Here is a 72089-nt window from a genome sequence, read left to right on the forward strand (position 1 = left end):
TGCCCACCAGAAAGACAAGATCCAGCCTCATCCACCAGAACACAGGCACCAGTCCCCTTCACCAGGAAGCCTACACAATGCACTGAACCAACTTTACCCACTGGGGGCAGACACCAAAAACAACAGGAACTACGAATCTGCAGCCTGCGAAAAGGAGACCCCAAACACAGTAAGATAAGCAAAATGACAAGACAGAGAAATCCACAGCAGATGAAGGAGCAAGATAAAAACCCATCAGACAAAACAAATGAAGAGGAAATAGGCAGTCTACCTGAAAAAGAATTCAGAATAATGATAGTAAAGATGATCCAAAATCTTGGAAATAGAATGGAGAAAATACAAGAAACATTTAACAATGACCTAGAAGAACTAAAGAGCAAACAAACAATGACGAACAACACAATAACTGAAATTAAAAATTCTCTAGAAGGAATCAATAGCAGAATAACTGAGGCAGAAGAACGGATAAGAGACCTGGAAGATAAAATAGTGGCAATAACTACCAAAGAGCAGAAGAAAGAAAAAAGAATGAAAAGAATCGAGGACAGTCTCAGAGACATCTGGGACACCATTAAATGCACCAGTATTTGAATTATAGAGGTCCCAGCAAAAGAAGAGAAAAAGAAAGGGACTGAGAAAATATATGAAGAGATTATAGTTGAAAACTTCCCTAATATGGGAAAGGAAATAGTTAATCAAGTCCAGGAAGCACAGAGAGTCCCATACAGGATAAATCCAAGGAGCAACACGCCAAGACACATATTAATCAAACTATCAAAAATTAAATACAAAGAAAAAATATTAAAAGCAGCAAGGGAAAAGCAACAAATAACATACAACGGAATCCCCATAATGTTAACAGCTGATCTTTCAGCAGAAACTCTGCAAGCCAGAAGGTAGTGGCAGGACACATTTAAAGTGATGAAAGGGAAAAAACTACAATCAAGATTACTCTACCCAGCAAGGATCTCATCCAATTCGACAGAGAAATTAAAACCTTTACAGACAAGCAAAAGCTAAGAGAATTCAGCACCACCAAACCAGCTTTACAACAAATGCTAAAGGAACTTCTCTAGGCAGGAAACACAAGAGAAGGAAAAGACCTACAAAAACAAACCCAAAACAATTAAGAAAATGATAATAGGAACATACATACAGGTAATTACTTTAAATGTAAATGGATTAAATGCTCCCACCAAAAGACACAGACTGGCTGAATGGATACAAAAACAAGACCCATATATATGCTGTATACAGGTGACCCACTTCAGACCTAGGGACACTACAGATTGAAAGTGAGGGGATGGAAAAAGATATTCCATGCAAATGGAAATCAAAAGAAAGCTGCAGTAGCAATTCTCATATCAGACAAAATAGACTTTAAAATAAAGACTATTGAAAGAGACAAAGAAGGACAATGCACAATGATCAAAGGATCAATCCAAGAAGAAGATATAACAATTGTAAATAGTTATGCACCCAACACAGGAGCACCTCAATACATAAGGCAAATGCTAACAGCCATAAAAGGGGAAATTGACAGTAACACAATCATAGTAGGGGACTTTAACACCCCACTTTCACCAATAGACAGAGCATCTAAAATGGAAATAAATAAGGAAACACAGCTTTAAATGATACATTAAACAAGATGGACTTAATTGATATTTATAGGACATTCCATCCAAAAACAACAGAATACACTTTCTTCTCAAGTGCTCGTGGAACATTCTCCAGGATAGAGCGTATCTTGGGCCACAAATCAAGCCTTGGTAAATTTAAGAAAACTGAAATTGTATCAAGACTCTTTTCCAACCACAACGCTATCAGACTAGATATCAGTTACAGGAAAAAATCTGTAAAAAATACAAACACATGGAGGCTAAACAATACACTACTACATAACCAAGATATCACTGAAGAAATCAAAGAGAAAATTTAAAAAATACCTAGAAACAAATGACAATGAAAACACGACAACCCAAAATCTATGGGATGCAGCAAAAGCAGTTCTAAGAGGGAAGTTTAGAGCAATACAATCCTACCTCAAGAAACAAGAAACATCTCAAATAAACAACCTAACCTTACTCCTAAAGCAATTAGAGAAAGAAGAACAAAAAAACCCAAAGTTAGCAGAAGGAAAGAAATCATAAAGATCAGATCAGAAATAAAAGGAAAAGAAATGAAGGAAACGATAGCAAAGATCAATAAAATTAAAAGCTAGTTCTTTGAGAAGATAAACAAAATTGATAAACCATTAGCCAGACTCATCAAGAAAAAAAGGGAGAAGACTCAAATCAACAGAATTAGAAATGAAAAAGGAGAAGTAACAACGGACACTGCAGAAATACAAAGGATCATGAGACATTATACAAGCAACTATACGCCAATAAAATGGACAACCTGGAAGAAATGGACAAATTCTTAGGAAAGCACAACCTTCCTAGACTGAACCAGGAAGAAATAGAAAATATAAACAGACCAATCACAAGTGCTGAAATTGAAACTGTGATTAAAAATCTTCCAACAAACAAAAGCCCAGCACCAGATGGCTTCCCAGGCGAATTCTACCGAACATTTAGAGAAGACTTAACACCTAACCTTCTCAAAATCTTCCAAAATATAGCAGAGGGAGGAACAAGCCAAACACATTCTACAAGGTCACCATCACCCTGATACCAAAACCAGACAAAGATGTCACAAAAAAGGAAAACTACAGGCCAATATCAGTGATGAACATAGGTGCAAAAATCCTCAACAAAATGCTAGCAAACAGAATCCAGCTGCAGACTAAAAGGATCATACACCATGATCAAGTGGGGTTTATCCCAGGAATGCAAGGATTCTTCAATATACACAAATCAATCAATGTGATAAACCATATTAACAAACTGAAGAAGAAAAACCATATGCTCATCTCAATGGACGCAGAAAAAGCTTTAAATAAAATTCAACACCCATTTATGGTAAAACCTCTCCAGAAAGTAGGCATAGAGGGAACCTACCTCAACATAATAAAGGCCATATATGACAAACCCACAGCCAACATCATTCTCAATGGTGAAAAACTGAAACCATTTCACTAAGATCAGGAACAAGATGAGGTTGCCCACTCTCACCACTATTATTCAACATAGTTTTGGAAGTTTTAGCCACAGCAATCAGAGAAGAAAAAGAAATAAAAGGAATCGAAATTGGAAAAGAAGAAGTAAAACTGTCAGTGTTTGCAGATGACATGATACTATACATAGAGAATTCTAAAGATGCTACCAGAAAACTACTAGGGCTAATCAATGAATTTGGTAACGTAGCAGGATACAAAAATAATGCACAGAAATCTCTTGCATTCCTATACACTAATGATGAAAAATCTGAAAGAGAAATTAAGGAAACACTCCTATTTACCATTGCAACAAAAAAAATAAAATACCTAGGAATAAACCTACCTAAGGAGACAAAAGACCTGCATGCAGAAACCTATAAGACACTGATGAAAGAAATTAAAGATGATACAAACAGATGGAGAGATAAACCATGTTCTTGGATTGGAAGAATCAACATTGTGAAAATGACTATACTACCCAAAGCAATCTACAGATTCAATGCAATCCCTATCAAACTACCACTGGCATTTTTCACAGAACTAGAACACAAAATTTCACAATTTGTATGGAAACACAAAAGACCCCAAATAGCCAAAGCAATCTTGAGAAAGAAAAACAGAGCTGGAGGAATCCGGCTCCCTGACTTCAGACTATACTACAAAGCTACAGTAATCAAGACAGTATGGTACTGGCACAAAAACAGAAATATAGATCAATGGAACAGGATAGAAAGCCCAGAGGTAAACCCATACACATATGGTCAACTTATTTTTGATAAAGGAGGCAAGAATATACAATGGAGAAAAGACAGAGTCTTCAATAAGTGGTGCTGGGAAAACTGGACAGCTACATGTAAAAGAATGAAATTAGAACACTCCCTAACACCACACACAAAAATAAACTCAAAATGGATTAAAGACCTAAATGTAAGGCCAGACACTATAAAACTCTTAGAGGAGAACATAGGTAGAACACTCTATGACATACATCACAGCAAGATCCTTTTTGACCCACCTCTTAGAGAAATGGAAATAAAAACAAAAATAAAGAAATGGGACCTAATGAAACTTAACAGCTTTTGCACAGCAAAGGAAACCATAAACATGATGAAACGACAACCCTCAGAATGGGAGAAAATATTTGCAAACGAAGCAACTGACACAGGATTAATCTCCAAAATATACAAGCAGCTCATGCAGCTCAATATCCAAAAAACAAACAACCCAATCCAAAAGTGGACAGAAGACCTAAATAGACATTTCTCCCAAGAAGATATACAGATTGCCAACAAACACATGAAAGGATGCTCAACATCACTAATCATTAGAGAAATGCAAATCAAAACTACAGTGAGGTATCACCTCATACCAGTCAGCATGGCCATCATCAAAGAATCTATAAACAATAAATGCTGGAGAGGGTGTGGAGGAAAGGGAACCCTGTTGCAGTGTTGGTGGGAATGTAAATTGATACAGCCACTATGGAGAACAGTATGGAGGTTCCTTAAAAAACTAAAAATGGAACTATCCTACAACCCAGCAGTCCCACCACTGGTCATATACCCTGAGAAAAGCATAATTCAAAGAGTCATGTACCACAATGTTCATTCCAGCTCTATTTAGAATAGCCAGGACATGGGAGCAACCTAGGTGTCTATCGACAGGTGAATGGATAAAGAAGATGTGGCCCATATATACAATGGAATATTACTCAGCCATAAAAGGACGAAATTGAGTTATTTGTAGTGAGGTGGGTAGACCTAGAGTCTGTCATACAGAGTGAAGTAAGTCCGAAAGAGAAAAACAAATACCGTATGCTAACACATATATATGGAATCCAAAAAAAAAGGTTCTGAAGAACCTAGGGGCAGGACAGGAATAAAGACGCAGACACAGAGAATGGACCTGAGGACATGGGGAAGGGTAAGGGTAAGCTGGGATGAAGTGAGAGAGTAGCATGGACATATATACACTACTAAACGTAAAATAGATAGCTAGTGGGAAGCAGCCGCATAGCACAGGGAGATCAGCTCGGTGCTTTGTGACCACCTAGAGGGGTGGGATAGGGAGGGTGGGAGGAAGACACAAGAGGGAGGGGGTATGGGGATATATGTATACGTATAGTTGATATGCTTTGTTATATAGCAGCAACTAACACAACATTGTAAAGCAATGATACTCCATTAAAGATGTTAAATTTAAATAAAAAGGAAGGGAATTTTGGTATCTGCTACAACATGTATGAACCTAGAGGCCATAATGCAGAATGAAATAAGGCAGTCACAAAAAGACCAATACTATATGATTCCACTTCTATGAGATACTTAGAATGGTGATTGCCAAAGGTTGGAGTGACAGGGTGGAGAAGGTGACATGATTTAATATGTAGAGTTTCAGTCTTACAAAATGAAAAGAGTTATCCAGATGGAGCGTGATGAGGGTTGCACAAAATTATAAATGTATTTAATATCGCTGAAATGTACACTTAAAATGGTTAAAACTTTATCGCACGTTTACTTTACCACAATAAAAAAAAATTGAGAGACACAAAGGGAGAGAGAGCGAAGCTTCGGGAGCACATTTACATGCTGAATGTCACCAGTAAGGAATCGGAAGTTATTCTTGTAACTTTCAACCCATCTGCTGGTTTTCAGTACCTCTCGGTTGGGCAGGAATTCAATGGAAGAAACTTTTATAGGCTCCTGAAATCCCAGACGGTATAAATGTGCGTAAGTGAAGAGCTCTCGTCAGGAAGTGTGCATTCCCTGGTATCCAATTAATTAAAGCTCAATGATTCCATCACGTCCCCTACTTGGCCCATTGTATCCACTGCAACAGCCTCCAAAGCCTTCTTAGAGGCCAATTACTCCAAAGTAATCAGGTCTTAAGGCAACCATACTTAAAAGGATTGCGTGCATTTGATTTCTCTAACTTCTTCTTTGCTAATTACAGCTATGCGAATGCTCCCGACATGCTCCTGATGGAAACGTGGTCTTATCTAGAATGTGTTGATTATGATATTGTTTTGTCTAGCTCATCAAGTATCAGCTAGAATCACGCAGGAGGAAATGGTAAACCATATTAAAGAAAAGCGTGTTTCTCTTTTGTCTTGGAAAACCTGCTCAAGTCCAGTGAGAGAAAGCCAAAATGGGATGGCTCAGGATAGGAAATGACCCCGGTGTTCATCATGAGAGCAGTTCCTTCTCTAGGCTCCAGGAAAGGGAAGCAGGGTCCAGGGAAGGGTTCAGGCACCACTGCTGTGCACCTGCCCCGATGCTCAGCTCACGTTAGCAGAACTGGAAAAGCTCATTTTGCGGAAACAGTTTTATTAGTGCCTCACAAAGGAATGAGAATGATGTCTGGATAATGATGAAATCTGGGTGTTAAGTACTAGCTCAGCCCTGTAGAGGCAGCAAAATTTGCCACCCAATTTTGTCTCTTTGTGAGACAGGAAGTGGGCAGGGCACAGCCTTTAAAAGAATAACATAGCCATTGAGGACACAACATAAACTGGTTAGAACAAACGAGGTTCAAGATGGCAGACGACTGGTTTCCACTAGCCCTTGAGCCTCGTTATACACTCACAGGCACCGTGACAGTTCCGAGGCCAACCATAAAAGGGCAAAAAGTGGGCGGTGGCCCAATTCCTGGAAAGCCCCGTCCCTTCCCCCAAAATAGCTGGAATAATCCTCCCACTGATAACCCAGCCTATAAAAATGAACCACCCCGTATTTCGGGGCCTCTTGCTTTCCCAGCTGGCTCACACTCTGTCTATGGAGTATGTGTCTCCCTGAATATACCTGCCTTCACTTTACTATATCCTTTCCTGCACAAAGCCAAGAACCGACACTTGGTGGCCTTCCCAGGGACTCGCCTGAGACCTGGGGTGTGACCATCCTCTCGCACTGTTTTTTATTCCTGCAACATTTGGAATAAGGATTATTTTAGGCTGATTATTTTTAAGAAAGAGAAGGCTCAGGAAACCTTTCTTTGTACCTCCCCCTTAGCTGGCTAAAGAGTTTAGATAAAGAACCTATTCCTGGAATCGAGCTATCCCCAGAGATTCCTGTAAAGAATATGGGCTTGGTGTGGTGAGGGCAACTGGTTCCCTCTTGGGGCCCCAGCTGAACTGAATCCCCCCTGGTCAGGCAGGGATCCTTTCCTGCTCAGAGTTATGCTGCCAAGAAGGAAACTGGGTTTGCCGCAAGCAAGGCAGGTTTTTACTCAATGGCCAGAGGATGAAGAAGGGGAATTGATGCTCTAAAGGAACCAGCTCCCGGAAGGGACTGAGGCAGGCTGGGACCTGGGACTTGGGACCCTTTGCTGCAACGCTTGCACCTGGACAAACCTCTCCTTGAGCAACAGAATACAAAGAAAGTATATGGGACTAAAAGTAACTGTGTGCATTTGCAGTTGGGGTAAATTATGGACGAAAAGATACGAAAGACCAAAAAACTCAGCTGCCACTTCTGAAGAGCCGGGGAGCAAAAGCTGGGGGTCGGGAGCCAAAGCAGGGCACCGCGCATGCCCCCTGCACTCACCTCAACCAAAGGGGTGGGCAGACCACCTGAGCCACGCCTCCAGCCCGACCCCTGGACACACCCCTACCCTCACCCCGTATAAGGAATAAGCTCACCCCCCCCTGAGGTGCGCAAGGGAACCTGTTGTTTGTTCTCACTCCCCTCTGCTGCAGCAGGGGCCCCAGTAAAGCCTTGCCTGAATTTCTTACCTGGCTTCTAGTCAACTTCTATTGCTTAAGGAGGCCAAGAGCCCTGGTCGGTATCAGAAGGGGAGCAAGGGAATTTAAGGGGTAGAAGGCAGTCAGGTCATCAGGGCTCTAGGAAAGGGGTGGAGATTTCCAGCAGGCAGTTGGGGCATGCACAGTCTTGCACGCTCCTTTCCGCATGGCACAAATTGTGCAGAGTGTAAAGCCCCCTTTGGGCAGAGACCTCAGCATGGTGATGAAGCAAAGGTGACTTTAGGACACCTCCAGGTTGCATCTGCGCAGGTGCGTTCCTGAGGTCAAGCCCGAGCCACTGTATCTAAGGACAGCTGCAAAGCGTGTCTCTCTCTCTCTCACCACCCCCCCCCCCCGTCTCTCTCCCCCCCTCCCTCCCCCCCCCCCACCCCCGCTGATGTAGCTGTCAGCCTGGTTTTGCTGCAGGCCTTCTGGGCATCCTGTTGGTAAAACACCACTAGCTGGTACATGTAAAAACAGTTGATTTGGCCTGGGGCACGGGCTGCTTAGCATGGGTAACAAACTCAGCAGGGGCTAGAGTTCAGAGTCCACTCTGGGCCCCCTTGTCACTGCTGCCTGGCCCAGCAAACATTTGTTTACCAAACATTTGCTTTCCCATCTCCACGTGAATTGCCTCTCTCCCCTTTGAGGTCCCAAACCCCTACCTCAGTATCCTCTTTTGCCTTTAGCTGCGGATGGCATTTAAGGTGAGGGTTTCAGCCATTTTGGCGAGTTGCTCAGATTTCCTGGGTCTCTCCCATGTATACATGTTTTTCAACTTTGATGTTCTCCTGTTAATCTGTCTTAGGTCGGTTTAATTCTTAGACCAGCCAGAAGAACCCAGAAGGGCAGAGGAAAATCTGTTCCTCCCTGACAAGGACACAGGAATTGGCCAGTGTCTAAGAAATGACAAATGAAGACCAGAGGCCAACTCTGACCCCTAGATCTTCTTCATTCAGCCTACTTAGCATTTGTCAAAGTCAAAATTAAACATGTCATATGAAGCTATGCATTTCTATTGGTCAGAAACTTCACTCTGTTACAGGACAGACTACGATCTTACACATGATGATCAAAAGCTTGCCACAGAGAAACACCCTCCAAGGGTCTCAGCTCACGGGGGTGAAGCCCCTCATCAGACACTGTCTCTGCTCTTAACCAAAACTGCTTTTACCTTTTCAATGAAATTTTTAAAAAAGGGCTGACTCTACTGTGGTCTGGGCTCTGACAAAGCAATTATTTTATTTGTTGCCTTGAAGCAGGTAAAGTGAGAACCCAAAGGGGTTTCTGGGAAGAAAAACAAAATACAGATGCAATTATGTTTGAGGCTCTATTTTCATTTACCTAACTGTGTGCTTTCATTACAAAATCAGCTTTTTGGTAATTTCTTTCTTCATGGTTGAAAAAGAAATTAAACAAACAAACAAAAAACACACTGCATTTGGAGTCAATTCTTCAGGGTCCATGTCTGCTGAAAGAAGAAAGCTTTAAGAACAATGTTTCGAAGGCTGGGCCGCTCTTTTTATTTTAATTCATTTAATCCCCACAGTGAGCCTGCAAGGAAATTGCCACTTCACAGAAGAGGTTCAGAGAGTTTGTCATTTAAATTCACACAACTGTGCAGAGACAGAGGTGTCCCCAAGGAACCCAGCTCTCTACCTTCAAACCCCAGGCTACACCTGCCTCTAAAAAGCCCCCGTTTCCCTGGATCTGAAAGAGTCTTTCCAGATCCCACTGGGGGTTGCTTCTGTCACAGCGGGATGCTGGGTGGTGTGCAGGGGGTCTCCAGGCCGGAAGAGCCAGCAGACACCCTCAGAGGGTGAGACCCCTGCAGATACAACACACAAGTGTGGGTCTCGAAAACAGCAATCAGCTTATTTGCATCTAGAAAACAGCTCTGTTGAAATCCCAGCCTTTTTATTGGTTCATTACGCTTTCCATCAACTATCTTTTCTGTGTATTTATCACAGTGGTGTGAAGGTTTATTTCTAACGGGTTTATAAATGGATTCTTTCAACATTTCATTCAGCATTTGCATATTAATCATATAGGGATAGGCTTCTTTGTGACTAAGAAATGTGCTTTCTCATTTATCTTGAAATGCAGTGCTCTCCTGTCTAGCCTTCCCCCACTTTTGATACAGTGTGGATAATAAAAATGTTAATTTAGTCAATACATATAGGTCCCTCACTCAGTGCTAGGCACTGGTACTAGCACTTTACATGGATACAATAGTTTAATCCACACAGCACATCTGTTGGGTGATGGGATGGGCATGGCTCCCAAGGGTACATGCATTTCCTAATCCCAAGGACCTGTGAATGGGACCTTCTCTGGAAATAGGGTCTTTGCAGATGCAACCAAGTTAAGGGTCTTGACATGAGGAGACGGCCCTGGATTATCCAGGTGGGTCCTGTGCTGGGCTGGATGGTCTTTTTAAAAGATATGACCACTTGGAACCTATGAATGTGACCGTATTTGGAAAAAGAGTCTTTACAGATGTAAGTAAGGGACAGATCTTGAGATGCACTCACCCTGGATTAGAAAGCTGGGCCCTCAATCCAATAGCCAGTATCCTTATAAGAAGACGAGAAAAAAAACAGAAGAGGGCAGGACCACATAGAGACAGAGGCAGAGACTGAAGTGATGCTGCCACAGCACACGATGCCAGGAGCCACCAGAAACCGGAAAAGGTCAGGAAAGGTTCCTGCGGGCAGGACTTTCCCGTGTCCTCACGTGGTCTTCGCTCTGTGTGTATCTGTGTCCTAACGTCCTCCTCTTTTAAAAGCATCGGTCAGATCGGCTCAGGGCCCACTCACATGGCCTCATTTTACCTTAATTCCCTCTTTAAAGACCCTATCTCCAAAAACAGACATATTCTGAGGGTCCTGGGAGTTAAGACTTCAGCAGGTGAATTTAGAGAGAACACAGGTCCGCCCATAACAGTTAACTTTGCAATAGTTCACGTGATTCAAAAGTGCAAGAGACCCGGCTGTGCTCTTGAAAGCAATGCCTTTTCTCTGCTTTGTACTTTTTATTCCCTCTATTAACTGGAAAATAACAATTTGCTGTAATGAGTCACTCAGAGTCAAAGAACACCAAATCCATCACCCTTTCTTGTTTTTTTGCAAACGAGTAAATATTACTTTCTTTCCGTTTATAGCATCATCTAAGTGACAGCCGATCCATCAGCTTATCTGCTGGTGTTTAACTACAGCATTTTGCATTCATTATTACCTACTTATATCATTCTTTTAAAAAGAGGAATAACTTCATCCTGCCTCTTGACAGTAGGGAAATTAAATGGTGAGCCATAAAGATGAGTGTTACTCTGGAAAATAAAACACCAACTGCAGAACTATAAAACCCAGCCAGATGTGCATCACCCCAAAATAAGATCCACAAGCCGTTGCTTCTGGAAAACTCTCTCATTTCAGAGAGTAAAGAAACCTTCTAACTTCAAATACAACTTGCCAACTGGTACAACCATTTGGGGGAGCAATCTGGCAACACAGAAAGTTAAATGTATGTATACCTAAGGATGCAGGGATTCTACTGCTATGTACGGACACTAAAGCCTTGGCATCACCTTTTTTACTGTAACTCACATTGTTAAAAAGATTTTGCATGACAACTCAGAATGCACACATATGCACCCGTGCACACACATGCAAATCTTCATATTCATGAGGATGGACAAAAATATGAAATGACAGTGTTGTCTCAGGACTAGATAACACTCCTTCTTGCTGTCAAAATACAGCCTACAGAGCTCTGGACTCCCTGGATACTGCAATGTCAATGAAAATAATCAATAAACTATCTATAATAAGAATAGAAAAGAGTTTTATTTGAGACAAACTGAGGACTAGCCCAGAAGCCTGCTTCCCAGGTTACTCTGAGAAGCTGCTCCAGAGAAGCAGGGTTTTCAGCACAGTTTTATATCTTGTCAGAACAAAGAACACTAAACAAGTTAGGGTTACATTTCAAGGGAAACACACACACACACACAGACCAGCACATACACAATGAGTCAGCATGGCCTTGGCACCTGGAAGGCAGTCTTATCATCAAAGGAGGACCAGATCGCTGTCCTAGGAAGGGAGGCATTTAATCTTTTTCCTTTTTGGCCGCACTGTGCAGCATGCGAGACCTTAGTTCCCCAACCAAGGATCAAACCCGTGCCCCCTGCAAGGGAAGCTCAGAATCTTAACCACTGAACCGCCAGGGAAGTCCCATTTAATCTTTATTTTTAACATGGCCATTCTTTACTTTTGGTCTAATAACTACAACAGATGTACAATGTCTGTTTCATAGGCCACAAACAGGCTATGTTACTTAGCATAAAATTCAAGTCAACTCATCTATAAGCCAGAATGACTTCCCTATACCTCAATATGTGAACATTTCTTTCATCACCACTGAAGATCATGTTGGTCTAGTACATCAATGACATCGTGCTGATTGGACGGAATGAGTAAAAAAGGTGGCTAGTACCCTTTACTGGAGGCCCCGGAAAGACACACGTGCTCCAGAGGGCAAGAAGATTCGGGGACCCGCGTTTCAGGGAAGCTGTACCACATTTAGTGGTCACAGGCAGGCAGACATCCTCTCTGAAGTGAAAGGCAAAGTGCTGCATCTAATGTCACAATGAGGAAAGCACAGGGTCTAGCTGGTCTCTCCTTGGGTTCTAGAGGAAACACGTTTCACACTCAGGAGCGCTGCACTGGCTCATCTCCCAAGTGACACGCAAGGCTACCGGCTCTGAGTGGAGTCAACAACAGGAAAGGGCACTGCGGTCAGTCCAGGCTTTGGTGCAATCAGTTCTAATGTTTGGGACGAACCATCAGGCAGACTCCATGGTCCCAGAGGTATAACCACGGGGAAGAAGATGCAGCATGGAGCTTATGGAAGTCCCGGTGGGAGAGTCACAACACAGGCTCTTGGGATTCTAAAGCAAGACCACGCCACCCAAAGCAGCATACTGTATACATTTTAAGAAGCACAGGGAACTCTACTCAGTATTCTGTAATAACCTTATACGGGTAAAGAATCTGAAAAAGAATGACTGTACGTATATGCATAACTAAAACACTTTGGTACACCTGAAACTAACACAATATTGTAAATCAACTACACTCCAATAACACTTAAAAAATAATAATAAAAAGAAGCAGTTCTCACCTGGCCCTCCTAGAGATTGAACACTTGGCCACAAGGAAACAGAGGCCCTAGGTCTGGACATCCCCAGTGGCTGGATTCTGTCTGAACTGCCAAGGTTTAAAGTGATAAGGGCACAGTAGCAGCCCTGAGTCTTCCTCGCCCAGCCTAGGTCTAGAATCCCAGCCTCACGGAGCTGAGAGAGGCCACTGATGCTGGGGAGAGCTCTTCAAATCTATCCGTCCTCCCAGGCTTGGCCTCTGGTTCTCTAGGAGGACCTGTCTGGGGGAAAAGAAATGGATCTGCAGTCGTTCTGGATCTCTTTATTGTTTCTTCTTGGGTTTTTTGTTTGTTTTTTGTGTTTTGGTTTGTTTTTAGAGCAACTGAAATCAGGATGCCTGGGGGTTCTCTAGTATCCAGGAAGGATGACACACGCAAAAATCAGGCTTCCTTTCTACCTTTCTGATACTCCACTGAGCCAACTCAGTGGGAGCTGGGCCATCCGAGCCCTGTGGGTGAGAAGCAGGGACCCTGGGGGGGACGGCCAGATGTTGCTGGTTTGGGGAGGTGGCGGCAACTTGGGTCTAAGCCTCTCTTGGCAGGTTTCTGCCTTCCCATCTGCTCCTTCTACCTATAACAATGTAATAGGGAAGAACAAATCTGACACCATATTGCATTTGTTTCTTTTACTTTAATCTTTTTTTAAAATAAATATATTAATTAATTAATTTATTTATTTTTGGCTGCATTGGGTCTTTGTTGCAGTATGCGGGCTTCTCATTGCCGTGGCTTCTCTTGTTGTGGACCATGGGCTCTAGGCGCACGGGCTTCAGTAGTTGTGGCACGTGGGCTCAGTAGCTGTGGCGCGCAAGGCCTTAGTTGCTTACTTTAACCTTTGTATTCTATTGCTTTTGCTCCCTGTTAAGAATGTTGCCTGTAGCCTGAAATGTACAGGAGAGCCCATGCTCAAGGCTCTGACCTTCAAGAGTGTAACACTTTTCCATTCATATAGAGAGAAAACATTGCAGAACAAAGAATAACATTTGTTGGTTGCAGGTTTACAGGAACACAGTGACCTGACCTATGAGGACAGCTGCAAAGGATTCTGACACCAAGAAGTCTGCACCGACCAACCATGCCCCTCCCTCATCTTTCCTATAAAACGGCTTTGCTGAAACCCTTCCAGGAGTTCCGGGTTTTTTAAGGCGTGAGCCACCCACCCACTTGCAGGGCCCTGCAATGAAACTTTCTCTGCTCCAAACACCAACATTTCAGTATTGTTTGGTCTCACTGTGGGTCTAGCACGTGAACCTGCGTTCGCTAACAATTCAGGAAGCGGTCAGACACCCGCTCCCCGAAGGCTCAGCTCCTCCCAGGGTCTATGAGGGTGAGCATGGGAACCCCACCTGGGTGGCAGCTGGGAGCACCTCCTGAGACGGGGCAGCTCAGGGAAAACCAGAAAGAAGAGACACTGGGGGGGGGCGGGAGGGGGAGGTCTAACTGCACAGAAACCGCGACTGCAGGGTCAAGGGGGCAGTGGCTCATGTTGTTTGTTTGCTTATTTTTTTCTGAATAGACAAAACAAGCATATTAAGAAAATAAACAGTACAAAACAGTACAAAAGAGCATGAATTAACTAACTACTTTTCCTCCTGTCCGCACATCCCAGTCCCCTTCTCGAGGATACCACTGTTCACGGTTCCTGGTGTGACATATGTATGTATAGAGTCCCTATTTTTGCACCTTGTTTTTCCTGTTTAAAAATGCAACTGTAGGGGCTTCCCTGGTGGCGCAGTGGTTAAGAATCCACCTGCCAATGCAGGGGACACGGGTTCAGGCTTGGTCCGGGAAGATCCCACATGCCGCGGAGCAACTAAGCCCGTGAGCCACAACTACTGAGCCCACGTGTCACAACTACTGAAGTCCACGCGCCGAGAACCCATGCTCCGCAACAAGAGAAGCCACTGCAATGAGAAGCCCGCTCACTGCGAGGAAGAGTAGCCCCCGCTCGCCGCAACTAGAGAAAGCCCGCGTGCAGCAACAAAGACCCAACGCAGCCAATAAATAAATAAATTAATTAAATTAAATAAATAAATTTATTTTAAAAAATGCAACTGTTAGAGAGTAAATCTTAAAAGTTCTTACCACACACATAATTCTCACACACATAATTCTAACTATGTATGGTGATAGATGTCAACCAGACATTGCAGTGATCATTTCACAATGTATACAAATACCAAATCTTTGTGTTGTACGCTTGTAACTAAACATAATGTTGTATGCAATTATGACCAAAAATGGTAATTTTTTAAAAAGCAGAATGTGAAAAAATGCAATTATAACTCTTTCCATTTTAAGCCCAATGGGACCTTTTTTCCTTTTTTTTTTTTTTTTTTTTTGCCCACGCTGCCCAGCTTGTGGGATCTTAGTTTCCAGACCAGGGACAGAGCCTGTGCCCCCTGCGTTGGAAGGGCAGAGCCCTAACCACTGGCCCGCCAGGGAAGTCCCTGCATGGGACTTTTAATCCCACACTTTTCCCGCTCCCAGGGTGTCACCCAAAATTTGGGGGTTAGGGGGTGCGGACCACTCGCCCTGCAGGGCCGCGGGAAGGTGGAAGGGCCATCTCCAGGTCTGAGTCCCTGGGTATCTGGGTAGAACTCTCTAGGGCTGCGACCCCGAGCGGGAAGGAAGGGAGTGGCCACATGAAGTCCCTCTGTCGGAGGAGAGCATCCTTCTGGAGCACCGCGTCCTCCCCTGTAGGCATCGTTACCTCAGACTCTGGAAGGACGCTCCTTTCTGCGTGCTTCACCCCATGCGCCCTGGCGCTCACCGCCCGACCAGGTGGCTGGCAGGTGGGCGGGACCGGAAGTAAGGGACTGGGCAGAGGGAGGTGGGGAGGGACGGTTCCGGAGACGGAGCGGGGCGGGAGGTGTCCGGAGGCGTTGAGGACGGGTAGTCGTAGGTGCTTTGGAACTGAGGCAAGACTGACCGGAGAGGTGGGGCGGAGCCAGGGTGGGGCGTGGCCGGGCGTGGCCGGGCGTGGCCGGGCGTGGCCGGGGGCGGTCCGGTCCAAAGCGCGCGAAGCCTAGCCGCCCAGAAGCAGTGGGACGGGAGGGGCGCGGGCAGCTGCCCTGGGGGGAAGGGGTCTTCTGAGGGGAGGGGGGCCGGGCGCGCCCATCCGAGACGCTGCCGGGCCGGTGACTCGGCTGCGGGTGGCGCCCCGGAGTCCGGGGAAGCGGCGGGGGACGCAGGACGCTCTCCGAGGTCACCCCCGGGCAGAGGTAAGGCGAGGGCGGGCGGCCGTCGCGGTGGCGCTCTCGGCTTGGGAAGCTCCCTCCGATCTCCGGGTGCTTCCGGGCGGAGGGCACCTGAACTGGGAGTTTGTACGCGGGAATCTGGCGAAGCTGGCTGGTCGCCCCTGGAGCGCCTGTGCAGGGGCAGCTCCTCCTCCCTGGATGGACGGGTCCTGTCCGGAGTCTTGCGGCTTTTGGGGGCCACTTTGGCTGCTCCCGCATCTCTAAGTGGTGCCCCAGGGTCGATGAGGGGGTGTGGCCAAGGGGAAGGTTCTGTGGATCGTCTCCCAGCTGCCTACCCCTGGATCAGTCAAACTGCGGTCCTGGGGTAGGAGTGTTCTGGCTTCTTGCTCATCTGCACCCCAGACGAGGGGTCCCTGCCCTGCTCCCAGCTCAGTCAACCTGTCAGCACGGGGGATGGAGCGAATCTGTGCGCCTCCATTCCTACAGCCGTGGGATCTCACTCCATCGCCCCCAGGAAATCCAATATTTTGCGCCCCCTTCTCCCCAACCCTGGGGTCCCAAGAGCCGATGTTGGCCCACGGAGGAAGGCAAGATCACAGCGCTAGTCTCTTGCCAGAAATCTGGGACCGCCCGGAGGCATCTGAGATTGAGATCAAAGCAGTTTGGGGGTGCGGGTGCAGACTGGGGGGCTCCCAGGTGGTTGGTGCTGGGAGGAGGTGGGGGCGAGTCGCCGGAACCGGACTCCACGGCGCAAATGGACCAAGTGTAGTAGAGGGATTTTGATGGGCACGTCGGGCACACAGCACGGTGCCTGGAGCGTCCACTAGCAGGCCAGCTGGTAGCGTGACTGATGGTGTTTTGTATCACGGGCTGATTGCTGTAAGCCTAGAGCACATCGTGAGAATCACAGCCTCTCTCCCGGGAGCCTTTCTGCCTAAAGCTGGCCTATAAACGCGTTGGAAGGGGCATTGCCAAGTGAAATGAAAAAGTTGCTTTTGCTTTTTCCCAAGGTCACTAGGCACAGCCGGGAATCACCTGGAAATGCAGCTTCTTTGAAGCTGCAGGTTCCCAGACATCGTGACTAGACCCACTTTTTGGAAACATCCTCACTACCGATTTTAAGTTGAAAATTTAAATACCTGGAACTCCAGGTATGCAGGAGTGGGTTGGGGGCCAGGGAGGTGAGGAGAAGGCAATTGTTTTCTGTTAACTTGAAAGGCAAACAGATCTCCAGGATCAGGGTGCAGAGGAAGGAAGGTGAATGAATAGCGAAAGACCCGGCTATTTTATTTTGTTTTATTTTATTTTAGTTTTAATTTTTAAAAACATTTATTTATTTGGCTGCGCTGGGTCTTAGTTGTGGCACGTGGCTTGGGCTCTTCATTGCGGCATGCAGGATCTAGTTCCCTGACCAGGGATTGAACCTGGGACCCCTGCATTGGGAGCTCAGAGTCTTAACCAGTGGACCACCAGGGAAATCCCTATTTTATTTTATTTTTGTTTGGTTGGGTTTTTTTGGCCGCGCTGCGAGGCTTGTGGAATCTTAGTTCCCCAACCACGGATTGAACCCAGGCCCCCGGCAGTGGACGCTAAGAGTCCTAAACACTGGACCGCCAGGGAATTCCCCGATCTGCCTATTTTAGATTCGGTGGTTTGGAAGGCTTCCTTGAGAAAGCAGACTTTGGAAGGGAAGCATGAATGAGGTGAGGGAGGAAAGCTGTGAATACTGGTCAGGAGCTGTCCAGGCAGGACAGCAGGGCAAATGGAGATGGAATAATCTTGGTCTGTTGGAGAAATTGCAAGAACAAGTGGCTGGAGCAGAGGAAGGAGAAGGGTCCAGGGAGGTGGGATGAGAAAGATGGGCAAGAATGGCCCCATCCAGGGACTTCCCTGGTGGCGCAGTAGTTGAGAGTCCACCTGCCGATGCAGGGGACGCGGGTTCGTGCCCCGGTCCGGGAAGATCCCACATGCCGCGGAGCGGCTGGGCCCGTGAGCCATGGCCGCTGAGCCTGCGCGTCCGGAGCCTGCGCGTCCGGAGCCTGTGCTCTGCAACGGGAGAGGCCACAGCAGTGAGAGGCGCTCGTACTGCAGAAAAAAAAAAAAAAAAAAAAAAGAATGGCCCCATCCAGACTCTGATAGGCCCTTGGATCTTATAGAGTCATTTGTTGGCAGTTCCCACAAGGAATATGGCATTTCAAACCAAATGGAGTTCAGAATTTATAGTGCTCATTTGTAAACTACTTGTGGACCTAACGCAGTTGCCAAGATTCCTATTCATAATTCTGAACAGAATTTTATTTCCTCCTTTCCACTTTGGGAACAGAGGACCCAGGGGTCACCATCCACATACAGACTTCCCTCATCACAACCTTACCTGTCCAGGAATCTTCATGTAAGAAGTGCAGAAACCTCCTTTTTCTGAGATCAGGAGTCAGAAAACTACAGTTAGGGGCCAAATCCAGCCCATCATCTGTTTTGTAGATCAACTTTTAGAATACAGCTGCACATTTTCATTTATTCATTCTCTCTGGCTGATTTCCTGCTCCAACAAGAGCTGTGTAGTTGTGACAGGGCCTTAAAATTCTCTTTTCCGTCTTCCATCCTTAAAATATTTGAGTTATACGAGGTAAAGCACAAAAGTACTGGCAAGTACTTGTCTTATGAAAGAATTTGTGAGTGGTAAGTGAATGAGAGCATGCGAGATGGGCTGGAGCTTCCTTTGCTGGTGGAATTATACAGTAGGGCTATGTCCTTGCTGACTCCACCGAATCTTGTCTGGGACACTTTTCTGTCTGCTTTAGAAGATCTCTTTCAACTAGTAAGATCATGGCGCATTTTTGTTAAAACGCCACGAGGTTTTTGGAAACCTGCATGTATCTGATGAGCATTCCCAGAGTCTCGGTTGCAAATACATGGAGAGGGCGTGAGATCTGTGTATTACTGACCATGATGTCAGCTGCAGTTAGTATAATACCACCCCGAAGTGTCTGAAACGATAGTTTATTATATTTCATAACCAGAAGTTCAGAGGTGGTTGGTTCTGTGGTTTGTTAATCCAGTATCACACCAGCATCCTCCAGATGTTTTTGTTTTTCCACTCCATGATACCCAGTGCACTGGCTGTCATTCTCCGGTGTGTTTCCTTATGATCACAAGATAGCTGCAGCTCTTCTGGACATCACACACTCACCCAGCTGTATCCAAAGGCAGGAAGAGGGATGTTTCTCCTCATGTGTATCTCTTTATCAGGAAAGAAAACCTCTCCACAAAGCCTTCCACTAGTCTGCAGATCCCACTGTCCTGGATTAAAAGGAGTTTAGTAAGGTGAATATTGGACCTTTGCAGGATTTGTAGCTGGGAGCAGGCCCTGTTGTCAAAGAAAGAATCGACTGCTAGATAGGTAGCCACTAATCCTCCTCTCTCTCCAAAGGTGGTATCTGTTTGATTCTCTGTTTTTCACAAAGGCCCTGGGTGTTTGTTTCCCCACTTCCTTTTGGTTGCTGCAGTGTTTATCCTGTGGGCTTTGTCCGACTGACGCCTTAGGTACTGCATGAATGAAACCCAAGCAGAAAGGGCGGATTGGTACCAGAGGTGTCTGGATGCAGTATCCTTAGCGACCTGTCTCCTTGTCTTTTCTCTGGGTTGGCATCATCTCCTGCAGGCTCCTCCCTCCTGGTGGCAAGTTGATCACTAGCAGCTCCCAGCGTCCATCCTACCAGCCCGGTCACTTCAGGGAGAACACTGCTCTGCTCCATCAGATCCAGCATAAGTCCTGGGGCTGCTTGTTAGTTGCTCTGCTTGGAGTAACTTGGGTTATGGGCGCACCCAGAACCAAGCTCTGTAGCCAGCCTTGGAAGTGGAGGAAGGTGGGCGGGCAGTAGATGGACCCTGCCTGGGCTTAGAAATCAGCAGAGGGGTTCTAGCTGGGAAGATACTAGGAGGTCAGAAACAAGAGGGGGCCGGGCTGTCACTGTGGTCTTACCGATCCAGGTACTGGGCCTGAGAAGTCCAAATGTGATTTTCCAACTCTACACCCTCAGAAAATACCGTCTGGGTACAAAATTGCGATATCTGTAGATTTTGTGTGGGGCGTGTATTTTCTTACACTATTTGATCAAGTAGTGATGTTGTCAAACTCAGAGAACAACCCAGATGGTGTTTATTACTTCTGTGAGAATAAATTTTGCATTCTTTTTAGAAGAGATAAGAACGATTGCACGAGAAAAAGTCAATATATAACCGGAGTTATATAATTAGGAGAAGTCCTCACATTCCATGCCTCCTCCTCCCTACCTCTATTCCTTCTCTTTTCCTCTTCGTCCTTGCTTGTGCTGCTGGAAATGCAGAAACGTTTGCTTTGGGAAGACAGTGTGTGCCTATCTAATATTCCTGCAAAATCTATTCCATAATATTAATAAATATTGCTTATTTTATCCTTTGTGTTGAATTATGCTATCGGATGAGATGTTAAATGCAGGCTCATGGGATGTGTCTGACAGTGTGAGTATATGAATATATTCCTAACAAAACATCCTGCAAAAGCTGTAACCTCTGACTTGTGACAACCTTGGGTGGAATCATCTTAATAGAATATAACATAGAAACTGCCTGAAATGCTGTGATAAGAATTCTAAAATCCGTTCAATGCAAAAACCCAGTGCATTGGGTTAGAAAGGCAGAAAAATCTTGATTTTTAAATAGTATTGTAATGAACATTCATTGTGAGACCATGTGAGTAAATGAATTTGAAAACCACCTGATTACAGAGGAGGACAGAAGAGATTAGAAGAATGAGCACATTGGAAAGTGTTCTAACAGCTAATGCCAAGCCAAAGGAAAGGGGAGTCGAGCTAACAGACTTCTTGCCTGGGGACTAGATACCTCCAGAGAGCTTGGCAAATGGGGTTGTTCCTTACATGAACATTGTCGTCCCTGTTGTCTTGGATATGCCTGAGTATTCCCAGGAATGAAATTACTGGGTCAAAGTATCAATATATGTGCATCTTCAGTTGACCCACAGATGCATAGATCTGTAGTCTGAAGAGCTGCTCTAGCTATTATGAAGACCAGTGATCATGATAGTAGATGTTTATTATTTATGCCAACTTGTCGGGGGTGATTTGTTATTCAGCCACAGCTAACTGATACACCCACATTGATCTCTACTGTCTCTTCAATATTTTACCCTTCACTATGTATACAGCATGTTTTAGAAACAGTTTATATGTTAACTCATATTATTTTCTAGCTTCATTAATATATTATTTAAGACTGCAAATGATAGAAACCCAGTTAAAACTGGCTTAATGCACAGGGGCAGTTCATTAACTCACATGATAAGAAATTCATGTGGATCAAGGTGTTGAGATAACATTATTAGGATCTTCTTTTGCTCAGCTTTCTTGGTGTTTATTATTTTTCCTTATTGTGGGAAGGTGAGCCCCCAGGAGCGCCACGCTTTCACTCAGCCAGGTTAGTATACTCAGAATGAAGCAAAGCTTTTCTTTTTCAATAATTACTTAAAGGATCAGGTTTAATTTTATGGATCCAGGGGAGCCCTATGTCTCTCTTTGAACTGTGATGATAGAATGGGACCCACTGATTGGCTTATCCGGGGTTTCGAGCCTAACCCCAAAGCTGGCAGTGGTATCACTCCCATTTTAGTTTCCTGGACTGAGAACGGGGAAGGGGCCGTTTGCCACGGGAAGTTTAATATGCTGTTGTCAGAAGAAAGTAAAGGGGTTGCCAGGTGGGCTAAAACTATAGACCTTTGTCCACTTGAATCGTCATCTAAATTAGTAATGCTAGGTTAGAGTGTATAAACTGGTATGTTTAATCTAATCGTTTAAATTCCCAAACAGATATGTAATCATTTAGTCTCTTATTCATTATTTATTCCATTTTTTAAAACTTGAGTACCTACTGTGTGCCGGCCCCTCCACTGAATTATAATGTATGTTGCTGAACAATCCAGGTATGGTTCCTGTATTCAGGATAATTCTAGTAGAAAAAGAAGTTCTTAAAGACATAAATAATCAACTACAATTATTATAAGAAGGCTTCTCCTTCGGGCTAGGGTGGAATAAATAGATGAATTTAGCCTCTACCTGAAACACTCAAAAACAAAATATATATGAAATAATAGTTTTCAAGACCCTGGGTACCAGTCATTTTTGCAAGTTCATCCCTGAGAAAAAACAAAGGAGGTAAACCCTCAGTTGCCCCGGGATGCTGGCTTGAGAGCATTCCGAGAGCACAGCATGGGAGAGGAGAAGCCACACAGAGCCTGGTGGACTGCCTGAGTTGAAGAAATAGAGTTTGAAGTCAAGGGAGACAAAGGCAACTACATTTTTCGGAGTATGGGGGAGAAGAAGGAAACACAAAGATAAAATTCCAGAGATCAGCAGAAGGTTCCTTTGCATATTCTTAAGAGTAGGTATCAGCACCAAGGTGTGAGAAAGCTACCTAAGTCTGGAGACAGAACCAGCACAATGGATTAATGAGAACAGTGGTGACACACAGGGCTGGGAGTAGTTCTTGTTTCTACCAGCCAGTCTGGAAAACCTCCTGACTCACAGAGATTGAATAATGCACACAGAAGAGCCATGCCCCAGTAGTGGTGAGTAATTAGATGGAGCACGGCTCCACTCCTGACAGACTATCAAGAGTGAGACCACAAAGGACCAAACTATTTCCAAGGAACTTAGTCGTGTCCCCAGACAAACCTCAAGACTATTTATAGGATTACAGAAATACCCAGCACCCGATAAGATAAAGTGCACAATGTCTGTCATCTGGTGAAAAATTACCGGATATGCCAAGGAGCAAGACAATACAACCCAATATGAGAAAAAGCAATCAATCAATTCCGAGCCAGAATTGGCATGGATGTGAGAATTAGCAAACAAGGAGATTGAAGTAGTTATAACTGTATTCCATATGTTCCAAAGTTAATTAAAGACACGAAAGAGATAAAAAAAGATCTCAAATCAAACTTCTAAAGATGAAAACTACACTGAATGGGGTTAATGGCAGAATGTTGAACTTGAATACATAGCAAAAGAAACTATCCAAAAAGATCATTTTATGTATCAAATGTTACATATATCTACATATATATTTAAGATGTATGTTATAACAACATAACACATTAATATATGTAATATATAAATAAAGGAGTTACATGACTCTAGAGAACTCCTGAATATGATTACCACCAGTCCGACTGTGCTTTCTTTCTCTGCATGAAAAGCTTGAATACCTCACCATCAGCAGCTTGTGTACTTCAAACTGGGCCTCCCGTGGATGGTGGTGATTCTTCTGTGGGACTGTCTATATCTTCGTGCCTAAGATCCAACGTCCCTTATTAGTGAATGAACCGGCCAAGGTTAGGAGTGGAATTCGTGCTTCAGTATCGAACGTTTCCTCTGTAAAGCTCACCGCTCATCACGGCGATTGAAATTTTAAACCTTGGTCTCAGGAGCGTCGTGCTCCACCTGGCTTAAAGACAGCAAGGTAAGAATCTAACTCTTATATATTGAGTAATTGCAAAAAGGAAGAGCGTTATTATGATGAGTTCAGTAAAGCTTCCACTTGATAACTCTTCCAATCCTATCCTGATCCACAGTAGTTAACTCACATCTTACTTGGGTGACAAGTGGGTTTTCGTTGATGGAAGAATATTTTTTCAATGCGTATTCGTAATCTGCCAGTATTCATGATGCTGGCGAGAGAACTCACATGATAGTCTACACCCCCTCATCAATGTTATCATAATAGGGATAGATGGTAATGTTTACACTATTATGGGCATTTCAGAATGCCGTTTCCTCTTGCTTCTTTAAGATAAGGACTCTTGGTTGTTTATAGATATAGATATCCCTTTCTTCCATTTCAGCCCTTTTCATATTTCTTTTTTTAATTCTTATTGGAGTATCGTTGATTTACAATGTTGTATTAGTTTCAGGCGTACAGCAAAGTGAATCAGTTTTACACATATATACTCTTTTTTATACTCTTTTCCCATATAGGTCATTACAAAGTATTGGGTAGAGTTCCCTGTGCTATACAGTAGGTCCTCATCAGTTACTTATTTTATACATAGAAGCGTGTATATGTCAATCCCAATCTCCCAATTTATCCTTCCCCCGCTTTCCCCCTTGGTGACCGTAAGTCTGTTTTCTACATCTGTGACTCTGTTTCTGCTCTGTAAATAGGTTCCTTTGAACCATTCTTTTAGATTCCACATACAAGTGATAGCATATGATATTTGTCTTTCATATGATATTTGTCCTCATAGGATATTTTTCTTCGTATTTATGAAATCAATTTTCTCTGTATGTAATTGAGATGTCTAGTCATTCCATGGCTGTGAATTCATAGGAAAACTAATATGAGAAAGATCTGGCTCCATGTAGGCAGAGACACTGAAATCTCATCTCTTCCTTGTTGAAAAAGAAGATTTCTAGCCGTGACCTGCCCAAAGCGTCTGGAGGAGTATACTTAGAAGGGCTGGTGAATACAAGCCTGCTTACCTCTTTCCCCTTTGGTCACAGACAAAAGCTCTTAATACCCATTCATTGAAAGGTTGTCCCAATGTTAGTGGTGAGTCATATCAACCAGAAACAAGCTGAACGTCTTCTACCCCCAGGGATCATCTCCTCTGAGACACAAGACCTTAGAAAGCCTTGGACAGAAGTGAGACCGGAGCTGGTGGCGTTAGGTTTGAGTCTGAACTTTTCTTTGACTGGGTCAACAGGTTGACTGTCTTTTAGATCCTTGGCCAGGTCACCTTCCTCTTTTTTGAAGAAATACAAATTTTATATATGTGTTCCCGAACTCAGGTCCGGCTGCGTGCTGCTCAAAAATCAATACGCAAGAGAGAGAGACAGATGTTGGCAGAAAGGAAAGATGCTTTTAGTCAGAATGCCAGCCCTCTGGGGAGACGGTGGACTCAACGTCCCCCAGAAACCATCTCCGAAGATTCTGCTCGGCCATGAAAGTTTTTAAAGGGAAACAGGGAAGTCATCTCAGTTAGTCATTGAGATGGGGGGTCAGAGTGCTCTCCATCCCCCACGGTGGGCAGGCTTGTCGACTTCTTGTGATCTTTCTTTAGATGCTCTCTTGTTCACAGCTTGTTCGCGAGATTACTGAAGGGGAAGCGAGGGAAGAGATCTGGTCAACTGTCACTTATTCTTCATTTCTACTTTGATCTACGGAAAGAACCAACAGGTTAGGCAAGGTATTGTGTGATCAAAATATTGGAAAAGTGTGCTTGGGCGGGAGATGAGTGGAGCATGGGGGTGCCTGGTTGAAGGTTAGTGTCAAGACAAAAGGGGCCTCCTGCAGAGAGCTCCTTTGCGCCGAAAGCTGCTTACATATGTAAGGTGTACAACCTGGTAATTATCTGTCTATCGATAGATACAGATATATAGTAAAATGATTACTATAGTCAAGGTAATTCGTGTATCATCTCCCCACACAGTTAACATTTTTTGATGTGTGTGTGATGAGAGCATCTGAAATCTTCTCTGTTAGCAAATTTCCATTATTCAATCCAGTATTATCACGTATAGTCATCCTGCTGTAGGTCTCTAACATGCTTGCCCTTTGTGTGCCATGTCTGCCTTGAATAACGGAGCGAAATTCTTTTTTCAGCCCTCAGATACCCTATTTTGTGATACTGTTACATCTTTGAGTTGATTTTTTTTGATTCTTTATCATCCCTTATGTAGCGAGCTCCACAGTGTGGCCCATGTTCCTCACAGGCCTAGCACGTAGGAGTTCCTCAGTCACTGTTGAATGAGTACGCTTGTGTGTTTCATAATCAAAGACAACTTGAGTCTATGTCAGCGGTCAGTTTGCTGCGTGACCTGCAGTGGATCAGGCAGTGTTGCTGAGACACTAATAATGCTTTTGTATGAGGCAGTCCGTTACCCTGAGCAGGGTCCTCAGAATCAGATTATCAGATTTAGTTCCAGACAAGACTGCAAGAGTATAAGCTCAATGCACTCAATTAGCAATGGGTCGCAAGGACACACAGCGTAATTGCTTATTTTCCTAAATAACAGAGACACACTGTGACTTAATTACAATAGTTTCACTGTGAAATAGAATTGGGGTAATTTCCAAGTGAGTATATTTTACATTAATGAGATTTGCTCAATCTTATTGGCATTACTGTAAAATGCCTTTATGTAGCAAATTATTTTCTAAATTGCTCGTGTCTGTGGAAAAAAAACATTTTCAAATTTCCTTCTGGAGGTGGAATGTATGTGCTTTAGAAAAGTCTCCACACTAAACTTTCATGGGTGACAAGGCTTGACTGCCCAAAAAAAGAAAACAAAAAACAAGTATGGTCTTTCCAATGTTCGTGTATCTCCAAAGCATGAGCATTCAGTTTACTATCCACCATTAAACATTCAACTGGGAGGAATATTTTCATCAGGAGTCTGGAAAGCTGAATCCACCAACAGTCAAGGGTCTCACATTTGAGTCCTAGCTCTGCCTCTGGGTGTCAGGCATTGTTACCAAATGCCCAACACTACCAAAACATTGGAGTTTGGAGCAGAGAGAGGCTTACTGCAGGGCCATGCAAGGAGACACGTGGCTTGTGCCCACAAAACCCCTGAACTCCCCGAAGGGTTTTAGCAAAGCATTTTTAAAGGCCAGGTGAGGGGGAGGTGTGGTTGGTCGTTGCGAACTTCTTGGTGCAGGAATCCTTTGTTCTCGCAGCTGTGCACGTACGTCAGGTCAGCTGTGCACCACGTTCCTGTAAACCTCCAACAAGACAGATGTTATTCTCTGTTCTGCAACTTTTTATCTCTATGTGAATGGAAAAGTGTTATACCTTTAAGGTCAGAGCCTTGAGGATGGGCTATCCTGTATATTTCGGGCTATAGGCAGCATTCTTAACTTGTAGCAAAACGATGGAATACAAAGGTTAAAGTAAAAGAAACTGATCTAATATGGAGTCAGATTTGTTCGTCCCTATTACAACATGACCTTAGACAAATTATTTAACATTCCTTTTCTCCCACTTGCTCACTTATAAAATAAGTGAGCCATTCATTTATTGGGTAACTCCTATGTGCAAGCATTTTTCTAGGCATTAGGACAAGAGCAGCCCACAGGGGTAGACTAGATTCTTAATTTCTTGGAGCTGTATTTTAGCAGCAAAGACAAAAAACACATAGATGAATGAATAAATGAATAATTAAGCAAAGGTTAATTTGATGCAAATACAATCAGATGATATAGTTGAGGTGGGGCTTGTGGCTTTGGGAGGAAAGCCCCTCAGAGAATGGTAACATTGGAGTGACAATTTGAATAATGAGTCAGCTCTAGAAAATTTGGAGTGAGGGCTTCCCTGGTGGCACAGTGGTTGGGAATCTGCCTGCCAAGGCGCAGACGCGGGTTCAAGCCCTGGTCAGGAAAGATCCCACATGCCACGGAGCAACTGAGCCCGTGCACCACAGCTGCGCTCTAGAGCCCACGAGCCACATCTACTGAAATCCGCACACCACAGTGGAGGGTGGCTCCACTCTCTGCCCGCGCAGCAACAAAGACCCAACGTGGCTAAAATTTAATTAATTAATTTTTAAAAAAAGAAAATTTGGAGTGAGAACATTCCAGGCAGACAGAGTGGTACAAAGATCCTTGAGATGGGAATTTATTGATTTCTTAAAATATCTTCAATTATAAATTTCAGTGATATCTATATCTCCTCTTGCAGAAATTTCAAAACAGTGTCCCACCTGTAGCATCCTGGGTTGGACTTACTTGTCCTTATCTTGACTGGGATTTCATTCAAACGACCTCCTTATGAATTGACTGCATCTAATGAATTAAATGTGCCTATGACTCCTCCCCAGATTCCTGGAATTTGTTTCCACCATTCCCAATCTGCCACATACCGCCTTCCTTGCCAGTTTCCTAGTGTGATTAGCCAGCTGATACAAAAGCATAGAAGAACAAGAAAACCCTGCTGCTCAAACCTTGTAGATCCTGGTGTCCCGATTCCTTCCCGGTTACCAGCAATTGCCCAGAAAGTATATCAAATTTAAATGTGTCATTCTTCTAGTATATACAGCAAGGTATGATGAAGAAACGTCCCAGCACTTCTAGATAGCATTGATAAAATCGGCATTGATAGAGATGATTAGAATAAGGCAGCTAATACATATTTCACACATTCGCTGACTCTGTGAAGGGATGCATGATGCTGTGATGGTGCCTGTTATCCAGAAATACATCAATCCGTAACAATGGCTGGTTCAGCTCAGCCCACTCCAAAACCGTCAACAAGAAAGAGTCAGAGTCTGGTTGCTATCACCCCACACCTCGGAGCCAGGAAATGTGCTCCTCCTTTCAATCCATGATTCAGAAAGAAAATGCTTCATCAACATGATAGCTAGTTACTTGTGGAGGTGACCTTGTGAAAAAGACAACTCAACTTTTGCATTCCCCTTAAAATAGGTAATAACAATCTACTTTGCGGAATCCTAAGGCTTAGGTGAATATTATCCCAATGAAGGACCCCTATGGTTATCATCAGTTTTCTTCATCATCCTCATCCTTGGTTGTCACCTTTTCCGTTAAAGCTTTCTTTGAACACCCAATTTAAAATAACGACTCTCAGCCATGAAAAAGAATGAAATAAAGCCATTTGCAGCAACATGGATGGACCTGGAGATTATCATACTAAGTGAAGTCAGTCAGAAAGAGAAAGACAAATACCATATGATGTCACCTATCTGTGGAATCTAATATATGACACAAATGAACCTATCTACGAAACAGAAACAGACTCACAGACACAGAGAACAGACTTGGGGTTGCCAAGGCAGAGGGAGGGTGGGGGAGGGATGGACTGGGAGTTTGGGGTTAGCAGATGCAAACTATTATATACAGAATGAATAAACAACAAGGTCCTACTGTATAGCACACGGAACTCTATTCAGTATCCTGTGATAAACCATAATGGAAAAGAATATGAAAAAGCATCTATCTGTGTATAACTGAATCACTTTGCTGTACAGTGGAAATTAACACAGCATTGTAAATCAACTATACTTCAGTAAAACAAATGTAAGAAAAAAACAACTCTTCACTCTCGATTCCCTCATCCTGCTTTATTTGACTTCTTTGCATTTGTTACCCTTTGACATGTTGTATATTTATTTGATTGTGGTGTGTTTCACTCTGGGGAAAAAAAAACAAAAAACTTCCTTATCATCAAAGTCTAGCTTTCCTCCCTGCAGGATCGTCTGTGTCTAGATAAGTGTGTGGCATACAGCTGGTGCTTAATAAACACATGTGGATCAAACAAATCAACATTATCACAGTCTGTTATGCCAGGAGGCTGAGGCTGAGCTCTAGGGACCGACCAGTGGCCGAGTTAGATGGATGACGCAGAGACAATTTTCATCTCTTCTCGGCCTATTCACAGTTGGAGAATGAGCTGGAAAAGAATTCGGATCACTAGTGTAGGCTGCCATCTCACGGACCAAGGCCAGCTGGAGCTCTGTAAAAATCAAGTCCTTCTGATATGCTAAGGATTATAGATAGACCATATGACATTATTACATGCCATCATGTGACGTCGGGGAATTCTACCACCTTCTTTTTCTCTGCTGAGCTCAGATTAAACAGAAACCTCGTAGACACCAGCAGGAGAGGTCTAGGTTTTGTGGGATTATGAAAGTCCTCTCTTCCATAAGAAGGAGGATGTAAGGAAACAGCTAGAATCGCTTATCCCACTCAAGGGCTGATAGATCATTATTGAAAGTGGAAAAGGAGGATCAGGCAATGGTGAATTGAAGCATCATTTCATGGCTTTGGAAGACGTGGCATGTGAATCACGAATCTGGATCCTAATCCTTGAAATAGTTGAAATACCAACAAGCAGTTGAAAAATGAGAAGATGATGAATTTAATAAGAATTTGCTGACTGTTGCCTTACTGCGGATTCTCATCTGGAAGTCTTTTGTTTTCCTTGTTTTGATACATGAAATATATTGTCCTCTTGTTTATCTTCTTATAAACGAACTTATTAAAATGCAACAAAAATTAAATCAGCTTAATTAACGTAAGCAAATGTAATATTTTCACGGAATAACCGAAGGGAATAGGACCTAACACACTTATTTATTTCTGTTATATGTGCATCAAAAGTATGACTGGCCTAATGATCCTTCCGCAGACCAATACTGTTTTAACAGAAAACAGAGTTAATCATAAAACAATTCCCTCTAGCAACATGGAATGAATAAGTCATGGGAGACTGCCCTTCTTGATGATTAAAGTTCAGATTCAGCCTTCCCTTCTCTTGCAGAAATGTCTGATTTGATCTTCTTCTTGCTGCGCCGCTCAGCTTGTGGGATCTTACTTCCTCAAACCCAGGTCCTTGGCAGAGAAAGCTCGGATTCCTAACCACTGGACCGCCAGGGAATTCCCTGATCAGTTTTAATTTACAGTAAATATCCGCATATTTGGAAGCTAATTTTACTCTTTTTGTTTGTTTGTTTTCTATCCTGTCCTGCACAGCAAGGCTCCATGGGCCTGTGGTTTTCTTGGATGACCTGAGGAGGGGTAGGGATAATAATACCAGTAATTATATGGGACACATCATGTTCCATATGACATGCAACATCAGAGAACATTTATGGGGGGTTGTAACTCTGCTGAGGGCTTCATAGGACTATTCAGTCCTTCCAGCACCCATCTTATGGATGAGTAAACAGAGGCACTGAAAAGTGAAGTTACCACCTCATAGGCTGAGCTAGGGTTTAAATCTGTAACTTTAAGTTTGTAAACATTTCCTGATAGGTAAATAAGTAGATAGGCCTGGTAAGGATAGAGAATGGATAAAACCCCAAGCAGCAAACTCAGACTCCCTGAATAGAATAGAAAAGAACATCGTTCTACCCAGGGCCATCCTCCAGGGAACAGCTCTGGGATTCCAGGGAGAAGCTGGTCTTTTTCTTTTTTTAATTTTTAAACTTTTTATTGGAATATGGCTGATTTACAACATTGTGTTAGTTTCAGCTGTACAGCAAAGTGAATCAGTTATATATATACATATATCCACTCTTTTTTAGATTCTTTTCCCATATAGGTCATTACAAAGTATTGAGTACAGTTCCCTGTGCTCTACAGTAGGTCCTTATTAGTTATCTATCTTCTTTATAGTAGTGTGTATATGTCAATCCCAATCTCCCAGTTTATCCCTCCCTCCCCGCCCCTTACCCACTGGTAACCATAAGTTTGTTTTCTACATCTGTGACTCTATTTCTGTTTTATAGATAAGTTCACATATAAGCGATATCATATGACACTTGTCTTTCTCTGTCTGACTCCACTCAGTATGACAATCTGTAGGTCCATCCATGTAGCTGCAAAGGGCATTACTTTGTTCTTTTTTATGGCTGAGTAATATTCCATTGTATATATGTACCACATCTTCTTTATCCATTCCTGTTGACGGACACTTAGGTTGCTTCCATATCCTGGCTATTGTAAATAGTGCTGCTGTGAACATCGGGGTGCATGTATCTTTTCACATTATGGTTTTCTCCAGATACACGCCCAGGAGTGGGATTGCTGGATCACATGGTGAGAAGCTGGTCTTGAGCAGGGTACCTGGTGGCCGCTGGCTCCAGCGCCTGTGGGTGTCTGGATCTGGATGTTCAGGGAAAGGGCGGTAGGACTCCGCGCTCCTCCTTTCCATCTCTGAGCTCTGCTACTGTCTGTACCAGCCTCTTCCTCTCCGGGTTTTCCCCATGTGTTGACAGAGACCACCATCCGCATCTATACGTTTCCCTTCCAGGTTAGCAACTCTGGCTCGAAGGCTCCTGTCAACAGCCATAATGCAGACTTGGGCCCTTTGCCGTATAAAGCAGTCTTGGGACATGGGGTGAAAGTTGAGTGAGGTTTCATAATTAAATATTAGTAATATATCAATGTGAATTTCTTGATTTTGTGTCTGTTCTGAGGGTTTGTAGGTTTTATTCTTGTTGTAGGAAGGCACTTCAGTAATTCAAAGTGATCAGGCCTTAGATTGGCAATTTCCTCTCAGGTGGTTCAGGGGAGAAAAGAGTTCCTTATACTACACTCAGAAGTGTTATAGGGGACTTCCCTTGGGGCACAGTGGTTAAGAATCCTCCTGCCAACGCAGGGGACAGGAGTTCGAGCCCTGGTCTGGGAAGATCCCACATGCCACAGAGCAACTAAGCCCGTGCGCCGCAACTACTGAGCCTGCGTGCCACAACTACTGAAGCCCGCGTGCCACAACTACTGAAGCCCGTGCGCCTAGAGCCCGTGCTCCGCAACAAGAGACGCCACCGCAATGAGAAGCCCGTGCACCACAACGAAGAGTAGCCCCCGCTCGCCACAACTAGAGAGGCTGCATGCAGTAATGAAGACCCAACGCAGCCAAAAATAAATAAATACATTTATTTATTAAAAAAAACCCTGTTATATAACTTTGTGAATATTTCAAACTAAAAAAAATATTTAAATTATTAACGTACTATCCCTCAAACGTCTGTGCGTTGGCTGGGTCCCGTTGGTGCGGGCTGTGCTCTTGCTAAAGGTGACCCCTCCAGCTGTGTCCCTTGTGTTCCTCTAGCACCAGCAGGCTAGCCCCGTCATGCTCTTTTCATGGAGACAGCAGAGGCCCCGGGCGCAGGTGAAACCCACTACCTTTTAAACCCGAGGCTCAGAAGTGGAACACTAACACTTCTGTCTCCTTCTCTTGGCCAAAGTAAGGCTCGTGGTTGAACTCCAAGTGAAAAGGACCTTTCAGGGGGATGAACTGACATCATCCCATGGCAACAGGTATGAAGACTGAGGTTAAGGATGCAATCCGTCTCCCTGTTGTAAGCAAAAGGATGGCGGGGGGCATGGGGATGCTGAGAGATGTCCTCCATACCTGTCTAATATGTATGGAGGAAAGGTTCATTAAGTAAGTATATAGAACATCCATAGCTAGCAATTAATAAATGTTAGTTCTTTATTTTTAATTTAAATATAGTTGATTTACAATGTTGTGTTAGTTTCAGGTGTACAGCAAAGTGAATCAGTTATACATATGTATATACAGCTTTTCAGATTCTTTTCCGTCATAGGTTATTACAAGATATTGAGTAGAGTTCCCTGTGCTATACAGTAGGTCCTTGTTGCTTATCTATTCTATATAGAGTAGTGTGTATCTGTTAATCCCAAACTCCTAATTTATCCCTCCCCCGCTTTCCCCTTTGGTAACCATAAGTTTGTTTCCTATGTCTGTTAAATGTTACTTCTTTTTATCTTAATTAGTTCCAATCGCCAACAGTCCATATTTTTAAGAGATGTTGGACCAAGAAGAAAGACTGAAGAAATATCTTAATGCTCCCCGTACCTTCCTTTGTGATGACGAAAATTAATTTTTTTTTTTAGTTCCAAGCAGATGGTTGGAATTAAAGATCTCCAAAGCATCATGATGTCATTTGCATCATTCATTACACTTTATCCAATATTGCTTTCACAAATCTTGAGTAAAATAGCCGCAAATGGACGCAGCTCTAGTTTTTAGACTCTTTTTAGACTGATGACTTAAACATGCCATCTCTCTGCCTCTCTTATATTTCAAGCGCAATGCACCCGAGTTAAGATTTGGACAGAGTGGTAATACAAACGGAATTTAAAAATATGATAACATGAGCCTGTTTAGCTTTTTAAAATGTAAAAGACAAACAGGAATCATGTCTGACAATAGTTATAACAATCGCCAGCTTAATGTACAGGCCAGTTAAAGCCTACTTCTTAGGCTCCCCCTTAAAGCTTGCTTTTCTCATAAACAGCCCCAGTTGATTAGAAAGTATCTGAGAATTCAAGCTAATTACATACACCGTTTTAGGACTTGGAAATGGTTTGTCTGGAAGTCATAAAGTTTAATCTTCCTCTTCACCCAAATTTATACTTGCTGGTGGATGGGAACTTACCATATATGGAAAGCTGAGTGTCTTTCAGAAGGGGCTGCCTGCCTGCAATGAGACTCAAGAAGCCATTATTCTAATGCAGATTTACTACCAGCTCTGCCAGAACCGGTCCCTCTTCGACCACATGCAAAGGATAATTTATGTCCCAGTGGTCTGAACTGCTGACTGCCCCTTGAGTTTTGAATCAAACCTGAATTCCTCTCCTTCTTTTTAGAATGATACGTATTTTACGATGATTCAGAACTGGCTGAGTGTATTTAAAAAGGTTTAAATGAAAAAGAGGATCCCCCTCCTAATTTAAACATTTTGTCAGGAGAAAACTGAGCCAACAAGGTAGTGAAATATGCAATTATTCTGATTTATGGTGCATGTTCTGTCTTTCTTAATCCGCTGTCTTGCCTTCTGAGAGGGAGAATTCTAGAAAAGTATTTAGCTAAAATAAGTAACTCTTTACTCCACTTGCTTTATCTTTCTCAGTAAAATCCATGTATTTTTTCTAACAGGACCTGAATTTGTCTTTTCCTTTTTGAGGCAAGATTTATTTGATAGGGGGTGTCTTAAATTTTCTTATTAGTTTCAGTTAATATTGATCAACTACGGAGCACTGGGTGGAAATTCAAACGTAATCATCTGGACATTCCAGATTCTTAATTTGCTTGCTTTGAAAGTGAATATAACAGTAATTTGCTCTCAGGGATTTATGGGGAGTTTGGCTAAATAACACTTTATTATTCTGGTGTAGATGGGGGCTGAATCCTTGAAGAATTGAAAATGCTCCACAATTGCCCCAAAGTGGAGGGCTGGTTTTTTTCTCTGAGCCCACCTTGGATGAAACAACACAATACCTCAAGAAGATCACATTAAAGGGGTAGAAATGAAAAGAGAAACATCTTTTTCTGCGAAACAGGGTCGGACTAAAAAGAGAACTCTAAAGACAGCTGTCAAGATGGAAATACATCCAAGTTAAAAAAAAAAAAAAATGGAGTGGCAGAAAGTTACAAGAAAAGGAGGCCAGTAACCGAGCCATCATCCTTCCGGTCGAAAGTGGCCCATCTTCGAGAGAACCTTGCGATGCACGGTTCATGAAATCACCCTCCCCACACCCCGACGGAACCAGCGCACTGAACGGTTATCTTCAGCACGTTGGTCAGAACTCTGATCTGCCAAAGAAGACCAGTGATGACAGCTCAGTCTTTCATCTGTGTCCCAACATCCCATCCAAAGGCTTCTGTTTAAGTGTGTCTCAGCATATGCTCCCCGCAGCGTCCTCCAAATATTGCTTTCTGGAGCTAATTCGACGCATAGGATGTCCGGCTGCACGTGCATGAATCCTTCTTCCCAAACCTACCTCCTACCTTGTGACACAGGCCGGGGCTTGAAATGAAACGAGAGAGACTGGCGCCTCCTTGTTTGTCTTTAGGCTTGGGATGAAGCTCCTTGTGTGTGTTGTGTGTACTGTGTGTATCGGTTTGCAGGCTCCGACACGTCTTGGGTAACTTTCCAAGTCAATGGGATAGTTCTTCCTCATATGTTTAAAACTGCTGAATAATACTCCATACTGTGGATATTTAAACACATTTCCAAGTTTTCCTCCCCACTGCAGTCTGTAAAGTCTGGTCCAGTTTGAGGATGGAAGACAGGTTTTGTCTCCTAGGCTAATTGGTTGCCCCCAGGAGCTCTGTGATGAGCAATGCCTGCCTTGAGCGCAGGAGTGGAGTGGATTCTGGGGGTGTCATCTCGTGGCTGTGTCATCTACGTCTGTGAGTCTGTTCAGGAAATTTATTTTAATTCATATGTAGCAGGAGAACAAGAAACCAAATAGCATTGGTGAGCTTCAAAACTTTGCTCCTTTGAAAGATGAAGTGGGTCTTTTATGATGAAGCCTCAAAGGTCACTTAGTGTAACTTCTACCGGGGCCCCAAGTCTGTCCAAGGTCAAGGGGAGGGTCTGTGGACCTCACCTCGGGATAGTAAGAGTGTCAATGTCACATTAAGATAATGTGAGTGAGATATAGAGAACAGACTTGTGGTTGCCAAGGGGGAGGGGAGGTGGGGGAGGGATGGGGTGGGAGTTTGGGGTCAGCAGATGTAAACTATTATATATAGGATGGATAAACAGCAAGGTCCTACTGTAGAGCACAGAGAACTCTATTCAATATCCTGTGATAAACCATCATGGAAAAGAATATATATATACGTATCCCTGCGTCACTTGGCTATACAATAGAAATTAACACAACATTGTAGATCAACTACACTTCAATAAAATTTTTAAAAAACATAAACAGATAATGTGACTGTATCCTTGCAGACATTTTTGGTCAATCAATGTGTTGTAGGTTTTACCCCACAGTTAAAGATCATGCCTAAAACTCTGATGCCCTTAGGAGAAGCGCCCCATTCAAGATGAGATGAAGGAAGCTGTAGGCTTTTAATTGAGAGCAGAAAAAAGGGACAGGAACGCTTGGGGAAGATCCAGAAAAGGGCTGCAGAGGACCTCCAGGCAGACTCGGGCGCCTCTCCTGACCTCTGCAGAGTCGTCTCGTTGCTTCTGGAAAACGTTTACCCGTGGCTGATGAGGCGGCTGATTCATGGATGTTGACTGCGAGGCCCCCGCCTCTCCCCAGGGGAGGGCAGTTTGCAGACGGAGACAGTTACTCAGTGCCAGGAGCTGCCCAGGCCATAGGGAACCTAATGGGACAGAACACCGTCTAATTTTCTGGGAAAGCCAGCCAGCCACCCTGTGACTTGACATCCAATCAGAGTTCCCGTTTGGGGCTTCCCGGTGGGCTGTTCAAGCTGTGACAGAGCAAGAGAGTGGCATGGACATATGTACACTGTCAAATGTAAAATAGATAGCTAGTGGGAAGCAGCCGCGTAGCACAGGGAGATGAGTAAATAAATAAATATATCATCAGAAAAAAAAAAATTCCCATTGAAGAGGCATCTTTGTAAAACCAAGCTGGCTTCCGCAGGGAGGGAGGGGGCTGCCTCTGGGTGTGTGAGACTGCCCCTGAGATCTGCTTGTTGGATGTCGGTTTGCCTGACTCTGCCTCCCCCCACACCCCGACCTGCCACGGAATGAAGGCACAGGGGACCCAGAACAGAGTCCCGCAAGTCTGTGTACATCTCTGCTGCATGGAGATGCCAGATGGCTGCAGAGAGGAGTGACATGTATACACCAAATATATACATTCTAATAAACAAACCCGTGTTGTGAAAAGGACAGCAATAAAGTGAGCCATTAACACCGCTCGAGAAATGAAGCACTACCAGTGTGGAGACTGACTTGTTTCAGGATATCCATGCTCTTCAGTACTCCGATTGCTTATTATCTGCGTCTATTATCTATTAAATGGTTTGAAGTTGAAAAAAATTTCCCAAGAAGGGGCACATTATAATAGGATAAATCCTTTGACGCAAAAACAAATGAACAGGGCTTCCCTGGTGACGCAGTGGTTGAGAGTCCGCCTGCCGATGCAGGGGACACGGGTTCGTGCCCTGGTCCAGGAAGATCCCACATGCCGCGGAGCGGATGGGCCCGTGAGCCGTGGCCGCTGAGCCTGTGTGTCCAGAGCCTGTGCTCTGCAACGGGAGAGGCCACAACAGTGAGAGGCCCGCGTACCGCAAAAAAAAAAAAAAAAATCAACAAACCCAACAACAACAAAATTACTTTTCCAAGAGGATGCCATGATGGAGCCATGATTTCAACTCCAAAAGCAAGGTCAGCTTTGCCTCCATTGCCTCTTCTTGCATCTCAGATGAGCCCCAGTGCTTTATTGTTGGCCAGTGGTACTCCAAACATCCTAGGGCACACATCCTGCCATTGAAACGGCCCCCAGGATCGGACATCATCATTGACAAAGAGACTCATCTCTATGGTTGACCAAGGTATTTGTAGACCAACCACTATTTCCATCCCATCGGGTGCTGTCCATGACCCTGCGTCCATTTAGGAGAGAGACAGAGAGAGATGTACAAAGTTGATGAGCAAACTGATGTGGTCAGTGTCTACCTGGGAATTTGCAGCAAGGATGCTGACCAAGATGGAAGATTGCATCCTTAAAGCCATTGGGAATATTTTGAACCAGACTGCAACATTTCAGTTGAATGGGATTTCTAAACACAGCACATAGATGGACCCACACCAAAGCAGCCCCATCTGTGGGAGAAACGGCAGCCCGTATTTAATGATGCTAAAGCAGGAGCCCTGCCAGAATGAGATGCCTCAGACGCATCTCACTTCACTTCATCATCTCACCTCACTTCATCATGGGCTGTTTCCACACACTTGAGGGTGCAAAGCAGATGCTTCTGTCTGGGGTGATGTCCATAAACCCTGCCCGAGACTGTTCAGTCCTCAGTGGAGATCTCTGGTCCCACCTTCGTTAGTTTGACTATCATCTGTCCCCAGACAGGGGAGGTCGAAGAGGTAGATTTACCAGAGAAAGACCGGGAGAAGAGATGCCAGAGCAGAGTGCATCCAGCCACACTGTTCCTGGGATGCACAGACCTAGGTTCAAATCCCTGCTTTGTCACTTCCTGGATGTGTGACCTCAGCCAGATCCTCCAACCTCTCTGAGCCTTTTTTTTCTCCCCGTCTGCCAAGTTGAGGTGATACTGTTGAGAGAACAAAGAGGGTGTGGTGAGCAGAGTGCCCTGCCTCTTAGTAAATGCATGAGAAGTCATAGAGCAATAGTGGCAGGAATTGCAGTAGTCATAAGAGCATTGAAACTGGACGCTTGTCTCATTTCGTGTAACATATAATTGCAATCTGTAGGCTGGACAAACAGAGCATTTGGGCCCACACAGTATTTTTTTTACAGCTTTTGTACATTGAAGATTTGAATTTAATAATGTTAGTTGAAGTCAAGGTTTCTGGCTTATCTTGGGGAAAAAAAAAAAAAATGAAGGTCTTGCCGAAAGGGATTTGCCTTCCCCTATGGGAGCAAGCAGCTGAAACCCAGGAGCTGCAGCCCCCTGTATACAGGACAGTGCCCTCCAGTGGTCATGGTGATAATCACACCTCAGGAGCAGGCGCTATGCGTTACCCATTTTATAGAGGCGGCCACTGAAGCCCAGTTTAGAGAAGTTGCCAGAGTCAGATGTCCAGGAAGCAGAAGTCTGCACCAGCATCCCCATTTCCATCGTCACACCACATCACCACACCGTATCCAGACCTGCTTCCCCCGCTCACCCACCTGCCTCTCCTTGAAGGCAGAGCGTTTATGCCTGCCTCTAACAGGTGGAATCCAAAGGCAGAGTTCACAGACTGTATCTGATTTGGACGGAAACCTCGGAGACCCTCTAATCAGTTTTAACCTCCGAGTCCCAGGTCTTTATCCCGCTGTTCCCAGGGTTCAGAGAGAACTTTCTGATCCTCACTCAGTCAGTCAAGAACTGAACAACCAGGTAACCTGCATCTCCAGACACCTGGTTCTTTCCTGGGTAACGTTTGCCTTCCAGTGGGGAGGGAGACGACCTCTAGGAGGAGGCCTTTGCTGCCTTTAGTCTCATGGGCTGTCCCTTGTCCTCATGCACCCTGTTGTCAGGGCAGCCTATTCAGCCCACCTGACTCGCGATCAGGAGTCATTTGGCAGAAGCTGTTGCCGTTCTCACCAGAAGGCTCCCTCTCATCTCACTCCCCCAACCCTCTGAACCTCCTCCCCCAGGCTGTGGCTGATCTGATCCCCCCGGCATTGCCACGTGAGACCCAGTTCATAGGGCAGCGTTTGTGATGCAGATAGCAAACACCTAATACAGCACAGTGGGTGGATGGCCAGTGGATGTGTGAACATGAAAGATGCTGGACATCATTAGCCATTAGGAAGACACAAAAGCACAGTGAGACACCACTGCACAGCCATCAGAATGGCTACAACTTAAGAAAAGATTGAGGATTCCAAGTCTTGGAGAGGATGGGGAGGGATGGGAACTTTCTGCTAGGGAAGGGTAGAACGTACAGCCACTTCATGTGTGTGTTTTTTTAATTTTATTGAACTGTAGTTGATTGACAGTGTTGTGTTTAGTTTCTGCTGTACAGCAAAGTGATTCCATTATATATATATTCTTTTCCATGATGGTCTGTCACAGGATACTGAATATAGTTCCCTGTGCTATAAGTAGGACCTTGTTGTTTATCCGTCCTCTACATACTAGTTTGCATCTGCTAATCCCAAACTCCCAGTTATTCCCTTCCCCACCCCTTGCCTTGGCAACCACAAGTCTGTTCTCTAAGTCTGTGTTTCGTAGATATGTTCATTTGTGTCATAGTTTGGATTCCACATATAAGTGATATAATGATATTTGTCATTCTTTGTCTGACTTACGTTGCTTTGTAGGATCATCTCTAGGTCCCTCCATGTTGCTGCAAATGGTAATATTTCATTCTTTTTATGGCTGAGTAATATTCCATTGTATATATGTACCACATCTTCTTTATCCATTCATCTGTTGATGGACATTTAGGTTGTTTTCATGTCTTGGCTATTGTGAACAGTGGTACAACCACTTTGGAAAACAGTTTGGCAGGTTTTTTTTAAGAGTTGAATATACACCTTCCCTGTAATCTTGCCATTCTACTTATAGATATTTACCTAATGGAGATGAAATGGACTAACCATACAAAGAGTTGTTCATGAATATTGATAGCAGCCTTACTTGCACTTGCCCAAACCTGGAAATAACACAAATGCCCATCAACAGGTGAATGGATAAACAAACAGTGGTGTATTCATACAGGGAAATACAACTAAACAATGAAAAATACTGATACATGCTACAACATGGATGGATCTGAAAGTAATTATGCTAGATGAAAGAAGTCATGCAGAAGATGTATGATTCAATTTTTATGAAATCATAGACTGTGAAAACAAATCTGTAACTTCAGAAATCAGATCAGCAGTTGTGTGCAGATGGGGGTGAGTGTCCCAGGGAGGGGTGGGATGGAGGGATGACAAAGTGGTACCAGTAAACTTCTTTATCCTTATCTCAATTTTAGTCCTTAGTTTGCAGGTTTATACATAGATCAAAACTTACAAAATACTATATATTTAAAATACATGCAGGGACTTCCCTGGGGGTCCAGTGTGTCAGACTCTGAGCTCCCAATGCGGGGGGCCCAGGTTCGATCCCTGGTGGGGGAACTAGATCCTGCATGCGTGCCGCAACTAAGACCCGGCACAGCCAAAATAAATAGAAAGTAAATAATTTTTTAAAATACATGCATTCTATCTTACATCATGTATACCTCAGTAAAATTCTTTAAAAAAGCATTTGCCCCACGGTAGATATTTAATAAGTACGTCTAGTGAGGGCATCACACTGCGTTTGTGGCAAGGAGAACGATTTTATTCCCCTTCCTTTGTGAATACTGGGGAGGATGTGGCCCCTTGGGACATCGGTCGGAGATGGCTGCGGGCTCTGGGTGTCTTGCTCCTAAGAGGGGAGTGAGGTTCTGGGGCCGTTCACTGCAGCTCTGCTCTGCAGACCTCTTCCTTTACGAGACCCTTGTGCGGATGGAGAGGAAATACTTGCGTTCAGATTGCAATCAACAGTTTGAAGCAGTCTATGGGAATATGGCTTTAAGCTGTGTCCTACAAGCTGAGCACAAGGACATGTGGGAGAAAAGCTCACTGCTGTGGGCACTGTGTGGGCAAAGGCTTGGAGACAGGAGGAAACCCGTTATTTCAGGAATTAGGACGAGACCCTGCGGCTTGTACGCGGTCGCGGTGAATGCTGGAAAGGAACAGAATGAGATTAGGGATGCACGCAGATACCCTATCGTGCGGGGCCTCCCAGGACCCTAGAACAAGTTTTTGGTTTGTTGGTTTGTTTTTCCCTAAGAACAGTAGGAGGTGACTGGAGGATTTTAAGCAGGAGAGTGACTTTATCTTACTTCTGTTTACTTAAAACAGTTCAGTCTGGAAAAGGAGGCAGCTGGAGAATTGAGAGAGTAGAAGGTGGGATTCTGCTTTGGAAGCTGCTGTCGTCATCCGGGTGGGAGGTGATGGTGGCAGGGAAGAGGCTGAGATCTGTCTTGAAGGGCAGCCCTGAGTTAGTTTCTCCCTGGGAGCTGAGTTGATCTGAGCAAAGCATCGGGGGCATTCTGGCTGGACCAAAGGCTCTGTGTCAGTTACATTTATTGTGACGGGTGATCCTTTTTTTTTTTTTTTTTTTTCCTTGGCTGCGTTGGTCTTCGTTGCTGCACGTGGGCTTTCTCTAGTTGTGGCTAGTGGGGGCTACTCTTCGTTGCGGTGTGCAGGCTTCTCACTGTGGTGGCTTCTCTTGTTGCGGAGCATGGGCTCTAGGCGCACGGGCTCAGTAGTTGTGGCTCGCGGGCTCTAGAGCGCAGGCTCAGTAGTTGTGGTGCACGGGCTCAGCTGCTCCGCGGCATGTGGGATCTTCCCGGACCAGGGCTCAAACGCGTGTCCCCTGCATTGGCAAGCGGATTCTTAACCACTGCGCCACCAGGGAAGTTCCTGGGGTCTTTTTAAACCCAGCCTGTGCACAGATGGCTTCATTATTTGGCAGCCCTAGGTCAGTGGGTCCCAGGACGCTAGGATCTATATATTGCCCTGAGAGAGAGGCTGTTCCTCCCAAAAGGAGTCTTTTCCCCAGTCTCCTCCATTCTCTTTATTTATTTATTTTTATTTTATTTTATTTTTACATTTTTTAATTGAAGTATAGTTGATTTACAATGTAGTGTTAGTTTCAGGTGTACAGCACAGTGATTCAGTTTTATATATATGTATCTATATACATATGTAGATTCTTTTTCAGATTCTTTTCCCTTATAGGTTATTATAAAATTTTGGAGTTCCCTGTGCTATACAGTTGGTCCTTGTTGGTTATCTATTTTATATATACTAGTGCGTATCTCTTAATCCCAAACTCCTAATTTAACTTAGGAGTTTGCGATTGTTTTTCAATTTAAGAGACATTGAAATGGAATGCCAAATAGTTTCCCCAAACTTCTGAAGTATTTGTTAGAGGATGAGAAAGATTTTCTCTCCATGGAGGTGAAGGCCAATAGATACTGTGTTTTTCTAGCAAGATAAATGCCAGGGACTCATTAGTTTCTGTCCCGTTTCACACAGCCTTGAGAAATGAGCCCACTTGCACGCTCTGAGACTTTGGCAGAGAAATGATGGAGTTGGCTTTGCTGTAACATTAGAAATCAGAAATACTGCTGCCGCCAGCAGGTCCATCCGTATGTATTTGTGCCCCGAAGTATGACTCAAAGGTGCTGGGGTAGCATGCCAGGATTGCTTTGGATTATTGTAATTTAGCAAATCATCTAATTTATATATTAAGCTGGCTCAATAGACGTATCCCCCTGTGCCTTCCTCTAAAGAAAAAAAAAAAAGGTGGTGAATAATGATGACATAGGCACAAAGTCACAGGGTCCATTGCTTAAGTGTCCAATGCCTAAATAGAAAGATGGCTGGTGACATAGGCACAAAGTCACAGGGTCCATTGCTTAAGTGTCCAATGCCTAAATAGAAAGATGGCTGGTGACATAGGCACAAAGTCACAGGGTCCATTGCTTAAGTGTCCAATGCCTAAATAGAAAGATGGCTGGTGACATAGACACAAAGTCACAGGGTCCATTGCTTAAGTGTCCAATGCCTAAATAGAAAGATGGCTGGACCAGAACCCACACTCCACCCGAGAGCATCTGCTTCCAGTGGGTGGCAGTTAGTAGAACAAGAGATAGAATTTTTATAGAATTTGATTTATTGCTACATTCGTTTAGCCTTTTCTGAAGCGTAATTCAGGAAGAATTTGGGGGAAAGAAACAGTTTCCCATCAGATTTGCCCATAGTGACACACAACCTTCTTTTCATTATGCAGAGAGATTTTTTTAAATGTCTTAGCCAGACTAACTCTCCTGAGAGGAGTTTGCTTCTTGGTGGGACATGGGAGAGGGCCGGGCAGGCTCAGGATCAAAGGGGAGGCGGGTTGTACATTCAGACCTTCTCTGGCCAAGAAACTGCCACTACTTTCCTGCGGTTCCCCAGCTCACCTGCATTGACCACCCCCACACAGCTCACCTGCATTGACCACCCCCACACAGCTCACCCTCCTAGAGTTCTCTTTCTTTTTTAATTTAATTTTTATTTTATACTGGGGTATTCTTGATTTACAATGTTGTGTTAGTTTCAGGTGTACAGCAGAGTGGCTCAGTTATACATATACAGATATCCATTCTTTTTCAGATTCTTTTCCTATATAGGTTATTATAGAATATTGAATAGAGTTCCCCATGCTCTACAGTAGGTCCTTGTTGTAGAGTTCTTTTTTATCGTTGTATTTATTAAGTTATTCAAGTACCCTCTGTGCTTCAGACCCACTCTGACTCTAGGCATACAAAATTAAATGATACCCATCACTTACCTTCAAGATTTTTACAGTGAAGCTGAGAGATATCTGCTGGCCATGTTCCTATATGTAAGAGGGGGTATTTTACAAGTGATATGGTTACATATTTAAACAAAGAGCTAATTATCCCAAGAGGAAAATGTTTCATCAGGGAAGGCTTTAAAATAAAGGCAACATTGAAATGGGGTTTTGAAGGATGGGTAGGAGTTTGTCAGGAAGAACAATGATCTGTGAGTAATGAAACCAACAGCTACTCTTTTTTGTTGTTGTTGTTGTATTCAGTTGGGTCTTTTTTTTTTTTTACATCTTTATTGGAGTATAATTGCTTTACAATGGTATGTTAGTTTCTTCTTTATAACAAAGTGAATCAGTTATACATATACATATGTTCCCATATCTCTTCCCTCTTGCGTCTCCCTCCCTCCCACCCTCCCTATCCCACCCCTCTAGGTGGTCACAAAGCACCGAGCTGATCTCCCTGTGCTATGCGGCTGCTTCCCACTAGCTATCTACCTTACGTTTGGTGGTGTATATATGTCCATGCCACTCTCTCGCTTTGTCACAGCTCACCCTTCCCCCTCCCCATGTCCTCAAGTCCATTCTCTAGTAGGTCTGTGTCTTTATTCCTCCAACAGCTACTCTTAACTGAGCACCAGCTGTGTGCCACATGTGCTTTTACTTGTTTGAAATGCCTTATTACTATTAACCATTCAATGGTAGGAGTTATAGAAACTCTTATATCCATTTTACAGATGAGAAAACTGGGGAAATTGACTCTCCCAAGTATAGGTAGCTTTGGAGCAGGCAGACTGTCCTAAAACCTGGGCTCTGAGCTATCACACCCCACTGCTGGGTGTTCCGAGAAGTGTCTGGAAAGAGAGAGAAATCTAATGAAACATGAATGGTTGAAGAAAGTGTGTGCATCTCATGTGCCCGAGGATTGGAATGTGTGTGACTCACCCACCGTGTGACCTGGGGACAGAAAATCAAGCCCCTCTGAAGCTCGGCTCCTTCACAAAGTGGGATGGGCAGTGGCCCTCCCGCCCAGGAGTTTGTGAAAATCCCTTTTCTTTGTGTTCCTCTCTATCTCTATCCCTCCCTCTCCCCCTTTCTTCCTAACACGTGTCTGTTGAGTATCGCTTATTACATGCCAGATACCTGGAAAAGCCCTGGGAATGCAGCTTAGACAGGGCTGGGTAAGGATGGGCCCCAGTGCTGTGGCTCAGGTGACTCAGCCTTGGCTGGCCAGTCAGAGAGCACTTAGTTCCAGGTGTGGATGGGCCAGTGGTCCTCCAGGGAGCCCGGGGCACTGCAGGATGTTGACAGCAGGCATCCCTGGGTCAGAGGGATGACTCTGCTTCTGTATTTCTCTTTGACTCTCTCTCTCTCTGTATCTCTTGATGTGTCTTGCTGTCTCCCTGTTCTGTTGGGTTTTATTTCTTTCTGTGTCCTTAGCTGTCATCTTCTCTCCTGGATTAACTCTCTCTCTTTTTAAAATCAGTCTGGCTTCCTCATTCTTTCTCTTTCTCTCTCTGTTGACTCTATCTTCCTCTGTGTGTTCTCTCTTCCTGCTTGATGTCTTCCTGTCTGTCTTTCTGCTTCTTTGACTCTATTTAGGCATTAGGTTCTCAGTCTATTTCTCTTTCTCTTCCTCTCCCTCTGTGTCTGTTTCTGTCACTGTCTCTCTCTGGTTCCCTCTTCTTTCCAATCTCTTGGTCCAGACACCCAGAAACAGGACTTGTCCAAGGGATGGGAACCAGTCAAAGACCCAGCTGCGTTCTCCCCTGTGCCTGGACCCACCAGTAACCAGTTGCAGGAGTCTTACAGCAGGGCTCACTCACCCTTCGGTGAGGTCATTGTTGTGAACTTGAGTTGTATGCCGGTCTTCTGGAGTATTTCTCTCAGTAGCTCTGTCTAATCAGGTTTGGGTGTTAATTAAATGACTGATAAATTTTGCAAGCTAGTTCAGTGGCAACTTGGTGTCATGTTAAATTTTAATTTGGTCTAAGCTGGATAAGAAGATTCCTTCAGTCAACAAAGATGCTTGTATTAGCAGCTTACAGATGTAATTAGGCAGAGCTTGACTGAACCACTAATAGATTCAGGTACCGGGAAGGAATTAGAGATAAACACTCAGACACTAATTATTCAGTGTTGATGCTGGGGTATGTGAATCGGCAGGACCCACCTGAATTATGGAAGCCTGAGCATAAAATGCAGAGTCCCCCCACGTTTAAACTTAGGTGTTCTTGACATTTTCTCCCAGTCTCTCTTTTATTCTTGTTTCTCCACTTGTCTATCCTTCCCTCCTACCAGTCTTTCAGCTTGTGTATTTGCCGTCTTCTCTCTCTCGCTCTGATGGCGTATTAGTTTCCTGGGGCCGCTGTAACACATCACCACACAGTGGATGACTCAAAACCACAGAAACATATCCTTTCACAGTTATGGAGGTAGAAGGTCCAGACTCAGCTTGACTGGGCCAGAATCAAGGTCCGCAGCATGGAGCTCCCTCCAGAGGCTCCAGGGGAGAATCAGGTCCTCTGGTTGCCTCCGCCTGTGGCCGCCTCACCCCAGTCTCCACTCCCCAGGTCACCAAAGTTTCAGCACAGATGGATGTGGAACACGGATGGATGTTGAACATGGATGGTTGTTGAACATGGATGGATGTACCTCCCTAATGCAGGTGGGACCTGCTGATTCATAATGGAGCCTGTTGGACTTCCAAAGGATGGAGAGTGATTTGACCATGGTGAGAGGTGGGGGGAGAGTGCAAGAGGGAGAGAGAGAGGATGGAAAAGGAAGGAGAGGGAGGGGATTTGGGAGGGAGGGAGAAGGAGAGAAGAGAGGATCATTATATAGACAAGTAGAGAAAATGACAGTTTCAAGCTCTGAAAGGAGCAAGAGTCACCAATAAAAATGTCCCCAAAGACCAAGCAGGTGACGGATACAAGCAGAACAGCTCAGGTGGACACGGAAGTGGAGATTGGGGTGCTTCGGCCACAAACCAAGGGGACCAGAGGACCAGATGCTCCCCTGGAGCTTCTGGAGAAAACGCCACCCTGCTGACCTTGCTTTCCGCCAAGTCACACAGATTTTGGACTTTTGACCCCCAGAGCTGTGAGCAGATATGTTTCTGTTAAGTGACGCGTTGTATGGTGATGTGTTACAGCGGCCCCAGGAAACTAACGGGTTTCTTCTATCTGTGCCACAGCGTCCTCTGCCCACCTCCTATAAGGATCCCTGCAGTTGTATCCAGGATAATCTTATCCCCGTCTCAAGACTCTGAACTTAATTACATCTGTTAGTCCCTTTTTAGCCATGAAGGTGACATTTGCAGATTCCAGGGATTAGGGAGTGGACCCGGTATTCAGTCCATCACTCCGAATGCTGCTCTGTCTTCCGTTTCTTCTCCCTCTCACCACTCAAAGAAGAGGCCTTTCTAAGGAATCCTCAGCGGCTCCTCTCTGGTCCAGAACCAGAAATTAACTGACTTTTAAAACAGAGGAGACAGACGGGAACATCCATCTTGAGCTGCATCTCCTACTCAGAGCCATGTGGATGGAGACCAGAGCAGGTGAACATAAGAGAACCCCCGACTTCCCTTGACCTTGACTGAAAGAGGCTTTTACCAACACGAACAAAATGATCACATTTGACCTGCCACTTCTGGGACTGTAGAAACCACTTCCTCTCACAAGACGATCTTCATTAAGCTGTGAGGGGCATTAGCCGACAGCTGGTTCTTTGAAGCTGGGCACTCGACCATCCCCATCCCGCTGCTTATTAGATGTTGGCCTTGGGCACACCACCGGTAACCACCTCTGAGCCTCAGTTTTCTATCCTGTAAAATGGGCGTGATAACGGCGCCTCCTTTGAGGGTTGCTGTGCATTTACAGTTTCTCTGTATTTCCCTCTCCCTTTCTCTCTGCTTTGTTTCTGTGACTCTGTCTTTATCCCTTTCTTTGTGTCTCAGCTTCCATGTTCTCTGCATTGCAGCCTGTGTTTCACTCTCTCTAGCTGTCTCTCTAGTTGTGGCTAAACGTGCGTTTCCTCTGCCTGCTGTTGCTTTGTTCCTTGGCTTTATTTGAGTGGGCGCATTCTCCTTCTGTCTCAGTTTCTTTGTCTCTCTCTGTCTGCCCATCTCCCATTTTCTTTCTCACTCACTCTGATGAGGGTTCTTTCACAGAGTACTCTGCTGGTCCCTCTTGGTACAGAACCAGGAGATTCCTCATCCTTTACCCACCCACAGAAGCCTGACAAACGCCTGTCTCCCAATTCAGAGTCCGCTGATGGAGGTTGGCACTGAGTGATAGAAGACATCTCAACTTCACTATGCCTGTTCTTTATTATCTTTCCAATAGAGAGAGAGACTCAGCCATGAATGGAATCGACTCAAGCCTCTCATATTTTTTATTCACTGGGACGTGGTACAGTCCTACTGAGATACCAACACAGCAAAGACAATCACACTTGACCTCCAACCTCAATTATTGTGGCTCTGGGGCATCGGTTAAGAGCGTGTGCTTTGGAGTTTGGCAAGTCCCAGCTCAGTGTCTGACCAGGTGTGACCTTAGCTAAGTCACTTCCTTCTCTGAGCCTCAGTTTCCTCTTTTGTAAAATGGGTGTAACAGTAGTACCTCCCTCTGGGGGCACTCTTGTTTTTCCGTCTTCACCTCTGTCCATCACCTGCTTGGTCTTTGGGGACATTTTTTTTTTTTTTTTTTTTTTTTTTTTTTTTGCGGTACGCGGGCCTCTCACTGTTGTGGCCTCTCCCGTTGCGGAGCACAGGCTCCAGACGCACAGGCTCAGCGGCCATGGCTCACGGCCCCAGCTGCTCTGCAGCATGTGGGATCCTCCCGGACCGGGGCACGAACCCGTGTCCCCTGCATCGGCAGGCGGACTCTCAACCACTGCGCCACCAGGGAAGCCCCTTTGGGGACATTTTTGTTGGTGACTCTTGCTCCTTTCAGAGCTCAAAACTGTCTTTTTTCTCTACTTGTCAATATAATGATTCTTTCTTCTCTCCCCCATCCTCTCCCCTCCCCTCCCTGTCTCCCTCTTGTACCTTTCCCCCACCTCTCATCATGGTCCAATCACTCTCCATCCTTCGGAAGTCCAACAGGCTCCATTATGACGCCCAATTTTACAGATGAGGGACTGGAGACCAGCGAGATTCTTGTTGGCTTGGAATCACCCGGGAAACTTGCAGCATAGCTGAGAGATGAACCCACGTCCTGTGATTCTCATTTCAGAACCTCTTTTTTTTAAATTAATTTTTATTAGGTCTAGTTGATTTACGATGTTGTGTTAGTTTCTGCTGTACAGCAAAGTGAATCAGTTATACATATACATACATCCACTTTTTTTAAGATTCTTTTCCCATATAGGTCATTACAGAGTATTGAGTAGAGTTCCCTGTGCTGTACAGTAGGTCCTTGCTGTTGATCTATTTTAAATATAGTAGTGTGTATATGTCAATCCCAGTCTCCCAATTTACCCCTCCCCGCTTCAGTGCCTCCTATAATGACTCATCTGACCTTACTAGCAGTGAGGCCAAGGCTGTGAGCTGGTCGTGTAGGCTCTGGTGTTTGTCTCTCACTGATAAGTGAAAAATGTCTTAAATGCTTCAAGAGAATCCAAGTCAGCAACCCTCCCTGCGGACTCAAGATGAAAGAGCACTGATTTTTGTGATTATGATGGCAGAGCGTCTCCCGGACATCAAGGGCAGGAAATTAACCATCCCTTACTCAAGAACGACCTGGAACCAGCCTTGGAGCTTTATTTCTGCTTCTCTCTGCATTTGGCTCTCATTATTGCTCTTCCTACAGAACAACTTTCCCTGCTTTTCAGTTTGTGGAGCCACCAACTGCTCCTAAGTTTATGTCTCTACCTCTCAAAAACAGAGCTAAGACAGACTTCGTCCCTTAATTGCACTCCTGTTGTCTCATTGGCCCGGTTTGGGTCATGTGTTCACCCATAGACCAATCAAAGGTGGCCAAGGTGGGCAGGGTCATTCTTCCCAACATGGCAGCCAAGGTCCCTCTTGCTGTTACCATGGGGATGGCTATCAGGAAAAGAGAAATTCCTAACGAGTATTTAGAACAGCATTGTTTGACGGCTTCACATCCATTTAACACTCATGGGATGACCACATACCATGTGCCAGACATGAAAGTTGGTCTCTACCTTCGTGGGCTTTCCAATTTCTTGGGTTTTTCTTGGTTCAGTTCTCCCCACTTTCCAGGGGGAACATTTGTGTTTAGTGTCACTTCTCCAGCTTCAAGCTTTCCATGGAGGGGTTGCAGACTCATCTGTTTTATATTCTGTTGTACAAATTATGAAGAGAGACTCGATCAAGAAAACTTGCTGAACAATACCTAAAGCCCACCAGCCCACCATCTTCTTTGCAGTCACCCCTTAGAGGGGTCGGATAGGTGGGTGTTACTATCTAGCTCATCTTCACTACTGATGGATGTTCTCTTTCTGCAGGTAGAGTGATAATGGGAGTTTCTTCCTGTTTTTCCCTTTTCCCCATATTAGCTATTACCCCCTTGACACAACAACTGTGCTTTGAGCCCGGCTGAATTTTTATTGAATTTTCCTTTAAGTACTGTCTTTTTAGAAGCGTCTCTCTTCATTTTCTTCAGGGACCAGCAGGTAGCTGGATTTCGAAAGCGTCTACTGCCAGGACAACAGGATAACATGTTATCAAAGACCACAAAAATAGAGTTTAAATGGTGGGCTAGGCAGACTTCAGAGATATCTAAGGCTCAGCACCACAATTAAACATCATGATTTCAGTTGTAGCCAAAACCCTAGTTTCTCTCGGGCTGAAGTTTACAGCTCTCTTGAAGTTTTATCAGTCATAGCTCAATCACAACATCTGAGGGCAAAGAGAGAAAAATGAAATAAAGTTATCATGAGAGTCCCCTTCAGAGGCTGGCATGGGGAAGCCAGCAGACAGAATACGAGCGAACAGATTTCAGAGTTGGTTACGACTCCTGGGGCTTTCTGAACACAGGAGAATCCAGTGTATAATCAACCACAGGCCTTGTGGTCAGTATTTATGAGCGTTGGCTCTCCTTGTATATCTCTCCTACCAACAGAACTTCACATTGTGCAAAACACATTTAATCAGTTTTGTTGGGCATTTTTGCTTGTTTGTTTGTTTGAATCAAATTTTTAGGAATTTGATTTTTTACATGCAAAGGGTTAGTTTTTTGGGTTAGTTAAGATAAAATTTTAACTTCATTTATCACGAGACATGGCTGGCTGCAGCAATACCATGGCAGCTACAACAGTAAGCATTTACTTCTAAGTGTTTTTGGTCCAATCTTGGCTGTGCCCCTGAGCAGCCAGTGCTTCAACTCTGCCCGCCCAGTGGAACCAGTAGTACGTGCATGTCTTAAGAAAAGAATTGCAAGGAATTGGTCTGTGCAGTCGGAAGTGCTAGCGAGGCAAGTCAGAAATACACAGGGCAGCTGGAAACTCGGACAGGAGCTGACCTTGCAAAACATGGGCTGAAGTTCTCCCTTTTTTCATGGAAACCTTAGTTCTGCTCCTAAGAACTTCTCTCCACATCTAAACTATTTATTTATTTATTTATTTATTTATTTATGGCTGCGTTGGGTCTTCACTGCTGCACGCAGGCTCTCTCTAGTTGCAGTGAGCGGGGGCTACTGTTTGTTGTGGTGCGTGGGCTTCTCATTGTGCTGGCTTCTCTTGTTGCAGAGCACGGGCTCTAGGTGTGCAGGCTTCAGTAGTTGTGGCATGCGGGCTCAGTAGTTGTGGTGCACAGGCTTAGTTGCTCTGCGGCATGTGGGATCTTCCCGGACCAGGGCTCGAACCTGTGTCCCCTGCATTGGCAGGCGGATTCTTAACCACTGCGCCACAGGGAACCCCCACATCTATACTTCTGTGTCAACTTTAATGAGTTCTTTTCACCCCCAGTTCCTCAAGGCTTCCTTTCCTTAATGGATATCTGAAATATCTATTTGTGATTGTTTAATCTCCTGGTGATAATGGACTCTTCCAAGCTTGATCTCTGTACCTTTTGATTGTTTCTTTATTTATCATCTTCATGCCCAGAACAGAAATTTGACAAGAGTATAAGTTCAGATAATACTTGGTGCATGGATGAATGACTACAATTTTAATGCACAGAAATCTCTTGCATTCCTATACACTAACAACAACAGATGAGAAGGAGAAATTAAGGAAACAATCCCTTTCAAAACTGCAACAAAAAGAATAAAATACCTAGGAATAAACCACCTAAGGAGGTAAAAGACCTGTACTCAGAAAATTATAACACACTGATGAAAGAAATCAAAGATGACACAAACAGATGGAGAGATATACCATGTTCTTGGATTGGAAGAATCAATATTGTGAACATAAGTACACCACCCAAAGCAATCTACAGATTCAATGCAATCCCTATCAAATTACCAATGGCATTTTTTACAGAACAACAAAAAATCTTAAAATTTGTATGGAGACACAAAAGAACCCGAATAGCGAAAGCAGTCTTGAGGGAAAAAAACGGAGCTGGAAGAATCAGGCTCCCTGACTTCAGACTATACTACAAAGCTACAGTAATCAAGACAGTATGGTACTGGCACAAAAACAGAAACACAGATCAGTGGAACAGGATAGAAAGCCCAGTGATAAACCCATGCACATATGGTCAACTTATCTTTGATAAAGGAGGCAAGAATATCCAATGGAGAAAAGACAGTCTCTTCAATAAGTTGTGCTGGGAAAACTGGACAGTTACACGTAAAAGAATGAAATTAGAACACACCCTAACACTATACACAAAAATAAACTCAAAATGGATTAAAGACCTAAGTGTAAGACCAGACACTCTAAAACTCTTAGAGAAAAACATAGGAAGAACACTCTTTGACATAAATCACAGCAAGATCTTTTGTAACCCACTTCCTAGAGTAATGGAAATAAAAACAAAAATAAACAAATGGGACCTAATGAAACTTAAAAGCTTTTGCACAGCAAAGGAAACTATAAGCAATGAAAAAACAACCCTCAGAATGGGAGAAAATATTTGCAAATGAATCAACGAACAAAGGATTAATCTGCAAAATATATAAACAGGTCATACAGCTCAATATTACAAAAACAAACAACCCAATCAAAAAGGGGCAGAAGGCCTAAATAGACTTTTCTCCAAAGAAGACATACAGATGGCCAAGAGGCACGTGAAAAGCTGCTCAACATTACTAATTATTAGAGAAATGCAAATCAGAACTACAATGAGGTATCACCTCACACTGGTTAGAATGGGCCTTATCAGAAAATCTACAAACAACAAATGCTGGAGAGTGTGTGGAGAAAACGGAACCCTCTTGCGCTGTTGGTGGGAATGTAAATTGATACAGTCACTATGGAGAACAGTATGGAGGTTCCTTAAAAAACTAAAAATTGAACTACCATATGATCCAGCAATCCCACTACTGGGCATACACCCAGAGAAAACCATAATTCAAAAAGACAGTGCACCCCAATATTCATTGCAGTGCTATTTACAATAGCCAGGTCATGAAAGCAACTAAATGCCCATTGACAGATGAATGGATAAAGAAGATGTGGTACATATATACAATGGAATATTACTCAACCATAAAAAGGAATGAAATTGGGTCATTTGTAGAGACGTGGATGGACCTGGAGACTGTCATACAGAGTGAAGTGAGTCAGAAATAGAAAAACAAATATCCTATATTACCGCATATATGTAGAATCTAGAAAAATGGTACAGAAGAACCAGTTTGCAAGGTAGAAATAGAGACACAGATGTAGAGAACAAACGTATGGACACTAAGGGGGGAAAATGGGGTTGGGGGGGTGGTGGTGGGATGAATTGGGAGATTGGGATTGACGTATATACACTAATATGTACAAAGTAGATAACTAATAAGAACCTGCTGTATAATAAATAAATAAATAAAAGTAAACAAAAAAATCAATTTTATTTAGAAGGAACAAAAATACATGTAAAACACGACAATGCTTCACCTTCTCTAGCCCAATTATCATGTTTTCAGATTTTCACTCCACATTTTCTGTTCTGTTGACAAGTAGCTATCAGTTCCCAATTTAATATCAATGTAAAGCAAATCATCTATATAAAAGAGAAGAAAAAGAGTACTTACCACGTACATTGTTGAGAAGGTTAAGTTAGCACTATAATTACACGTGCCATTTCTCTTCACACTTATTCTGCTTGTTTTCTAAAACGATAGCTCAGAGGAATGTGAACTCTGTAACCCGGTCTCTGTCAAGAGTGAGCCATGAGAAGGTCGAATGGGCAGGACCAGGATTTCAAGAAAGATCTGAGTCGTTGAGGAAATAAAGAGTATCCCTAAATAACTCATTTGCAAAATAAGCATTTGCTCTATCAAAAATGTACACTCTAAGACCCATTGGATTATGGTGTGTGAGCCCTGAATACTCTTGCTTTGGCCAATGCAGGAATCAGGCTTCATGTCCCTTGTCCCTCTGTGCCTCCTCTGTCATTGCAGGTAATGTGACGAGCTCTGATGCATTGCAGTGTGTTCTTTAAGAGGTGTTCATGGTAGTGCCGAGGGCCCCAGACATGAAACCACAGGAGAAACAATGAAAGAAAGCATCAGTGTTTACCGGGTGAGAAAAGAAAAAGGCTCATGGCTTGGACGAAGAAGGGATGGAAACTCTTCTTAAGGATTGGAAGGACCATCATGTCAATGGAGTCTTTTTTTTTTTTTTTTAAGTGAATTCCACTTAAAAGTTCAAGTAGAAGTTAAAAGGCAACCGATTTGGGCCCTAATCCAAGGAAGGAAGAGTGGTCTTTTGTGTCTCTGCCTCTTCTTATAAGGACACCAATCCTATTAGATTAGGGCCCACCCTTATGACCTCATTTCATTTTCATTACTTCCCTAAAGGTCTTAGGACTTCAATAATTCAGTCCGTAAGAATTTCAGGGAGATTTGCAGCAATGTGGATGCAACTAGAGATTATCACACTAAGTGAAGGAAGTCAGACAGAGAAAGATAAATACCAACCGATATCACTTATTTGTGGAATCTAAAATATAACACAAATGAACTTATCTATGAAACAGAAACAGACTCACAGACATAGAGACTTGTGGTTGCCAAGGGGGAGGGGGTTGGGGGAGGGGTGGAGTGGGGAGTTTGGGTCAGCAGATGTAAGCTATTTTATATAGAATGGATAAACAACAAGGTCCTGCTGTGGAGCACAGGGAACTATATTCAAGATCCTGTGACAAACCATCATGGAAAAGAATACTAAAAAAAGAATGTATATATATGTATAACTGACTCACTTTGCTGTACAACAGAAATTAAAGCAACATTGTAAATCAACTATACCTCAATAAAAGAATGAAAAACATAAAATAAACAGGAGAAATTATATCAGAAAAAGAAAAAAAGAATTTCGGGGAGACACAATTCAGCCCATAACATTATCCAAAGATGCAGTGAGTGCCTGAGTGGTCACATAGTCTTTGCTAGAACATTTCCAGTGAATGTCCTGACATTGAGAATCATCATAGAGGCGTGGATTGGTATTTGGAAACACCTCATTCATGGTTTGACTTGGGCTTGAGACCTGAGGGATTATGATTTAATAAAACGCTTTCGTTCCACCATATTGAATAGATATTGATGACCTTCTCTGAGCAGAATGATGTACAGAGAGCTTTGTGAGACCCCAGGATGGCCTATCTTTGCCTCCTGCCCGTAGAGGGTTATAATAAGGCTAATGAAAAGAAATGGTTAATAATCGGGCTTCCCTGGTGGCGCAGTAGATAGGAATCCGCCTGCCAGTGCAGGGAACACAGGTTCGAGCCCTGGTCCGGGAAGATTCCCACATGCTTCGGAGCAACTAAACCTGTAAGCCACAACTACTGAGCCTGTGCTCTAGAGCCCGCGAACCACAACTACCGAGCCCGCATGCCACAACTACTGAAGCTCGTGCGCCTGGAGCCCGTGCTTGGCAACAAGAGAAGCCACCGCAATGAGAAGCCCGCGCACAGCAACAGAGTAGCCCCCGCTCACCGCAACTAGAGAAAGCCAGCGCCCAGCAACAAAGACCCAACGCGGCCAAAAATAAATTTTAAAAAAACGAAATGGTTAATAATTTCTAAGCTGGCACTAGGCACTATTATAAGCATGTTTGATATATTGACTCCTTCAAGCCACAGGTCTTTCTGAGGTAGGTATTACACAAAAAATAGTATTTATTGTGTGACTTTACAGATGTGGAGACATTACGTAACTCACCTCAAATCACCCAGCTAATAGGTGGTGGACCCCTAGGTACCCATAGGTGCTTGCTGGCTCCAGAGCTGCCCCTGATCAGCTCTGTGCATGACTGAATTTTCAGTGTGTTGTGTAGATGTAGAGCATTCTTAAAACTATTAGAGGGCTTCCCTGGTGGCGCAGTGGTTGAGAGCCCGCCTGCCGATGCAGGGAACACGGGTTCGTGCCCCGGTGCGGGAAGATCCCACGTGCCGCGGAGCGGCTGGGCCCGTGAGCCACGGCCGCTGAGCCTGCGCGTCCGGAGCCTGTGCTCCGCAACGGGAGAGGTCACGGCAGTGAGAGGCCCGCGTACCGCAAAAAAAAAAAAAAAAAAAAAAAAAAAACTATTAGAAAAAGTACCCCCGGCTACTGCTTTTCCATGAAAGGGATCAGTTTGTTGGAGTTAGCTTTTCTGAATTTTCAAAACGCTTGTGTTTCCAACCACATCCCCTATAAGGCCCATTTTCTTCTTTTTACTAAGGTTCTTTGAAGGTCTTTTGGGGAAGGAAGAAAACTGCGGTTTCCGGGGTGTGATTATATCATAACCTTTGAGAGTCAGTCTTTCAGACTAAAGCATGGGCTCATGTCTTTGTGTTGTTAGGGACTGTATTGCTTGCCAAGGAACCTTGGTTTCAGGAACACCATAGACCAGTCAAGCATCATCAGCCTGGGATCGGATTTTTTTCGTTCTCAGAGAGAAATAAATAAAACACTATTGCTGCCCAGGAAGAGAGCGCCTGCCAACTTCCTCTGCAATAATTAAGTTTTCAGGCTTCAGTGTCAGCTGGACCAGATACTAATGAGATGCTAAAGTGCTCAAAGAAGTTACATCAACATGTTAAAGCTTTCCCTGCCCCAGGGAAGCATCTTAGTTTCAAATGCGGTCTCTGATGGGTAAAGGTGAGGCAGAGTGTCTTCTGATGGATGGGCTGTCAGAGGAAATCTAATGTGACCAGCTGCTTGCTCAGAAATGGAAAGGAAATTGGTCACTAAGTAGAACCTGACGTCACCTCTGGGGAATGTCGGCAGCTCCCTCTTGGTTCACGTGCAGTGTCCACACAAGAGGTGAGTGGTGGGGCTGCATTTTGAACCCAGGCACGGGGTGTCCTACCCTTCATGCTCGTAGCCACACTCTATCTTGCCTTTAATACAGAAAAGTGAGGCTCCTCTCTTGGCCAGTGACTCCATGACCCTCAGCAAGTCAATTCAACTCTAGGAATCTCAGCTTTTCCTCTTAACAGAAAAGGTAAGCTCGGTCTATCTCCCAAGCCCTGTTGTTCTATGAATATGATATAATATCATTATTTATCAGTCGGTCAATCAACAAGTGTCCATGCTCCAGGTGCTCCTTGAGGCATAATGGGCAAAGCAGTAAGTGAGACATTTCATATAATTGACAATTTGTAAAATGCAAATCATGAAGCAGATGTGTTATCATCATCCTCCTCATCATTATTATTATCAACAGCAGCAGCAGCAGCATTTCTGCTCCTGAAAATAACTCAGGGGGCTCCCTGGTTATGTCTCTGGGATGTTAAAAACCTAAACTAGAGACCACTGTCCAGGTGTGTTGAGGACAGAAGTGGCCATAGCTTAGCTACATTCAGCCCTTATTGGACTCCTTTCACTAAACTTTAAAAGATGCTAATAGTCACAGCATTAAGGCTGTCCAATGCTCCCTCTGTAACCTTTGTTCTAACACAAAGTGCTGCAGACTGTCCTGCAGTCACTTGGTTCCAACCTCTCAGACTCCCCTTAGCCGTGGCATGTAGAGCTGGCCGGCCCTTGACCGCACCTGCTGCGTGGAGCTTGGCCCTCCCTCGGGACTCCATCTCAGAAAGCTGATCTTTCCGTAACACACCAGCAGTGGAGTGCTTGCAAAGGAGAGAGTGGGGTACATCTAAGGATGTGTGCAGGCAACTCAAGTTTTCCTGTCTGAGGAATCTCCGCTAGTGGGCATTGAACGAAGCAATGGCCTGGCCCTTTGCCTGGTGTAGCCCAGATGAGTGGGCAGCTCCCGGACAGGTGGCCTGAGGACCACGGGGCACATTTGTACTCATTCTACGTTCCAGGAGGGACCTGATACCTCCTTCGCTCTGCTTGCTACCGGGAGTCCTGGAGACTTTTTTTTTTTTTTTTTTTTTTTTTGGCGCTTCGCGGGCCTCTCACTGCTGCGGCCTCTCCCGCTGCGGAGCACAGGCTCCGGACGCGCAGGCTCAGCGGCCATGGCTCACGGGCCCAGCCGCTCCGCGGCACGTGGGATCCTCCCGGACCGGGGTGCGAACCCGCGTCCCCCGCATCGGCAGGCGGACTCCCAACCACTGCTGGAACCTCCTTTTGATTCTTAAATCAGGTTGTGTAAACATTCAGTCTATCCCCCGTAGTCCATCTGCTACCTCTCCCCCTGGCCTTTCTGCTTCTTCCTTAGTTCTGTGCCCCTATTTTAATCTCGCCATCAAATACTCCATTGCTTTCTATTTTACATTGGTGATAGTGCATTTCCGGGTCTTTGGAACTGTGGCTGTCTGGGGGTAGATACCCTGCATAGATGTCTATGCAGCAGAGTGCAGAGCCTGGAGCCACATGACATAGATGCAAATCCTGGTTCTACTACACTTCCCGTGACCTTGGGCTACTTGTTTCATCTGTCCAAGCCTTGGTTTCTTTCTCTTTTATTTATTTTTTAAATTTTTGGCTGCGCTGGGTCTTCGTTGCTGCGTGCGGGGGCTACTCTTCGTTGCGGTGCACGGGCTTCTCACTGCGGTGGCTTCTCTTGTTGCGGAGCACGGGCTCTAGGTGCACGGGCTTCAGTAGTTGTGGCTCACAGGCTCAGTGGTTGTGGCTCACGGGCTCCAGAGCACAGGCTCAGTAGTTGTGGCGCATGGGCTTAGTTGCTCCGCGGCATGTGGGATCTTCCCGGACCAGGGCTCGAACCCGTGTACCCTGCGTTGACAGGCGGATTGTTAACCACTGCGCCACCAGGGAAGTCCTCTCCCTTTTTTTTTTAATTTTTATTTTATATTGCAGTATAGTTGATTTACAATGTTGTGTTAGTTTCAGGTGTACAGCAAAGTGATTCAGTTATACATATATATCTATTCTTTTTCAGATTCTTTTCCCATGTAGATTATTACAGAATATTGAGTGTGTGTGTGTGTGTGTGTGTGTGTATATATATATAGCCATGTGCTATGCAGTGCCTTGCCTTGGTTTCTTAATCTTTTCAAAATACTCATTCTATGCAATGGAAGGGTCCTTTGGTTTGTTTTAGGGCCAATATGCGATTTTTCTAAAGTTCCCAAGTTGTTTCAGATCATCTTTTCTTTACAGCAACCAGGAAGTTAGAGAGTGGAGAACTGAATTTGCTGAGTGATTCTCAGGCACCCGGTTTTTAAAGTGATGGATACAGCAATCTTCTAGGATATGACTGATTTTTTCTCCATTTCACAGTAAGAGACCAAGGCTCTGGAAGTTTACATGCCCAGATCATTCATGAACTAAACAAGTAAAATGAGGTTTGAGTCCCATTCATCCCACTCCAGGGTCTGTGCTTTGTCAGCTATGAGAAAGCATGATGATAAGCATCAAAGAAACACTTAACGAACTTCATGGATGTTTTAATTGGCTGCTGCGTTAGTGGAACGACGCCCTGAATCATGCCTGAACTCCCATTTCTTCATGAATGCTGAAAGGTTAAAGTGAACGTACTAAGATCAATCAGGGGCTTTGACCCTCTGGGGAAGCGTTTGGAAGCAAACCCTTCCGCGTGGAGCCAGATGGATGTCAAGCATCTCATTTCACTGTGTGCAGATGATGAAATGAGTAGCAAAACGAAACAACACAAAGGCAAAATGAAATGGGAAGCGTTTAGAGGGGGGCTTTCTCTATAAAGAAGGCGTCCCTTGAGGTTGAATCAATACAAGGCTACTCATATTCTGCATTGTAATGGGTTCATTAAAAAATCAGTGGCCTCACCGATCGATAAAGTTTTGGGGAGACACAGGCCTGTCTGACAGCACAGAGGCTGCAAATTGCAGAACAGTAGACGTCTACTCTCCAGGAAGGAGTTCTTTCAAGTCAAATCAATAGGCCCACCTCTCCAGCCTACATAAACTGGAACGTTGATGGAGTTGTTTAAAAAACCAAGGCTAATAATTCCTGTTTTTATTTGTTTAACTTCAGAGGTCAAGATCGTGGGGGAGCCTTGCCTGAAGAGAGCAAAATTAAGAAGGGAAGAAAAGTGTTTTTCACCTGCATGCCAGGGAAGGCCATGAGCAAAAAGAAATCAATGACTTTAACGTGGAGATGCCCCCTTTGTAGGATGCATGTTTCGGAGGTTGACTTGCAGATGTGATTGGTAGGTTTGCTTCACAGGGTGGAGTGTAGCCTGCTGCCTCAGGGCGTGGCCTTCCCAAGTCCCAGGCATGAATGCACCAACTGGAATCCTTGTTATAAGCCTTGAGTTCTTACTAATTCAGGGTTTCTCAACCCTGCCATTTGCGGTCTGATAATCCTTTGTCGTGAGGGTCCATCCTGTGCATTGTACAGTGTTTATCAGCATCCCTAGCCTCTACCCACTAGATGCCAGAGACAACCACTTGCCTGAGTTGTAACAACCAAAAATGTCTCCAGACCTTGCTAAACGTCCCCTGGAAAGTCTTTTACCCTCAGGGTAAAATTGTCCCTGGGTGAGGACTGAATTCGACTTGCAGAAAAAAAAGGTGGAAAGGAGGACAATATCTTGGATCTCATAAAATCTCATAAACTAATCTTTAGAAGGTTGGGGGCTTCAGGATGATTGGAACCAGAGATGAAACTGTGACTGGACACTTGCTCCTGTTTCTTGTTTCTATGCATCTGTTTTATTTCTCCAGATAAGCTTCTTCACAAAATAGGGACCATGGCCGCGAGTAGATTGAAGCTCATATCTGTGCAACTCTGTAATAAGGATGGAAAAGAATCTTTTCCAACCGAGTTCAGTCCAAAAGCTCCTAAGAAGGGCTCTAGTCCAGCTTAGGTAACATAACTTACTGCAAGTCAGTTCTGGAACTGTCTGTGTTGGAAGGCAACTGAAGGACTCCAGATGGCTCATACAATCTCCTGTTGGGCAGGGGTTTCCTGCTAAGGAGAAAGGAAGAAGCTTTTCTCATTCATTCATTCATCCATCCCTCCGTCAATCAATCATATACTTTGTACCATTCACTGTCTTGAGCACTGAGGATATGAAGATGAAAGCTCACCTGTGTCCTGCCTCTGAAAGGTTTTCAGTGTGGTTTATTAGATATGCAGCTAAACTGGGACAAAGTGCTAGGTCATGTCAGCAGATGGTGGTAAGAAACTCGATATTTCATGATTTGGGAAATGATTGAAAAGGGCCTGGAAGTAGATATAGGAGGTATGAGGGAGCAGACAGAATTTGATTAGGAAGACAGTGAGAAGTAATGCGTTCTCATAGTTGAACAAGCCCTGGCCCTTTTTTAATAAATGCTCAACATGCTTGGGAAAATAGGGGAGGTATCAATTGTCTCAAAACTCCGATTGTAGGGGAAGTGTTGGAGATGATGTCGAAGGACCAGTGTTACCAAGGCTGTCCCCCCAGGATCGTACCCCTGCCCTCCCTCGAACAGAAACCAATTCTCTTATCTAAGTGTCAGGAGGAAGCTGCAAAGAGAAAAAACAAGAACCAGTTAGAACCAATGATGTCCAAGATGGCGGAAGAGTTGACTTCCAGTGGACCCTGAGCCTCATTTTAGGCTTATTCTAGTCCATTAGCTAAGTGACACACCCACAGGTGCCATGGCAGTTGACAGTTGCCATGACAACAACCAGAAAGCTCAAACAAGGACTAAAAAGGAGAGTTGCATCAATTCCTAGTCCAAACCATGCCCTTGTTCTTGGATAACTCGTGAATATTCTTCCCACTCTTTCCAAATCCCTCCCTTTTACCTTGACCCTCTTCTGTATATGGTGTCTGCCTGAATTGGCTTGAGGAGTTAATTTGTGAACTAGGTTCCTGCTTCTCCATTCTTTGGCCATTGAATAAAGCCTGTGCTCTTCCAGTCTCAATGTCGGTTTTGTTATATTGAATCAGATCGGGAAAAGAACCTCTCTGGCCGAGACAGGGGGTCTCCACCCAGGCTAGGGCCCCGGTGTATGTCTGGTCGACCAATTCGTTAATAGAAGCAAGAAGAGCATGCCAGCTGAGCCAAGGAGTTCGGGGTTGACTCTGTGATCAGAGAAGGGTCATTTTAGACAGTGGTCAATGGGTGAGAATTGTTGAAAATTAGCTTTGAAAATAATGAAATTGACAACAATGTAGCATGTGGATAGGATAGAGGAAAGAAATAACAAAGGTTATTTCTAAAGTTCTCTTCCAAAGATCCAAACATTCTATTGGAATTCTTGTTTCCTTTATAGCATTTACCCCTGGCTGGAATTTTTCTTTAACTTGTTTATTTGCTTTGTTCTGTCTTTGCCCACAATAGAACGTGATCTCTATGGGTTCTCACAAGTCTCTGGGGTTCACTTCTGCATCTACGTCCAGCACAGCATCTGGTGTTCAGTAAATATTCCCTGAGCTTGTTCATTCATCCATCTATTTTTCATTTATTCAGTCATGCATATATCCAGTCATCTGTTCAATGCAGCACTTAATGAATACCTACTCCAGCTGGTTCATGAAAAAAGAGTATTCTTGGTGAATGTGGGGGTATTTGGAAGAAAATAATATCCAGGTTGATAAACAGAAACTGAGATGTTTCCACTGGTGCTTCTGTGTCTCCGTTTATTTATTTTTTAAATATTTTTTTTATGTGGACCATTTTTAAAGTCTTTATTGAATTTGTTACAGTATTGCTTCTGTTTTATGTTTTGGTTTTCTGGCCCCGACGCATGTGGGAACTTAGCTCCCCGACCAGGGATCGAACCCACACCCCTTGCATAGGAAGGTGAAGTCTTAACCACTGGACCTCCAGGGAAGTCCCTGTGTCTCAGTTTAGATTCTGCAAGTGGTTCCTTATGTAAAACAGGGCATCCTCCCCAATGGAGAATTTTTCCTTTTGATGGACAACCCAAGGAAAGACCTTTCCAAAACGTTTGTTGATGGATGGAATGTAACAGTTCATAGCTTCTGTGGAGACTTTATTCTCAAAATCATGGCTGTCAAGGATTTAGAACTTGGATGGAATACCCATACTGGTAGGAATGTAAAATGAAGCAGCTGCTTTGGGAAACAGTCTGACAGTTTCTCAAAATATTAAACATGGATTTCTCATATGACCCAGAATTCTCACTCCTAGGTATACATCCAAGAGAAATAAAAATATATGTCAACACAAAAACTTGTACATGAATCTTCATAGCAACGTTATTCGTAATGTCAAAAAAAAAACCCCAAATGTCCATTTTCTGCATAATTGGATAAACACATATGGTCTATCCATACAATGGACTATTATTCAGTCATTTAGAGGAACTACACACTGTTAGATGCTACCACACGGATGAGCTTTGAAAACCCGCTCAGTGCAAGAAGCCAGTCGTGAAAAGCCATATATTGTATAATTCCGTTTCTATGAAATGTCCAGAAGAGAAAAGTCCACGGAAACAGAAGGTAGATTTGTGGTTGCCAGGGGCTGTAGGCGGGGAAGAAGAAATGAGCAGTGACTGCTAATGAGTAGGACGTTTCCTTTGGGGGTGATGAAAATATCCTAAAATTAGTTAGTCGTGACTATTACACAACTGTGAACCCAAAAAGCCACTAATTTTGTACATTTTACAAGGTGAATTTTATGATATGTGAATTTTCTCTTAATCTTAAAAAAATCACAACTCAGTTCTCAGGGGCATGTAACCAGGTTATATGGGAGAAGGACTCAGAGAGACTCTCACCCCTAGGAACCCCGTGAGTCCACAGGGGAAGACAGTTTGTGCGAAGAGCCATGTGGAGCAAGAGTACAAAGGGTTATTACCTTGAAAGAAAGATAGTGGAGAACCTACTGTACAGCACAGGGAACTCTACTCAATACTCTGTAATGACCTATATGGGGATAGATCCTAAAAGAGTATATATATATATACACACACATACTGATTCACTTGGCTGTAGAGCAAAAAGTAACACAACATTGTAAATCAACTATACTCCAATAAAAAATTAATTTAAAAAAACCCTTAAAATTGTCAAAAAAAAAGAAAGAAAGTGGAATTTACGGAGAAATAAGGATACTAAATCATTTGTTAAACAGCACTACTTTTGTGATGTTTGGTTCTCGTGCAATAGAGATGAAGACACCAATCACGGCTACTGAGAAAACATCTTGAATACTTTGTTGTTAGTTGGATTTGAAGACCTTCAGAACCTGTCAAGGAATTTAAACTTGAATTGATAGTAAACATGGCTGAGACAAAACAAGGAGGCCACAGCTCCCTATAGCACCCGTGCAAGGAAGACATCACTAATTGATCCCCCGAGCATGTCTTCCTAGAATCAATTCCTTCTCAGGACAGGGCTCCCCCAGGAGCCTGTGTGAGTTCATTTACATTCACAAATGTGATGAATCCTTTAATATTTATGTTAAAGTCTGTGGGAGCAGGAAAAATATTCAATAAGGATTGGAGCGTGATGTCAAAGAGGTGCACTTTTGTGCCAGGTGGTTTTTACACATTGAAAATAAATACATTAATTAACCCACCTCAGTTTTTTCTCCAGCCCTCAAAATCACACTGTCAAGGAAAGCGTTATACCAAAGACCCTAAAACGGCAGCTCTTGAGGCAGATACAGTCCCAAGACTTGTTCTGTTTGACCAACATCATACTTTATTGTTTCCCTGGTATTGATCAACATTGAAATATGATCGATTTCACCCCAAACCTAGTTTTTCTTTTTCTCTTGAAGAATCAGATGCTCTAGAAAGACACCACCAGCCTCTGCACAATGAAACAACTAGTTCTAGCCCTAGTGGCTGCCCCTCTTGAGTGAAATATGTTCATTCAAGTTTGGTCCTCAGTGTTCCCAATTATATTACACCAGACATGATGCCATATTGTCTCTCTGAGCCGTGTGGGGGTTTTTTGTTTGTTTTTGTCATTGCTTTCGTCATCTGAATACCACCTCTTGAACTACCATTCGTGTCCAGGAGCACTGAAAATTTATAGGTAAATTACCTTTTTGTAAATTGAATTATATTACGGTTGTACAAGATGAGATGATGATAAGTTTGTTCTGTTGTGCTAGTGTCAGTCTGGGTTTTCCATGAAGTAATAAACTGGGACCATTTCACCATGGCAGTACGGGTGCAGGGCAAGGGGCAGGCATTGTAGATACATGCTATGCCTCACACTGCCTAATTGAGTCATTTCCACCGGTTCTAAAATATGACACAAATGAACATATCTATGAAACAGACACAGACTCACAGACATAGAGAACAGATTTGTGGTTGCCAAGGGGGAAGGGGTTGGGGGAGAGATGGAGAGGAAGGTTGGAGTTAGCAGATGTAAGCTTTTATATATAGGATGGATAAACAACAAGGTTCTACTATAGAGCACAGGGAACTCCATTCAATATCCTGTGATAAACCGTAATGGAAAATGATATTAAAAAATGCATATATATATATATATGTTTAATTGAATCACTTTGCTGTACAGCAGAAATTAACACAACATTGTAAATCAACTCTACTTCAATAAAAATAAAATAAAGTGTTCTTTCTATTGGTGAGTTCAGTGCTTACAGACAGAATTTTCTAGGCAGCTCAGAAAAGGTCTCTTAAAGGCAAGGATTTCACTTACCTCTATTCATGGTAGGAAGAACAAAAACTCCACCCACTGTAACACGTTTTATAATGTGGAGCCCATTGCTTGTGCACCAAGAATTTCCTCATGAAGATACTAGGGTTTGGCTGGATTCTGAATTCCTGGGTCTCCTGAGAAATACTTACCCTGAGGCTTTGAGTTTGAAAGTCCAGCCTTCTGTTGGCAGCAGGGACCACGTCTGTGTCGGCCAGGTCCCGCCAGCTTGGGTCGTTCCAAGCCCCTCTTTTTTACTTTCTGTTTGTGGAATAGGTGGTTGAGAGGCAATGTTTGTATTTCCTTATTTCCCTTTCCCTGGAATCACAGAAGTAAACTGTCAGTTATTGAGGAAAAAATGCACAACTTAAAAGTTGAGAATTATGTTTTATTTGGTGGGCTGTCTGAGGAGTCAAGTTCAGGAGACAGCCTCTCCGAGAGCTCTGAGGGACCACTCCAAAGTGGTAAGGGCGGAGCCGGGATACATAGGGGTTTTTGCAACAAACCCAGAACATCAAAAGATTACTGTTCGTTAAAGGAAAAAAACAAACAAGTCAATGAATTTAGTGCTTTTTATGTATGGGAAGATGCAAAAGTCTGGGCTCATTGAAATGATTTTAATAGGGACAGAGTAAAGGGACAAAGTAGGTGATTAAATAGTTAATCCCACTAGAGGATTGTAAGTAGAAAAAATACGGGAGACCCCTATAAGTTAATGATGACTCAAGAAAGCAGGTTTGCTTAACCACAAAACCAAGCAGGCTAGCTTAGCAACAAGACCATGCAACAGAAGCACGAGACATGCCCCGAAACCGTAAAACAATGGTGGCATGAGACCCACATCCTGCCCAGTGAGCTCAATAAGTTAATGATCCCTAGGACATGCTCTGCTGCACACATTAAAAACAATAACTTAACGGACCTAGCTTGACCATGTAGAGAGAGAAAAAACTCCCCCGCCCAGCCTGGAGGAGGGGCTGATGATGGAAGCATGAGTAGATGGTCATAACATCCTTTGTTTACCGATATGGCAGGTGACGTTCTTTGTCCTGATACCTTAGGTTCACAATACACAATTTTCTTTTCTCCAGTGTTTTCTTTGTTCCTAATAGAAACTTTACTAAGTAGCTTTCATAGGAGTTGGAAAAATTCTGTACACCTCCCTCTTACTTCGCCCCTTGAAAATCTATTGATCCTGCCACAATGCCTTTTTGTTTGTTTGTTTGTTTTGTTTTTGCGGTACGCAGGCCTCTCACTGTTGTGGCCTCTTCCGTTGCGGAGCACAGGCTCCGGACGCGCAGGCTCAGCGGCCGTGGCTCACGGCCCCAGCCGCTCCGCGGCATGTGGGATCTTCCCGGACCGGGGCACGAACCCGCGTCCCCTGCGTCGGCAGGTGGACTCTCAACCACTGCGCCACCAGAGAAGCCCCACAATGCCTTTTTTTTAATGTGACTAATTGATGCGCAAACCCCCGAACACCTAAGCTTGTCACTCCAGCACCTGTGCCGATGGAGACTCGTTCCCAGCACTTCTCTCCGCCAGGTTCAGTGTCTGCAGTCAGAGCTGGTGCGGGAGGCTGGGCAGCGCGATATGCTGGGCTCTCACCAGATAAACAGCTCTTAATCCCTCCTGGGCCACGGTTTGATGACTAAGAAGTGCTTGGATCTTTTCCTAAACTAACAAGTGTTGGTGTTACCAAACTCAGGTCCAGCTGCTCGCCACTGAAAACTCAATCCTCGAGAGAGAGAGACAAATGTTGGCAAAAAGGAAAGATACTTTTAATCAGAATGCTGGCCATCTGGGGAGACGGTGGATTCAGTGTCCCCAGAAACCATCTCTGAAGATTCTGCTCAGCCGTGAAAGTTTGTAAAGGGAAACAGGGAAGTCATCTCCATTAATCATGGAGACGGGGTCAGAGTCATCTCCATACCCCACTGTGGGCAGGCTTGTCGACTTCCTGTGATCTTTCTTTAGATGAGCTCTTGTTCACACAGTTTGTTCATGCCATTACTGAAGGGGAAGTGAGGAAAGAGATCTGGGCATGTGTTAATTACCTATTCTTCGTTTCTACTTCTTTGATCTATGGAAAGAACCAATACCTAAGGCAAGGTATCGTGTGATCAAAAGGTTGGAAAGGTGTGCTAGGGCTGGAGATGAGTAGAGCATGGGGGTGCCTGCTTTGAGTTTCGTGTCAAGACAAAGGGGCCTCCTGCAGAGAGCTCTTTCCTGCCGAAAGCCGCTGACAGCTCCCCACTAGTCAGAACATCATGGCATTAATATGGGATGCTGGGTGAAGGCCCCTCTTCTGTAACTTCTTCCCGCTGACATGGGGCGCCTTATTCTCAGAGTGGAAGATGTCGACATGAGTCTGTAGCGTCTCTTTGCTGACAGTTGTAGTTGCCTGTTTACATATATGGGCAGAATGAGCTACAATTATTATTATTATTATTATTTTTTTTTTTTTTTGCTGTACACGGGCCTCTCACTGTTGTGGCCTCTCCCGTTGCGGAGCACAGGCTCCGGACGCGCAGGCTCAGCGGCCATGGCTCACGGGCCCAGCCGCTCCGCGGCATGTGGGATCTTCCTGGACTGGGGCACGAACCCGTGTCCCCTGCATCGGCAGGCGGACTCTCAACCACTGCGCCACCAGGGGAGCCCGAGCTACAATTATTTTGATGCCCACAAAGATAACAGATTTTTATGAGCAACAGTGTTGCTTAAGGAAACTGGATATTCCCTTAAGGCCAGTTCTTGGAACTGTGCTCACCATAGATTCAGTACTTTTTTTTATAAGCAAGATGCAGGGGACATGGAGGGACCTTTGTACTGAGGAAGGTGGAGCAGGGATCTGCTTGGTTCCATTGGTGCAAGGGATGAAATGCTAAAATGAAAACGTTCCCCAAATAAAGCATATGCTAAACTTTGTACAGAGTCATTGTCTGGGGCCCAGGCTGCTCTGAAATTTGGATAAGGAATAATTTTTGGAAGATACCTGTCTTAAAAGGGTAGAACCTTATTGAAACTGTTTTGGGTAGACTTTTTTCTTTAGGGGAAAACAACTAAAAAGTCTTGGTTTTTCCATCAGAGTGACCCATCAAACAGAATCAAAAAATACTCCCCACCGTCTAATGGAGATTTTAGAGGTCGGAGAGGGGTGTCAGGGACCCGGCTGTGAAGATGTTCTGTGTGCCCCAATTTAAGTTGAGCAGCTTACTCTTCCGGCTCTGGGATGAAAGCCAGTCCGTATGTGCATCTCCTAGGCCCCTTGGGAACTTTGGGGAAATATAGTGAAAAATACCATCTCTGACAGCTCAGAAAACCTCTCCAAAAAAAGGTAGAAGGGAAAAAAGTTATTATTGAATAAGTATTAAGCCCAAGTGTGTGCGCGTCGCAGGCGAGTTGCTAAGAGATCACAGAGACAGAAAGCTATCTCACCATTGTATAGGACCAAGCAGATACAACCCATCCCGTACATGTTCTCAAGATGAACAATATCGAGTCCTGTAAGTAAAAGGATTCAACAGCACTGTTTGTCACAGGGGGTCCATCCTAAACTCTCCTGTTAATTAGGGTCGTCACTTGTGTTTGCTAGTCGTCTTTATGCAAAGAAAAATAAATTTCTCAGATTTGTAAGAGGAGGGGTGGGTTTGTAACATGGGGACAGGTATCGGCGGAAGTTAGGCTCTCCCCTTCCACAGAAACTGGGAGATTCAGGTGTTATCCTGTTACTTAACATTGCAGGAAAAAAACAACAAAACATTCCGGACACGTAAAGGTGGCAAATGCTTATTTAGCTTTCGAAATGATTCCTATACGTTGAAAGGAGGCAGGGGAAGAATTCACACGTTGTCTAAAGTAAATTCTCCAAGAAAAAGAGACTCTTTTCGCACCAGGAAAAATCAAAGCTAATTTTTCTTTTTAAAAAATGTATTTGCTCATATAGAACCCCAATTAGTTTATTAATTATTTATTTTGTATACGTGTAGGTTTTAGGAGTGTCAGACCTGGGACACAGCCAGGCAGCGGAAGAGCCCAGGGGGTTCAAGTTTCCTTGGTTTAGTCACTGCCAGAGCTGACAATCCTGCCTCTTCTCCCTGGGCATTTGTGCTAAGGTATTAACCCAAATTTGTTAAGAACACTGGTTTTGCACTCAGCCACCATGGGTTCATATCCTGGCTCTGTCTCTTACTAGCTCTGTACCCTTGACCAATTAGTCTCTCTGAACCTCATTTGTTGCATTACGGTATAAGAATAAGAATACTGGGCTTCCCTGGTGGCACAGTGGTTGAGAGTCCGCCTGCCGATGCAGGGGACGTGGGTTTGCGCCCCGGTCCGGGAAGATCCCACATGCCGCGGAGCGGCTGGGCCCGTGAGCCATGGCCGCGGAGCCTGTGCGTCCGGAGCCTGTGCTCCGCAACTGGAGAGGCCACAAGAGTGAGAGGCCCGCGTAAGAATAAGAATACTTTACCTTATTACAACGTTATTGTAAGGATTATGTGGCTATTGTATTGTAAGTTGAAAAAACAATGCACAACCTAAAAGTTGAGAATTATGTTTTATTCAGTGGACAAAACTGAGAACTTAAGCCTGGGACGCAGGTTTCTCAGATAGCTCTGAGGGACCGCTCTGAAGAGGTAAGGGAGAAGTCAGGATGTATAGGAGATTTTGCAGCAAAGACCAGGCAGTCAGAACAGCAAAGGATTACTGTTGATTAAAGAAAACCAGACATCTCAAGTTAATGAATTTAGCGCCTTTCTATGAATGGCAAGATACAAGAGTCTGGGCTCATTGAAGTCATTCCTCTGATGTGCGCCTTAGCTATCCAGGGCCAGTATCCTGCTTTTCTCCATCCTGAATCCCCTCAGGGTCACTGTTGGGGGTGGCTGCAGTGGCGGAGGGCTTGGGAGCTGGCAGCCCCTTTGTCTCCATCCTGAATTCCCTAAGGGCTCACCATCTGGGGCGGCTGTAGTGTCTTGATGGCTACAAAAACCTTTGTTTACTGATATAGCGGGCAACATTTTTCATTCACAGTATATATTAAGTCCTAGGAACAATGCCCAGTACGTAAGCACTCCGTATAAGGTAGCGATTATTACCCCACTCTTATTTCAGGGGTTACTTGACTATAAGACAAAACGAAAAAAATGATGTAGCTAAGTGTCAAACACTAAGCAATCACTTTGCAAAACTCTGTAAAGAATGTTCAATATTTGAGTCTTAGGAAAATTGATTATTAAAGGGTTTTTATGTAGTTTGCATATCTTCATACAGATCATATAGATTTTACGTGGATTGCATTTTTGTGTATATGTGAGAAACCATCATCTGATTCTGTAGTTTTTC

General features: G+C 44.1%; 1 long non-coding RNA gene across 1 annotated transcript; it reads left to right on the top strand.

Moving 5' to 3' along the window:
• The first annotated feature begins 23684 nt into the window (after positions 1 to 23684).
• LOC132532392 (uncharacterized) lies at positions 23685 to 25337 on the top strand. Its single transcript, XR_009544399.1, has 3 exons — positions 23685 to 23776; positions 24912 to 24983; positions 25105 to 25337. It is a non-coding gene; the product is annotated as an uncharacterized LOC132532392 (long non-coding RNA).
• Positions 25338 to 72089: the final 46752 nt, after the last annotated feature.

This window comes from Lagenorhynchus albirostris, chromosome 14 (assembly GCF_949774975.1).
Source record: "Lagenorhynchus albirostris chromosome 14, mLagAlb1.1, whole genome shotgun sequence".
NCBI classification, from domain to species: Eukaryota; Metazoa; Chordata; class Mammalia; order Artiodactyla; family Delphinidae; genus Lagenorhynchus; species Lagenorhynchus albirostris.